The sequence below is a fragment of the Eucalyptus grandis genome, chromosome 11 (genome assembly GCF_016545825.1).
Source record: "Eucalyptus grandis isolate ANBG69807.140 chromosome 11, ASM1654582v1, whole genome shotgun sequence".
Taxonomy (NCBI): Eukaryota; Viridiplantae; Streptophyta; class Magnoliopsida; order Myrtales; family Myrtaceae; genus Eucalyptus; species Eucalyptus grandis.
The window spans coordinates 49596306-49668394 of record NC_052622.1 but is presented as its reverse complement, the minus strand read 5'-3'; the positions used below and the strand labels follow the sequence as shown (position 1 = coordinate 49668394).

General features: G+C 40.5%; 3 protein-coding genes and 1 pseudogene across 7 annotated transcripts; 2 read left to right on the top strand and 2 right to left on the bottom strand.

Annotated features, from left to right (window-relative positions):
• The first annotated feature begins 14314 nt into the window (after nt 1–14314).
• LOC104426862 (tetraspanin-20) lies at nt 14315–18145 on the top strand. Its single transcript, XM_010040033.3, has 6 exons — nt 14315–14802; nt 15000–15099; nt 15789–15869; nt 15949–16053; nt 17328–17534; nt 17646–18145. Exons 1-6 carry the CDS (start codon nt 14489–14491, stop codon nt 17715–17717), a joined length of 879 nt encoding a protein of 292 aa, XP_010038335.1. The 5' UTR covers nt 14315–14488; the 3' UTR covers nt 17718–18145.
• A 10621-nt stretch (nt 18146–28766) lies between these two features.
• Nucleotides 28767–33712, bottom strand: LOC104426860. The gene is given in 7 exon segments (XM_010040027.3): nt 28767–29651; nt 29741–29855; nt 30294–30611; nt 30614–32152; nt 32292–32371; nt 32586–32732; nt 32988–33712. Coding segments are annotated over 6 exon segments (2922 nt in total). The 5' UTR covers nt 32725–32732; nt 32988–33712; the 3' UTR covers nt 28767–28920.
• A 7092-nt stretch (nt 33713–40804) lies between these two features.
• On the bottom strand, nt 40805–44657 carry LOC104426859. Of its 5 annotated transcripts, none has more exons than XR_005547383.1 (5): nt 43634–44657; nt 43356–43494; nt 43167–43289; nt 42662–42773; nt 40805–42436 (listed from the first exon to the last, which is right to left on the bottom strand). XR_005547383.1 is itself a non-coding variant. In XM_039304276.1 (3 exons), the coding sequence occupies exons 1-3, from the start codon at nt 42535–42537 to the stop codon at nt 42045–42047; spliced, it is 300 nt and encodes a 99-aa protein (XP_039160210.1). In that variant the 5' UTR covers nt 42538–42566; the 3' UTR covers nt 40805–42044. The 5 variants fall into 5 exon arrangements, 3 of the variants coding, with proteins under 3 accessions (XP_039160210.1, XP_039160208.1, XP_039160209.1); XR_721905.3 differs by having other exon boundaries at nt 43360–43494; XM_039304276.1 differs by lacking the exons at nt 42662–42773; nt 43167–43289; nt 43356–43494; nt 43634–44657 and adding an exon at nt 42520–42566 and having other exon boundaries at nt 40805–42074; nt 42185–42436.
• A 10892-nt stretch (nt 44658–55549) lies between these two features.
• LOC104427988 lies at nt 55550–56497 on the top strand (annotated as a pseudogene).
• Nucleotides 56498–72089: the final 15592 nt, after the last annotated feature.

Here is a 72089-nt window from a genome sequence, read left to right as displayed (position 1 = left end):
TTCTGGTGATGTTCGATACTTCCGTTTGGCTGCTTATTTCATTGATGAATCTTGGCAGCACAAGAAGAAGATACTGAATTTTGTGTCGGTGGACTCAAGAATTTGCAGCTTCTTTTTGTTCTTTAGTCTTAGATTTGATTAATTCAATGTTGCTAAATGAACTCAAAAAAAAATAAAATTATATTATATTATTATTGTGTAGTGCAAAGTTAATGTATCAATATAACATGTCAATGGAGGTGAAGGGATGTGAGGAGATGAATCCGATCACGGAATTAGAATTTTCTGGCGATGAAAATGAAAAAGAGGCACCTCTTAATATGAGTGCCACAAATAAAGTACTTGGTTCTCATTTTCCTTCTCATGATAAGAAATATACATCCGAATGCTGGAATAATTATGCAAGAATCAATGATAAGGATGAAAAATATATCAAGTGAAGTGCATTAATTGTGGGTCTGTGTTTAAGTACTGTGTTGCTAACGATACTTTTGCAATGAGGAAGCACTTAACCAAGTGCAAGAAGTTTCCTCATAATGTAGATAAGAGGTAGAAATTATTTGCACCACGTAATGTAGACATGGTTAGCAAGACAGGAGGAGATTCTAGTACTGATAGCGTCTTATCGACATGGTCGTTTAATCAATAACATTGTAGGCGAATGCTTGCTCGGTTCATCATCATTGATGAACAACCTTTTTGCTTGGTTGAGCGTGTTGGATTTCGTGATATTTGTCAGTGAGTTATAACATTTTTTCAAGCATTTATCACATTTCATAGTGTAAAAGATTGCATGAAGTTGTATTTCAGCGAAAGAATTTGTTTAAAGACTTATTTTGAAAATATTAATTCTATGATTGTACTCACGACTGATACATGGAGTTCCATTCAAAATCTGAATTATTTGTATTTCACTGCACATTTTATTAATGAAAATTGGAAGTTGCATAAAAAATTATCAATTTTGTGGTGATGCATAGTCACAGGGGTAAGGAGATTGAGAAAATGGTAGAGAAATGCATCCAAGAGTGGGGAATGGAAAAAAAAAGATGTCCACAATCATCGTGGATAATGTCAGTTCGAACAATGTTGCAATTGGCTATTTGAGGAAAAAACTTTCCAAAGAAAGGTTGTTGATATTGGATGGTAGTGTTTTATACATGAGGTGCATAGCTTCTATATTAAATTTGATTGTGAAATATGGCTTGACTACGGTACATGATTTTATTGCACGTATCTGAAATGTGATTAGGTATGTGAGGAGTTCTCTCTCGAAGCCAAAGCATTTCAATATTGCATTGAGAGTGAATGGATCACTTATAAGGGTTAAGTTATTCTTGACGTTGCCATTAGATAAAATTCCACTTATCTCATGTTAGACACCGCCATATAGTTCATAAAAACTTTTGAAATGATGGAAGAAGACGATTTATCTTTTGCAAGTGAGCTTAATTATAAAATTCCTAAAGATGATGATTGGGAAAATGTTATTATTCTTTCAGAATTTCTAAAAATATTCTATGATGCCACCAATCGGATGTTAAGGAGTTCATATGTTATTTCAAATGATTATTTTGAAGGGATAACTCTTTTGTATAGATATTTGAAAGATGCGGCCAATGCTTCGGATCTTAAGCTTCAAACAATGGGTGCGAAAATGAAAGAAAAATTTGACAAATATTATGAAAGCTTGGATAAAGTGAATATGATGGTATTGATTGTAGTTGTATTAGATCATAAAGCTAAGTTGAATTATGCGAGTTTATTATATAGACAAAATTATGATGATGAATTGAAAATTAAAGAGATGCGTTACAAGGTGAAGGATACATTGGAGTGTTTGTATGAATTTTATACTTATGATCGAAATTTTGATGGCCACAATTTGAGTGCAAGTAGTAGTGGTTCCAATGACGATACGGGTGGTAATGAAAGTATGAAGAAGTATGACGCCTGAGCTTGGAAGAAATTTTTTTTATACTTGAACGAACAAGGGTGTGATGACAAAAAATCCAAGCTTGATGATTATCTTCAAGAAAAAAATGAAAAAGTTATTGATTTTGACCTTCTGATTTGGTGGAAGACTACTGACTCAAAATATGAGATCATTTCTTTGATGGCTTGGGATGTTTTGTCTATTCCTGTAACTATTATTTCTTCAGAGTCAAATTTTAGTACATCAGGTCATGTGCTTGATGGCTTTTGAAATTCTTTAACTCCCAAAATAGTAGAAGTTTTGATTTGCACTCAAGATTGGTTGAGAGTCGTTTGTGTACCGATTGATGTTGAAGAGTGTATCGAGAATGGAGAAAAAATTGAATTGGGTAAATGATGTTTATATCTTTGTATATTGTAATTCTTTTGTATATCTAATAAGTGAATATTTTATTTAATCTTTTTTTTAAGATATGGATTGTCTTAATGAGGAGATTATAGTCAGTAAATAGAGTTTACTAGTTAAAGTGGAATGAATATATGTGGTAAGTTCATTAGACTTCTCCATTTTTTGTCAATATTTAAGAGATTGCTCTCACACCTATATGATGGATCTATAAGGTGATCATCATGAAGATAAACGAAAAGATACAAATTGGGTCCTCTAGGATCATCATGAAAATTTGTTCCTAGAATTTTAAAGAGGATAGTAATGCAATAAGGGAGAGTAGTTTCCCTTGGAGGATATGGTGAAAGCTTAATATTGGAAGACTGGAGCTTTCCTAACATGCTTTGGTATTGTTTTTTTCACCTTTTCTGAATGATAACTCCTAATCTGACATTTACACAGGTGTCTTTTCTTTCATCAAATATTGCCATGCTTTATATCAAGGCTCATGTCTAATGATTTTTTCTTCAAAGTCTTGTTCTCATTATCAAAAAGTGTTATTAATTGCTTCCTTCATCTATAGCCCAATAATGGAACAAGTCTTTGGGTCTTGCAATTGATTCCAACTTTGATGGATTGCATTGATTTAAGATCTGTTTCATGAGTCGCAGTGGAATTTAACAATTGTTCTCCTATTCTCTTCATCTTTTCTAGTGGAGAAGATCTTATCATGTATGCTTTTTTCCTTTGAGGATTTGTCGCATATTCAGATATAATTCTTGCATTTTGCAGTTGTTAGCAAAGCAATTTCCTTCTTGCTTAATATGAGTAAAGAAAAGACTTCTTTCTTTCCATGATTTATGATCAATTTCCCCTTTACTTTTAGTTTTGTTGTATCATCTTATGCTGTATGTATTTCATGAAAGGGCAGTTCTTTCCAATGAATGAAGATATAAGTTCACGACAGCCAGAAACAAGGGCAATTATGAAATGGTTGAGAGAGATTCGTTTCACAGCATTTGCTTCCTTGCATGGGGTACTAAATTTACCTCTTCTTTTTTTGTGCTAGATCCTGTTATGTTGGTAGGGCCTTTGATGACAACGCATGATTATATATTTGTTTATTGATGCATGATTTACACTTGTTTATCACCCCCCTCCCTCCCATGTGTAATGAGATTAAAATTTTAAATATGAAGAATTATTTGAACAATGAATGTAACAATGTGCATCCTCTTATAATTTCTCAGGGTGCCCTAGTTGCAAATTATCCATGGGATGGAACGGAGGACAAGAGGTGATCGTTTGACATTTTGGTTCATATGTTGAATTCGTGGGCCACTTATCTTGATAATTTGCTTGATTTCCCAGCCTGCATGCAGTACCTATTGTCACTTTGATCTGTGTTGTCCTACATCTTCTTTGCCAAATGTACTAGGCATTATTACTTTTTCATTGATTGGTTGTTCTTTCTCCATGTTCGTGAATTAAATCTCCAGCTAATTGTAGGTCTGCTTTGATCTCCAGTTTGCAGCGTGTCCCAAACCTTTTATGTATTACTCCTATGTTAAGTTAAGCCATCCTTTTATAGTGACGAAAAAGTTGAAATCATTTAGTTTTAGAGGGATAGCTGAAGATAGAAAGGTGCTGCACATTAATCGAAGTTTACATGTGATCTTTTATTGGCCTACTTGATTTGTTGTTGATAACTTTTCATAAATTACTGCAGTAATTATTCTTTTGCTTTCATATCCTGTATTCTTAATGACTATTGGCAATCCTACATTGCGGGAGACATTACTTTGCTAGCCCTGATGATGAGGCCTTTTAATTCATGGCAAGTATATATAGTTGCTCTCATTGTAACATGTCAATGGGTAAAGAATTTGAAGGAGGAATTACGAATGGAGCAGCTTAATATGACGGCTTTGAGGTTAATCCATTATAGCTCATAATATAGGAAATGTTGATCTTTTCAGTGTTTTAATCTAACACCTTTGTGAAGTGAACCGCTGGACTTTGCAAAAGAGAAATAATTCCATTCTACAATGGAGCGCTTTAGTACTTTACCTGGCATTTGACTATTTTAAAAGTTTCATTAATAATATCGCTTAACTTGTTCTAGGTATCCGATATGTGGTGGCTATGCAAGACTGGAACTATATCCATGGTGGCTGTTTCGAATTGACATTGGAAGTTAGCGAAAATAAATGGCCAAATGCTAGTGAGGTCTGCTCCCAAAAGAGTCAATTTGTATGCTTTACTTATTGTGACCATCATTTACATGGTTTGGAGCTTGCATTGCGCTGTTGACATAAATTTCTTCACTCCGCCAAATAAGGTATGTGCAGACGGAATCGAGCGTCTTGCCTAGAGGAAATTGCTAAGCTTAGCAGGTAAAGTGATCTTGTCTTCTGTTTGTCTTATGTATTGAAGTCTTTTACTCTATTTTCATTGCTCAAAGATGATTTGTCGTAGAAAAGAAGTTTCTGAAACAATGAATGACTCATGCTGGAATACATTGTCGGTCCAAAATAAAAATTTTCATGTTCCAAATTATCAGCTTCTCAAGCTTACAAAGTCAATGCATTGACTACACAAAAGGACTTAATGAACTTATTTATAATGCATCACGTGGCCTCATGTTATCTTGTTCGTAGAGTACTTAGTTCTATTACCACATTAATTGGGAATTCAAAGGCTTCTCAAGGTGCACTAGCTTCACAAAATGCTCGAGTTACTTCTTTCGCTTTTGCAGAGAAATACATCATCTAAGTTGCAAGTTCGATAGTCTAAATTCCCAGGACAACATTGGAAATGGCAATTCCAAAAAGGTACTTGTTTGATAGTATCCATTGTCACTTGTCATTTGTAAAATATTTAGCATAGGTTTGATGTGGTATGTGGCATACTCATTTTTGCTAGTATCACTGTGTAGAATGTTGGTTCACATTCCAGAATATTAAATGCTTACGGGTATTATAGATTTTGTGTTCATGTTGTATTCTTTTTTATGAATGATAAGCTTGTTTATTATTGCTGCGTTGAAAAATAAAGAAAACTTGTTGAAACCTAGAACCAACCTTGGAACCTGTGATAGGGTAGGTTCCAGGTTCTTAGTTCTAATGGGTAGGTTCCAAGTTCCAAAAAATGAAGAACCTATATTCGAGGGTAGGTTCTAGGTTCCAATCGGAACATGTAAGGAATCAGGAACTGCTCACCCCTACCTAGAATTGGGAATCTCTCACTAAGAACCAGTTCCAAAAAATCCGAACTAAGACCTGCTTGTTGTTTCCATGAATCCATCCCAGATCGCTAGTTTGATTCGAAACCAAGTGAGTCCATGAAACCGGTCCCCAATCCCTATAAAATTGCATTCGTTGATTAATATCACTGTGAACCTATTTTCTATTTAGAGTACCAAGCTTGTTCGGCCTTGTATTTGGGTAGAATTGCGAGCCATTGATTTTGATTAAAAATTGAAAACTATGGGGCGAAACAAATAAATAATACTTATTAGCTAAAGACTTAATTTTGTGTAAGGTCATGGTGTGGTCCTCTAACAGTTTCCTGACACTAGAAACATAGAGAATTAGACTCCTAAAATATTAATAGCTTAATCTTGAAAGTGCTAGTATGAACACCTAGATGGGGTGAATATGTGTAAAAATAAATTTTGCAAAATGCAGTGAAAACCTTTACTTTTAACCTGAGTCTGAATAACAACAGACTTTTGAAACTGAGTCTGAAGAGCAGCATATTTTGAGCGAGATCAGACTTTAACAATTAAATAGAATTACGAACAAAATAAAGAGATTCAGGAAAGAGAATAAGAACGCAAGGTTTATAGTGGATCGGCTTAATCCAAGCCTACGTCCACTCTCCCACACTAACAACCTTCTTGGCTGGATTCCACTATACAATCAACAAGAGATTACAACTTTGAGTGCAAACACTTAGTAATAGATTACACTATCTCACTTAGTCACTCTTTTGGTATTTCTCTCACGATCACAAACGTTTAAGCTCACAAGAGACAAGTGTATGATCGAAAGTCGCTCAGACTTTAGAATTATAAATTCTACGCTCCATCTTTTACTTGCTCATTAGTCCTTGATCTCTTTAAATACTCTTCCACTTCAAAACTAGCCGTTGGACAATATCTTGAGGATCGTCTTCCAATCTACTAATTGGATAGATCTGTATCTAGAAGATTTGGTAGCCGTTGAGTGATAAAAGTAGAATCTCAAATTGATTCCGAATACCCATACAAACAGAATCTTGGTTTCCATAAGTAGAGCTTCTTCGTATAAAAAGATCTTGTCTTCAAGATCCAATCGCCAATCAATTAGATTGAGTCAATCAAATCAATCTTGATGTGAAATCCAAACCAGATCACTAGCTGTTATATGATTGAGGTTTGTATTGCGTTTTATCGAATCTGGATGTAAAGTCTGAGTGCAATAGACTTTACAATCTAAGTCTGAGTATAATAGACTTTATAATCTGAGTCTGAACATATTCTGCTTCTGAACAGATTTAGCTTTAAGGTCTGAACACAGTTTGAATAAGTTCAGCTTCATCATAGAATCTGTCTTCTGGTTCTTCATTCACATTCAGTCTGGAATTTGTCAAAGTTGGCAGACTTCTGATGTAGAATAAATTTTGGCACTAAAGTCTTGCAGTCTTCAAGACTTTGACCCAGAAGTTTAGAAATCTTCAGAATATACTTTGGACATATGTTACGTTTGGTCTTCTGGCCGTCTTCAGATTTTGACAATATCCTTTAAACGATCTATCATCTGTATGGTCTATTACTTAACCAATACACACGTTAGTAGCCTTTGATTTATTTTATCATCTTCAAAACATCATAAGGGATTTCCTTAACAATCTCCCACTTTTTTATGATGTCAAAACAATCTTTGAATATGCAGATTTGAAAACACACTTTTAAAAATATTAATTTAAATCAAAGGATATTAGAAGATAGAAAATAGATTGAACATAATAATATATAGAAAAATAACCGTAGCTCAATATTATGCAATAAATAATATCAACCAATCAACACATATGCATATTCATATTCTCTCCCCATTTTTGTCATAATAAAAAAGTGATAACAATAGTATCATGTAGAGAATATAAAATGAAAACAAATATCTTGCATGGAACACAATTTCAAAAAAATCAGCTTTTATAAAATAACTCGAATATTAAAGATATGCAATATAGCTCACTTCGATCATATATATCAGCAAATATTCAATAAAAATCACGGATGCATCATAAAATTCACGTACCCTTTTTGTCATAATAAAATGATAATATTAATAAGAGATTTGTTAATGACAAAAGGTAATAAGAGATGCACTAATCGGATTTTGTAGAACTTGAATTCTGACGCATTTACCTTTTCCTTCAATATCACGATCAATTCAAAAAGATTTTTCCATAATTGATTAATGCTCCCCCTCAATTTATTGCCTTTTTGAGATTATCACGATTCTTTTCCTTTTCTTTTGGATTCACTTTCTTCCCCTGTGATCATGACAATATTTGCGAATAGAAACAATTGTTGCTTGTGCACGTTGAACATAATATTTTTCAAGTATTTCCTTTGTAGCAACAACATCCGCAATGATCACTTACATTTTGAAATTCAAGGCAAAAATTTATTTTCTTCAATCAAGCTCTTCTCGAATTCAACCTGAATCAACTTAACAAACTTTTTCCACAAATAAGTTGTAATAATATCCACGTAATATATAATGCCCTTTTTCTTCAAATAAAAAAAAATTGAATAACATATATAAATTATCAAGTATTAAAATTCAGAACTACTCAACCTTTTGTATGACACATAAGGGATTTCCTCAATAAGCAAAAATTTTGCACAAGGAATAGAATTTTTGAACCACCAGAAGATAGTATAGAATCTCCATGATTTTTTGATCGAGCATTCCAAAATTCATATAGAAGATTCTTTTGTGACTTGCAAATTCTTATATAATAGATAATAATCTTTACAAAAAAGTCACGTAATATCTTCCTTTGATTTGTGGATCAAACTTGCTAGATATAATATATCTTCTAAAAATATAGAAAGAATATCCATAAATATGCAATAATATCCTTCGAGATCAAAGGGATTTCTTTGAGCATAAATCTCAGATATATATTATTGATGCATTTCACAAAAAGAAAGATGATATTTCTATCACGTGCCAAAATTGCAATACCTTATATTTATGACAAAAGATATTCGCAATATAATAAATAATCATTGAAAATCATGATAAATGCACGTAGAAATTTGTAAGGTGGGATGATAAAAAAAAAAAATTCCCTTACTCATGGTATATATTTGAAACATACTATTAAAAAAAATCATTACCAATCTTCGTAGGAGATATTTATTTGATTGCACCAAAATCTTCGTAGATTCGTAATCATTCTTGCCTTATTGAATTTCCTGCAATTAACTCATTTTTTTTTTGTATCCATCAATTTGGATCCTTCCATTTCGTTAGAGTAAAATAGAAAATCTCCATAGATAAAAAAAATATTCTTTTTTAATTCATCATAACAAAGTATTCAAAGAAAGAATATTATGCACAAAGATATTTTGAAAAATAAATTCTCACTTAGTCATAGTACGATAAAAACAGAGAAAATAAAATCCTTGAGTATTTAAGAATATCTTGCATAATAAATTAATATCACATTAAAACAGGTTTTCACTTTGCAAAATATGATTAAATATGATAGTATAAAATTATTCCAAATAAATTCATTTGTTTCTAAGCAGCATATAAAAAATAATCACACGTATCAAAACAAATCACACGATTCTTTCTTCAATAAATATGATCATTATAAAATCCGCATCAACCAAGGAATTATCGAATATGAGAATTATGTGCCCAAATCAAATTAAAAATTTTACCTTCCTTACCAAATTCTCTTTCTTCTTTTTCCTTTACATCCTGCAAAAAATAATTCATCTTTTCTTTGGTACCCATTTTTTCTTGGGTCCATGAGAGTTAGTAGAGTATGCTATTTTGACCCAATCTTTCTTAATATATCTCCAGACTTTAGGACATTCTTTTTCAAAGTGTTTTGAATCTTCACAATTTGAACACTTGAGGGTATTTCGACCAACAGATTTTGTAAAGATCTTTTGAAAATGCTTCTTGTACGCAAGTGTAGGAGGTCTTTGTTTAAGTCTCTCATTGACTTTAGTAAAATCAATTAGAGAATCACTTTCCTTATTAAAACCAAGTCCTAACTTATTATAGTAAGGTACTTGTAAGGAAAGAATATGTTCTAATGTTTTTGAATCATTTGAAAATTCTATCGAAATATTTGAATTTTTCTTTTAAAGAATCATTTTCTTTGACAAGTAAATCTTGACTTTCTTTTGTTTGTATAAAATATTTTTGCAAAATTTCAAACTTTTCTTTTCTAGAAAAATCTTGTTGCCTAAGCTAAGAATTTTCCTTTTTAAGTTCGGAGATTCTTTTAAGAGAAGATTTGAGATTTGAGCAAAACTTATTTATGTACTTAAGAACTTTGATAGGAATTGCTGAATGACTTACCTCGATTTCCTCATAGGATTTTGAGTTTGTGTCTGAGTTAGACTTTGATTCTGAGTCTGTGTCTGAGTCAGACTCAGATTTTGAATGTGCCATCAAGCATATATTTCCTTGCTCATCATCTTTTTTCATTGTTCTTTTCTGCCCATTCTGCTTGTATTGTCTTCTTCCATTGAATTTGCTTCATTTTCTACTCAGCCTTTTGAATTTCTTGATCATAAAAGCAAGTTCTTTGTCGTCCACGTCATTTTCTGAGTTTGTATCATCAAAATTAGCGTTAAATTTTAAAGCGATGGATTTCTTACATTCGGGATCTTCGTCATTGATTTGTTCCACTTCATAGGATTGAAGAGTGCCAATCAATTCATCAACAGAGAGTGACATAATCCTTTGAGTCTCTCTTATTAAGGTATTTACATGGTTCCAATCTTTTGAGAGACCTTGCAAGAGTTTGTTGACCTTCATTAGAGAAGAAATTGGATGACCTTGATATGCCAAATCGTTTACAATTTCTGTAAAACGATTGAACATATCTCCAATCGACTCTCCTTACTTCATCTTGAAGGATTCATATTTGCCGAGCATGAAGTTTACTTTTGTTTCTTTTACACAATCAGTCCCTTCATATGTAACATGAAGTCTATCCCAAACTTCTTTTGTTGTTTTACATGAAGAGATTATGTTATATTCAACATGAGATAATGCGCAATATAAAGAATAAATGGCTTTTGCATCAAGCGCTTCTCTTTTGGACATCTCCGTCTGAGACATAGGAGCATGGGGTTTTGTTTCTTTGTCTTTGCAATTCTTATTTGATGTAGACACTGCAGTGGGATTGATTCCTTTTTCCACAACATCCCATTGCAAGGGATCTATGGATCTTAAGAATGCCTTCATTTTGTTCTTCTACATGTTGTATTCTTTTTCATCAAAATATGATGGCTTTGTGTTGCTTTGTCCCTCCATAAGTCTTAGTGCCAAGATACTAGCCATAAAAGATCTTTAGCTCAAAAGTAAAAACACTTTTATAAACCGAGCACTTGGCTTTGATATCAATTGAAAGTGCTAGTATGAACACCTAGAGGGGGGTGAATAGGTGTAAAAATAGATTCCGCAAAATGCAGTAAAAACCTTTACTTTTAATCTGAGTTTGAATAACAACAAATTTTTGAAACTGAATCTGAAGAGCAGCAGATTTTGAGCGAGATCAAACTTTAGCAGTTAAATAGAATTACGAACAAAATAAAGAGATTCAGGAAAGAGAATAAGAACGCAAGGTTTATAGTGGTTTGGCTTAATCCAAGCCTACGTCCACTCTCCCACATTAACAACTTTCTTGGCTGGATTCCACTATGCAATCAATAAGAAATTATAACTTTGAGTGCAAACACTTAGTAGTAGTAGATCACATTATCTCACTAAGTCACTCTTTTGGTATTTTTCTTACGATCACAAACATTTAAGCTCACAAGAGACAAGTGTATGATCGAAGGTCGCTTAGACTTTGGAATTATAAATTCTACGCTCTGTCTTTTACTTGCTCATCGGTCCTTGATCTCTTTAAATACTCCTCAACTTCAAAACTAGTCGTTGGACAGTATCTTGAGGATCATCTTCCAATCTACCCATTGGACATATCTATATCTAGAAGATTTGGTAGCCGTTGAGTGATAAAAATAGAATCCCAAATTGATTCCGATCGCTCGTACAAATAGAATCTTGGTTTCTATAAGTAGAGTTTTTTCGTATAGAAAGATCTTGTCTTTAAGATCCAATCGCCAATCAATTAGATTGAGTCAATCAAATCAATTTTGATGTGGAATCCAAACCAGATCACTAGCCGTTATATGATTGGGGCTTGTATTACGTTCTGTCGAATCTGGATGTAAAGTCTGAGTGCAATAGACTTTACAATCCGAGTCTGAGTATAATAGACTTTATAATCTAAGTCTGAACATATTCTGCTTTTGAACAGATTTAGCTTTAAGGTTTGAACATAGTCTAAATAAGTTTAACTTCAGCATAGAATCTGTCTTTTGGTTCCGTTTAGCATAGAGTCTGTCTTTTGATTCTGTTTAGCATAGAGTCTGTCTTCTGGTTCTTCATTCACGTTCAGTCTGAAATTTGTCAGAGTTGGCAGACTTCTGATGTAGAACGGACTTTGGCACTAAAGTCTTGCATTCTTCAGACTTTGACCCAAAAGTTTGGAAATCTTCAGAATATGGACATATGTTACGTTCAGTCTTCTGGCCGTCTTCAGACTTTGACAATATCATTTAAATGTTCTATCATTTGCATGGTCTATTATTTAACCAATAAACACGTTAGTAGCTTTTGATTTATTTTGTCATCTTCAAAACATCATAAGGGATTTCCCTAACAAATCATCTTTTTTTTTAACATTAACCTAATTTAATCATGGGAATGGCTTATACTCTTAAAATGAACTATTAGCTCTTAATTTTGTATCATGATGACAAGGCGATGCAACATTTATGATCATCTCCAGTTGGTTCTCTCCTTCCTCTATATTTGTTAATTTTTTTTTTCTGGTTAAGAAAACAAGTAAATGGATTATTACAAAGGAAAAAAAAGATGAGGGGATTAATCCTATTGTACACCCAAGAGACAAAATTAGTTAATAATGTCCAATAACTACAAATACATATGTTCACATATATTTGGTTGAAAAGTTACGAAATAATTAAATAATTGAGATGAATTTTTTTAAATAAAATATATATCAGGTGTGTAGGTGAGCCATTCCACGCCTAAAACCGAGAATTGGATCGATATTCATCGGTTCCATTATATTGGAATCGAACCAGCCCTCATGGGAATCGCCAGTTTTAGTTCGATCCGATTTGGCTTTGGGCAATTCGGGTGGTTCTTAGTTCTTTTTGCACACCCTTATTTGGTATGACCCTTGATTTTATTTTATTTTTTTGTGTCCAAGAAAATTTTTAATAATTTTATGAGATTTTTCTTTTCTTTTTCTTTTAAAAAATATATACATACTAGTTTGGTCCCAGTTCTTTTTCCTTCTCTTCTTCTTTCTCTTCTAGTTGACAACCTTGTCGACTCCTAGTTAGGTTGAGTCTCGTCATGGTTGGGTGAGGTCGTCCTCGCCTTAGTTGGACGATGTTAAGTTGAATCTCGTCCAACCACTCTAAGGTCAGCCTCGCCTAGTCATGGCAACGCTCAACTAGCCATGGCGAGGTCATTGGGCCTTGTGTTTGGCCAATCGTTGGCCATCGCCAAGCCTAACGATTGGCTAGAGGAGGAAAAAAGAAGAAAATAAAAGAGAAAAAAAATGACTTGATTTTTAAATAACTCTTTTCTACTTTTCATTCTATTCTAAATTTATTTTCGGGAATAAATTTGTTTTTCAAAATGGAAAAATCAACTTATCAAATGAATTTTTGTTCGAAAAAATAAAAGAACATAAATAGTTAAGAATTGATTTGTTACCAAATAAGCTTATCGATATACTAAAAAAAAAAAAAGAAAACGAAAAAACCACCAAAAACCTTAAACTTTGTCTAAAGTGACAAATTTACTTCAAACTTATTTTTGTGACATAAAAAACCTCAAACAAATTTACCTTAAAAAAATTTTCGTGACACAGAAAACCTTGAACTTTTATTAATGTAATACATTTATCCTAAACTATAAAGCATTTTGGTCTTTTTTTTTTTTTTTTTTTCTTCTTGTCTCTCTTCCCTCCGTTGGCCATGGCGGAGGGAAGCCGACATCTGGCGAGGGGGTGCCCTCGCAGATCTAGTGAGGGCCGTCCTTGCCTGCATCAGGCAAGGGTAGCCCTCATTGGCGTCAGGCAAGGCCTTTGGCGAGGGAGTCTGGCGAGGGCACCCCTCACCCAAGTTCGGCCCTTGTTGGTGTCGGGTGAGGACGACCCTTACTATATCCCTCGTCGGCGTCGGGCGAGGGCACCCCTTGCTTGACCTAGCTGAGGGCCACCCTCGCTCAACGTCGACGAGGGCAGCCCTAGCCACCCTAGGCGAGGGCGACCCTCGCCCGACGTCGACGAGGGTAACCCTCATCGGACACCGGCTTCCCTCCACCGGCAAAGGGAAGAGAGAAGAAGAAGAAGAAAAAGAAAAAAAAGAAGAAAAACGAAAAACATAAAAAAAAAATAAGATGAAAATATCTTTGATGGGGTAAATATGTCATAATTTTTCAAAATTTGAGATTTTTCATATCACAAAAAAAAAAAAATGCAAAGAAACAAGGATCCTATTTTATTTTCCCGGGGAAAAATTAAAATTTGAAGGAGAAATTTCGTTGGGGGGGGCGGCACATGGAGTTGGAGCCTGGACGTAGGTCCCGGCACCAACAGCCAGAACACGAAAAAGCAGGGGAAAGGGGGAAAGGGGGAAAGGGGCATATTCCTCTTCCTCGCGATAATCAAACGTAAAAAGGGAAGAAGAAGAGGAAGAGGAAAAGAAGAAGAAGCCTCCAATTCCTCAATCCTCAATCTCCATCCATCGAGCTCCAGCTCCAACTCGATCTTTCCCACGGCCCCCCCCAGAAATTCAGCCACAAAATGCGTCGCAATTGCTGCCACGTGTCCCTCGGCTTCGTCCTCAAGCTGCTGAATTACCTCCAGACCTTCGTCGGCGTCTCCATCCTCCTCTACTCTGTGTGGATGCTCAACCAATGGAACGATCGCGCCGCCCCCGCCTTCCCCCCGCCGGCCTACCCGCCGGGCTCCTCCGCCGCCCCCCTCTCGAGCGCGCGGTCCGCCGAGATGGCCCTCGCCGACCGGAGCTCCGGCCTTGAGCTCGCCGCCGACGTCGTCTCCCGGTGGGACGACGGCCTGGGGCTCGCCCTGCGGTCGTTCGAGCTCCCCGCTCCTTGGTACTTTCTCCGTCTCGTCGGGATGGGATCGGGTGGCGGCGTTGCGCGTTTCTCCTCGAGTTCGCTCGTTTGAATGCGTGATTGCGGTGATTGGGTTTGATCGCCATGATTCGGCGTGGGATATGTATGGTTTGGCATGCGTTGGGAGTTTTGGTACGAGACGAGCAATGATACCATTGATTGTCTTATTATGGCAGGTTCATCTATTCATTTATGGGATTGGGGATTGTGTTGTGCTGCGTCTCGTTGATTGGCTGCATCGCTGCGGAAGCATTAAATGGATGTTGCCTCTGCTTTGTATCCTGCCACACGGACGGCCTGCTTTACGTCGAGCTGTCTAATGATCATAGTTTTGCTCAATCTTTCGTGAATGCACTGAACTAAAGAAGTATTAGTACACAACCTTAGAACAGCTAGTGTTTTCATTACGTCCTCATTGGCCATTTTAAACTCAGGGAGCTAGTGGAGCGAAGAGGGGGCTTTGGTGGGTTGTCCTGATGGGGCGAGCTGAGGGTGTTGATCCTGATTGTGGACATCTTTGTGATTTTTATCGTCGATCATGCATTATCCTACTAGCATAGTATCTGAGAATAGCTTCTGCATCAAATTTCATGTAACTGAAATTGATCTTGTTGACTTGAACGTGTTAAGTACATTTCACAGGGAAATACATTTTGCAGGTAGTTATTGCCCACAAGTGAATTGGAACATATAAAATTTGCTTATTTGGCTGTTAATAAGTTCTTTAAGGGCACTGTTTTTGACAAACTACATTGAATTGAGGTATTGTCAACAAGTGCCCATGCATTAAATAATAATGGTTTGATTTTCAAAGTATTGGTTATATGTACTACGAAGTAAATGGACAATTACAAAATTTCTTAATTGTGTATTTAGCCTAAGATGAATGTCAGACATCAAAATGTATAAATGACAACATTGTTCTGCTAGTCTATAATGTTTTCCCTTAATGTTGCAAAAATCAGTACACTCTTCTTGTATCGGTGCTTCTTCTCTTAGAAGCAGCTCTGGTGGCGTTTATTGCAATTGATCATCGTTGGGAACAGGTAACTCTCTCTCTATAATAGATTGATCATCGCTTCTGCTAGTTCTTGTTCATCACGTCGGTTCTATCACCCCTTGCAGATTCTTCCTTCAGACCCTACTGGAGAACTTGATAGTCTTCGCTCGTTTATTGAAAGCAACATCGAAATGTGCAAGTGGATTGGCATTGCTGTTGTTGTAATACAGGTTTGTTGTTGTAATTTTTTGATTTTTATGGTCCCTTAACAAATGATGATTCAAAATTACCTTTTCTGACCTACTCAGGAATCCTGTTGATCTTTGATGTGTCCACCCAATTTTTCTATAAGAGCATTCTTGTGCGACTGTATCTTGGCTTTGTTTCTGTCAACTGCCTTAATCTGAGAAGCTTTAAAATTTGAAAATCCCCCCTTAAAATGATTCTCATGGATTCCTTGCATAGCTTATAAATTCTTGCTGGGTTGGAGAAGTATGATGGTGGAGAGGATGTTGAGGATGATTATAGATGAGAGCTCATTTTCTGTTACCTGTAGTTGCTTATAGATATCACTAGTCACAATAAAAGGGTGTTGGTGATGGTTGGTCAGTGATGCTATTCGCTTATAATTGGTTGGCAAGCTGACATTCTTTCAGGATATTGTTAGCTTCAAGAAATTGAACAGGTGTTGATGATGGTTTGTTGGACTGATAATGGTTAGATGTTAATTGGTTATCGAGCAGATTTTTCTAGTTAATTGTTGGCAATTGTTAAAAGCGACCTATGCATTGGAAAATGCTGGGGAAATGATCAATGTGTTGACTCCACTTTTGTGGGAATCAAGTTCTTGTCCTTTATGTTTTCTTATTATTGGATACATACAAACATTCTACCACATTTAGACCATTTTGAGCTTGATAGATACTTGTCCTATATCTTTTAGCAATAAACGGAATTGGTTTTATTAAGCATAACCCGTGTGAATCACCAGATTATCGAAAGAGACAAATTGCTGGAGACAAAGGACTATTTCTAGGTTTGGGCTTTGTGAGGAGGCAACAACGAAGTTTATGAAGACCCCACTGTGGTGCTTTGAGTTGCATCTAATCTGAGGGGCACTTTTGTTACTGTAGTGAAATACCTGTTCATTAAGCCTTGGGTCATTGTATCTGTCTCACTTTCCACACTAAAATTTATGAAATAACAAGAACTTTATCTTAACAAATCATGTTCCTCATAATATTTTTTGTATTGGAAGGGGATGTTCAACTTCTATATCTTTCTTTTCTTCCACTTCTGTGAGGTGGATGCCTTTTGATTCCAGATAATTGAACAAAAATTTACCATTTGATTTGCTAAACTTTAGATGGGGAAATTATGGCCAGAAAGTTCACTTTCAGTGATTTTTGTGCAAAATGAAAGACTGGATATGAATTCATCTAGCCTTTTGTGCTTTGTCCATTAGATCACCTAGTACTAAGATGGAGTTTTCTCTTGTGCTCAGGCGTTGTCCCTGCTCCTTTCATTTGTTTTGCGAGCATTGGCTTCTCCTCGGAGAGCTGATTATGATGGTCTGGATGATTATGACAATGTTGAAGGTCGGACCAGAGAGCCACTTCTAAATCATAAATCAAGCACAACATCCGGGTCTGCTAAGTCTGATGCTAGAGGTGGTCACACTGGTATTTGGAGTTCACTTGTGAGAGAAAAGGTACTCTTTCCAAAAGTAATTATTAATTGTATTTGGATAGTACAATTAAGTCCACTGCCTTATTTTGTTTGGTGAGTTCTATGATTTTATACGGTAATTTCTTTGTTTCAGTATGGATTGAACAACAGTGCCAAATTCGGTTCGGACAGCCAGAACGCATCAGGTAGTACAAAAACAAAGTGATTGGAATTGGATGCGATACTGTATGTTGCAGGCAAGGGAAAGGAGCAAACCCCATTCTTCACGAGTGACTGAAAAGTATTTGTCATGTGGATCTGACTGAAAGCATTTTGCATATTGATTAGAGATAGAAGTTGTGATGTGCATAAGACTTGAAAGATCATTTGTAAAAAAGGGTACTATTAGCTTGACCTTTTTTTTTTTGTGTTTTTTTTTTTTTTGGGGGGTGGGTGGGTGGTTGGGTGTGGTTTGGTTTGGTTTTCAGTGGCTTGGGTCGATGACACTCCATTCTTACTACGCAGCATAACGGTCGTTCATACGTGATTAACAGTTGTTGGTTGTGTGCTCTGTTGTAGCATAATATTCTTGTGTCTGCGTCTATAAACTATTGGGAGCACCTTCATAGCAATGACATACGTGATTCAACTTCATGTTCTCTTTATGATTTTTACTTTTTGTTGAGCCTATCCCTTTCAATGTTTGTACATAGCATGTCAGGAGTTAAAAGGCTTGAATCTGAAATCACGTATATGTTGCTTCAATGGCCTGCGGAGCCATGATGAACTGGCCTCCTGTGCGCCACCTTTGCAGATCGATTTTTTGCGGTACAACTGCGATTCGTCCCCTGGTGAAAATATTCTGGAAGCATGTTGCCATTCATGAAATTTGAGAGTTCAGTTTGTGATTGGAGTGAATTTGCAAAGATGGAATTAGAGTTGACATGTAAATAGAGGAGAGGTGAATCTCGGCCTGGCATCTCAATAGGCCTGCTCATCATTGGGCAGGCTTGGGCTCAGGTATTTTGGGCTGTTGGGCTCGGCAATGTCGGACAGACCCAACTAGTATCTTTCATGGTGGACCGACAAGTGTCCACCTATCGGCCCCGACATAATTGCTCGGAACTTTCTAATTTTCTCAGTTGAGACTGAGTACGGACTCGTGCAAGGACCTAGGTTTAGTATCCCGATCAGACGGCTAGGAAGAGCAGAACCGGGAATCTACATTCCGGGGTTCGACTGCCATGTGCTGCCCAACCCATACTGTTGCCGTCGCCAGTCGGGCATATTTCTCGATAGGTTTGTGGCGGGCCTACCGACTGATCATCTCTACAATTAATCCTGTAGGGCTAAATTGAAAGCAAGAGAAAGGAAGGAAATATCGTACACGGCATATCATATAAATGAATGCATTCCTGCATGACATGATACCAGATGACCTGCCAGCCCGTCCGAGAATCTGTGTGAAGAACAAGTAGGCCTAAGTCGATTGGTGCACAAACCCAGCATTCAATAAAAGAACATCCTAGTGGCCTTATTCACCAATCGAAAAAGTGACACAAATGATTTCGAAATTTTTACTCAATATATAATATTATTTTCAAAATTTTAATTTGTTCAATATGATTTATGAAGTATAGTTTAATATGTAATGTTGTTTACGAATTTTTAATTTTTATCAAAAATTCAAGGAAGACAGTGAATAAATTAAAAATTCAACGACGATATTGCATATTGAGTCAAAATTCAAGAACTATTTATGTAATTATTCCTTCACTGGCTTGATGATATTGGATTCATCTGGCTCGATGATATTGGATTCATGTAATCACACGATGTGTTAAATAAAAAAAAAGGAGGGCTTCTCGTATTCCTTGTCCGCACACTGCCCTCAGCCGCTGTGGCGAGCTAATGGAACGGTGTTCGCCTCCCATCTTATCCGTCGTACCCTGCTCTGCTAAGTTTAATTGCAATGGCACGCCTCGGGAATTTTGGCGAGACAATAAGGACGTGTGCAAATGGGAATACTACTACTGCCACTGATACCGTGAGCAACCATCATGAGCCAGACCATCGATTTTGGTTCAGCCAATTATTGCGGGATGATGGGTCGATTCTTCAAATCGGTTATGGAATTGCGAACCAAAGAAAAGTAGGCGAACATAAGAAAAATAGTTATTTAATTAGCTAGTGCTTTGCTTTAAGAATACTCATTAATCATACTTAACAGGGGATAATTACTCAAAAAATCATATATATTTATATAATAATTGTGTCAATTTAGTCTCAATTTTTTTGGGTCAATTTATTCCTAGATATTTTGTAATTGTGTTAATTTAGCAAGCCGGTCAAATGTGGCCAGGTATCCAGCGAATGTTAACATGGATAAATTTTTATTACTTTTTTTAAAATTTTTTGATTTTTTTTTTCAAACTTAGTGGGCCTTGCCTAGTGACAACGAGGCTCGCCCTCACTTGGCCAACGAGGCTAACGTTGCCGACCCTTACCTCTAAGAAGAAGGAAGAAAGGGGGAAAAAAAAAGAGAGAAAAAAATAAAGATTAATAAAAAAAAAAAAAAAAAGTTGTCAAAAAAGTTGTCTACGTCAGCATTTGCTAGACGATGACTAGCCAAATTTGATTGAATAGACTCAATTGGCATTATTGTAAAAGATTTATGACTGAATTGATAAATAAAAAAATTAGGAATGAATTTGTACCATTGTAATAAGTTTATAATTTTTTTGATAAATTTCCCTACTTAACATATAAGGATTGTCTTTTGAAATATGTGGATTATAAATGACACGATAGACATAATGTACTAAGAAATAACAATTTCTTTTTTTCTATACTGCGAAGATACTTGTCAATAATTCTCGACATACTGTTCACCTTCTCTCCCAAGAGGGGTGTTTTTAACACTGTTCATTGATATGTGTTTCACTTGGCCCGGGCAATTTAGCCATCCTTTTGGCCTGAATTTTGGTGACTTTCCTCCTCTTGGTACACTCCAACTCCTCACTAAACGGTTTGGTTTAGTTCTGCCCCGAAGAGGAGTTCTCATCTACCCTAGTTTTGCTGGTTTGCCTAGTTCGTCGTTGTAGGAGTCCCTATTCGTGGGAGTTGCTTGAGCTGAGCTAGGAGCCGAGCTTGGGACTTGTGGTGGTGTGGGTGTCCCTAAACGTCCATCCTCCTCTTAGTTAGGCCTTGGTATGGATTTCCTTCTTTTGGCTTTTCTGTAGAGGACTGGTTTGTTTGGTTGAGGGCTGTGCTGGCTTGATGGCGTCCTCCTCGGCTGAGATGCTTTTAGGCTTGAGTAGTGGGAAGGGTCAGAGTCCCCCTCCTCTCAATCTTGTTGATAGACTGGATGGTAAGGTGGCCCAAGATTCCCGCTGGGTAGGGGGAATTCTTCGTCTGGTGTTGGTGTCGAGAGGGGCTTGGGTACTAGGCCTCCTCGGATGGATCGTTCCAGGGGGAGGAGTCGTTCTAGAGCTCCTTCTAAGCGGGCCTAGAGCAAGCAAGCTCGGTCCTCAAAGCCTCCCCAAGCCTAGACATGGGCCAACGTGGCACGGCTCGCAGTGAAGGGCTATGAGCTCTCCTATGTTCCGCTTGCTTTTGTAGATGGGAAACCGGTTGTCAATTTGACGAGTGAGGTGCTGCAGGCCGTGGACCCCAAATTACATGAGTTCTTAGTTGGATATTTTTAAGGGAAGAGGCTCCCATTTCAACTCACAGAGCAAACTTTGAAGAACACCTGGAGACCGAAGCTGGTTGACATGCTCGCCGACGACCAAGGCTTCTATTATTTCCATATTTCGGACCCGATGTTCCGCAGAAATATTTTAGAAAAGGGTTCTCTCAATGTTGCTAGGATTCCTCTAATATTGCAGCAATAGAAACCACTCATGGAGTTGAAGAAGGACAAGCAGTCCACTGTTTTGGTTTGGATAAGGCACAAGACAATTGGTGCTATTGCTAGCTCCGTGGGTAAGCCCATTTTTGTAGATCAACGCACCGAAGGACAGAGGATGCTTTCGTTTGCTCGTGTGTGTGTCGAGATTAAAGTGAACCAGCCTAGAGTCTCTTTGGTTGAAGTGAATGTAGATGGTGTCCCTAGGACCATTGCTATTGAATTTGAATGGCGGCTGGTGGAGTGCCAAAAGTGTGGGGTTTTTGGACACAACTGTGTTGCCCCTCCTACTCAACCTTCGACGATCTTGAAGAGGAATCGTCTTACCCCTACTGCTTTGGAGCCTGTTCGACCCCATGCCCCCGATTCGGCAGCCCCCTCCAAGCCTGATTAGGGCTGGAAGATGGTCAAAGGCAAGAAGAAAAAGCCTACTCCTCTGCTTCTTTGCAGCTTTTCTGTCCCGGCTAATCCGAGTGATGATGGGAGGTCCTTGAAGCTGAAGAATGTGGCGGTAGAGAAGAGATTGCCTAGCACCTACTCTTGGAAAGGTCCTAGGGGACAATTGATCATCTCTCAGCCGTCTAATGCTGCCCCTCCTTCCTTGGACGTCTCGATCCTTCCTTAGGAGCTTATTGGTTCGGTTTTACCCAACTCAAGTGAGGGGGCAAATGACTCCGATATCATCTCTTCCTCGGATGAAGATCTCCTCTCCCCTTACACCTCTCCGAAGGCATCCCTGGTGAGGAGGCCTGCCCTAGCTTTGGAACCCCCTCTTTCCACGTTGCAAGACAAGCTTCTTGGTGTTTCTCCGGAACTCCCCCTTCGGCGGCTCGTCTTGCTCCGCCCACTACAAGGCCTAACTCCTCTAAAATGAGGTAACTTTTCTTCCGTTTCTTTTGTAAATATGTACATAGGATGTTGGAATATTAGGAGACTTGTTGCCCCTCTTAAGCAAGCGGAAGTGAGGAATTTTGTCTTGTCAAATCTGTTATCCTTGATCAGGTTAGTGAAGACCAAAGTTCCTCATAATCTCTTTAATGCCATTACTGAAAATTTGTTGGGGACTGGTGTTGGAGAGCCAACTCGGAGTACTCTAATAGGGGTAGGATTTGGGTTGGTTGAGATCCTATTGCGGTTTCCTTGGAACTTATGTCGGTCTCGGATCAGGCTTTTCATAGGAAGCTTTATTGGTTGGATTCTAGTGTGACCTGCGTTGTTTCTATCATTTATGCTAAGCATACTTTTACTTCTTGGCGTCTTTTATGGGAGGATTTGGTGGCTAGGAGTTCTTCTCTTCAGGATGTACCTTGGCTTGTTATGGGAGACTTTAATGCGATCAAGGATCCCTCATATAGACTAGGTGGTTCAAACCTTTGGTTGCCGTGCTTCGACGAGTTTAGACAGTGTCTTGACCAGGCAAAGCTGGGGGACCTCAGATATGTGGGGTTTCGATATACCTAGTCCACTTCCTTCAGTCAGTTTCGCAAGGTGAGGAAAATTGATAAGGTGCTGGTTAACCCTCGCTGGAGCTAGGTATTTTCCTATTCGAAGGCTTCCTTTCTTATGCTAGGGATTCCAGATCATTCACCTATGGTGGTCAAGGTTGAGAACTCGATTTTCCAGAGAAGACCGTTTAAATTCTTCAATTTTTGGATGCAGCACTTGGACTTTGAGTTAATTGTTAAGCAAGTTTAGGAGGCTCCATCTTCAGGTGTGCCAATGTTTAGGCTGGTTTCTAAGTTGAAGGCATTGAAAGGGTGGCTCAAGCAACTAAATAGGATTTCGTTTGCCAATATTTCCGAAAGGACTTCTCAAGCGAGGGAAGTCTTAAAGCAAACCCAAGTCGACCTCATACTTGATCCCACTAGCGAGGTGCTTGCAGACTTGGAGAGGGTTCAGCACAGGTCCTTCCTAGAGCTTCGGTCTTAAGAGGAGTCGTTTTTTAGACAAAAAGCCAGAATTAGATGGCTTAAGGAAGGTGACCGGAACACGAAATTCTTTCACCAGGCTGTTAATTGGTGACATTTGAGGAATAGAATCCTCTCAGTAGTGGACTCTTCGGGTAGCCAAATTATTGAGCCTCAGCTGGTCCAACAACATTTTGTGGATTATTTTCGAGAACTCCTCTTGCCTCGTCTAGAGCTGGATACTCCCTTAGTCTTAGAGATTCAGGAGGTTATCTAGTCATAGCTCAATGAGGACCACATTTCGTTTCTTGCTAGGCCCGTCTCTGAGCTTGAGATATGGGACACTCTTTTTTCCCTGGCTTGGGGGAAGGCATCGGGGCCGGAGGGTTTCACGGTGGATTTCTTCAAGGAGAATTGGGACACGGTGGGTCAGCTGGTTACGACTGGCGTTAGAGATTTCTTTAGTTCGGGGAGGATCCTTAAAAAAATGAACAATACCATCTTGGTGTTGGTTCCTAAGGTCCCAAATGCAATTACGGTTGACGACTTCATGCTGATTGCTTGTTGCAACATGGTTTATAAGATTATCACCAAGGTGTTGGCTAATAGAGTTACTGCCATGCTTAGGGATCTTGTCAGCCCTACTCAAAGTGCTTTTGTCAAAGGGCGTAGAATCAAGGACATCATTCTTTTGGTGCATGAACTTTTTTCTGGCTTCCATGTCAAACTCTATACTCTGAAGTGTGCTATTAAAGTCGACTTCAGGAAGGCGTATGACACCATGGACTGGCGATTTCTTGAGAACGTGTTACATGCTTTTAAGTTCACTGATTGGCTGGTTCACCTTATCATGACCTATGTGCGGACTCCTCGATTCTCCATTGCGTTGAATGGGGAGCTACATGGGTTTTTCCCTAGTGGGCATGGCTTACGATAGGGAGATCCCATCTCTCCCTACTTATTCACGCTGGTTATGGAGGTGCTCTCTGGGATTATTGGGAGGAGCTCGCATCAGCCGGGTTTCATATTCTTCTAGAGTTGCAGACCTACCTGCCTCTTGCACTTATTCTTTGCAGATGATGTGTTCCTTTTTTGCAAGGGTCACCTACCATCTGTGAAGCTTTTGAACGAGAGTCTCCACCTGTTTTCCTCTTGGAGTGGCCTTCTTTCGAATTCAATGAAAAGTGAGGTGTTTCTTTCGGGAGGCCCGTCATCCTTAAGGAATAATATCCTTTTGGAGCTTGGGTTTGGTGAGGGTACCCTCCCTATGCGGTATCTTAGTGTTCCAATCATCACGAAGAGGCTTGGGAAAGCAGACTGTGCGGTTCTTATTAGGCGCATCACTTCTCGGGTGTAGTCCTGGACTCACCATTTCCTCTCCTTAGTCGGCCGTCTTCAGTTGATCAGGTTAGTTCTCCATGCCATTCAAGCCTTTTGGGCAAGTGTTTTTATTATCCTTGCTGCAGTTCTCGACTAGGTTGAGCGTATCCTTAGACAGTTCCTTTGGAAATGACCTACTTAGGGCAGATGAGGTGTCAAAATTTCCTGGGAGGATCTTTGCCTTCATAAAGTGGAAGGGGGGCTTGGTATCTGAAGATTGCGAGAGTGCAACAAGGCGGCTATTCTCAAGCATATCTGGTACTTGTTTTCAAACAAGGAATCGTTATGGTGTAAGTGGGTCCATTCGACCTTCTTAAAAAATAGGAACTTTTGAGTTGTGAAGCAGTCGACTTGTTGCTCTTGGGCTTGGAAGAAACTTCTACAACTCAGGTCTGAATGTTGACTCCGCTTCCACTGGAGAATAGGAGATGGCTTAACAGTGTCGCTTTGGTTCGATAATTGGCATCCAAGGGGTTCGTTGAATTTATTTTTCATGGATTCCTTCATATATAGCTCAGGCCCCTCTAGGTAGGCTTTGGTGGTTGACCTCTTCTCTGAGAATGTAGGGACTATCAGATCAGAGATTGAGTCTTGGGGTTTGCCTCTTACCGCCTTGATTGATATGCAGGATCGGTTTAGTTGGAGGGAGGAGTCGTTAGGCATGTTTTTGGTGGCTTCAGCTTGGGAGATCATACGGCGGAAGAAGGAGAGAGTCAACTGGCATCGACTCATCTAGAGCAATGCCATTCTGGCTCGACACCAATTGAACCTATGGATCATTACCAAGCAGAGGCTACCTACTTAGGCTTTGCTTATGTCAACTGAACCTATGGATCATTACCAAGCAGAGGCTACCTACTTAGGCTTTGCTTATGTCTCATGGCAGAATTGATGCTGCGGCCTGCCCCTTTTGCAATGAGGTGCTTGATTCTATCGAGCATCTCTTTTTTGGTTGTTGCATTACCTCGAGTATTGCTTTTTTTTTGGGCTACCATATGCAATCTCCCCTGGACCAATAGATCTTGGGAGGAGACCCTTAGCTGGGCTAATACCTTCCTGTTGGGAATGGAGTTTTATAAATGTCTGGCTTGTTATTCCTTTGGTGCACTTTGCCACATCATATGGAAGAACAAGAACAATATTCTGTTTAGGGGAGAGCTGCTTTCTATTTCGGCCATGAAGAATCATCTTATCAAGGTGCTATTACCTATAAGAATGTGGAGGACTCCGCTAGGAATAGGCAGATGCAGCACTCGTGGGAGTTGGATCCTATTATCTTCTCTTCCCATGTTTCTAGTTTGTTTGGGTAGGTGTCTTGTTGGTAGCTAGGTCATATTGCCTGGCGTTTTTTGCCGCTTGGCTCCTGGTTCTCCGTTTGGTTTGGTGCCTTCTGGCCTTTTCTTCTCGGCTCCCTTCCACTCGGATTGAGCATGTTCATTTGAGTGTAAGTTTTTGGAGCCGTTTGGTTGTACATATTGACCTTCCCCATTATATTAATTACTTACTTTCACCAAAAAAAGAAAAAGAAAAAAGATACCCGTCAACAAATTTTTTATAAAAAGAAAAAAAGTCGCCATAAGTTTGACGCTTTAGACTATGTAGGACTAATGGTATCGGTAAATAGATGTGGGACTAGTAGTAGCGGAGACTAAGAAGATCAAACTCATGAATGCAATTTGCATCACCCGAGCTTGGAAGAGATCTCTTACATCATAGGATTAGTTCGGCTAGTTCCGGTGGTGGTTGCAGATTTAGATCTCCTTCATTGATGGTTGGAGTCTGAGCACGTTCCAAGAATTTTATCCAATCTTGTGTCCAACTTCTTATTTGAATTTACCGAGAGATAGGTGGTGATTAGATTGGGGGCACTTCGAGGATGCTAAAGGAGTGTTTGGTAACGCTTCTCGGAACACGTATTTATATTCTTTTGTTCTCCGGAACAGAAACGCATTTGGTAATTTTTTTGTTTCCTAGAATAGATTTGAAACAGAAATAAAAAAACAAAAACAAAATTATTTTTGTTCTTGAGAACAACTCAAGAAACAAAAATAAATTTTTTTCTTTTTTTCTTTCTTTCTCTTCCTCTCTTCTTCCCCCAGTCGGTCACCAGCCTTGGTGTTGGCTGGCGACCTTGCTTGGCCACCACGAGGTCGATGTCGCCCCCGGCCTCACTTGGATTTGGGCGAAGTCAAGCCTCACTCGGCCATGGCGAGGCTCGAGCTCGCTTGACGACCATCGTGAGGTTGGCATTACTTGAGTGGGCGAGGCCGAGCCTCGCCAAGCCATGGGGAGGCTCCCTCAAGGCCGATAACCTTGCTGGTCCTCGTTTGGCCGGTTGTCGGCTGGCCCTGACCAAGGTCGACGTCCGGCTAAAAGGGAGAAAAAGAAAAAGAAAAAGAAGAAAAAGAAAAAAATGCAATAAAATCATTAATAAATCAAAAGAAATTTTAAGTCACAAAAATATTTAGGTTCGTATCAAACATATTTTTGTTCCTCGAACATAAATTTTATATAGCTATTAAATGTTTTAAAATATTCAGAAATTGTTCTTAAGAATAAAAATAGAAAAAAATATTTCTGAAAAGAAACTATTCTCGAAAATAAACGTTACCAAAATGTGCCCAAGAGACATGGGGGTAAATTTGTCCATGTCACCTTTTGAACCTTTTGTTAGAATCTCCTTAACAGTGAAAGCCGAAGATCATCGGATAATGTACCATCTCAACAGCTGCAACCGGAATCAGTGTAAAAAGAAACGGCTATTGCTGGAACTCTCGATAAAAATGCGATGGAAAAGATAGTACGAATAATGCGAAGATTGAAAAATCAATAATTTTGGAATCGAAACTCTCGTCGCCTCGGGCATTCATAGTCTTAAACAGATAAACGAAGCATAATGGGACATCTCAAATACCATTATTCACGTTTCGATTCTCCGCAAGATTCACACTTCTTGAACCACTCCCCCCAAATAAAGACAAAAAAAAAAAAAAAAAAAAAAAAAGATTGTTATCAACGTTGGATTAAGACGGATGATGGTCATTTGTTCCCCGGTCCCGGATTTTGCTCAAATAGGCCATCCTCTAAAATTGGACAGGAAGCGCATGTATTAAATTCTTCGAAACGAACATACTAATCACATTTTTCGCATTCTCGAAGGATAACGATATATCGTTTTCTGTCCTGTCCCGAGCAGAGATGGGTAATTGACACCAGACTGCCATAACTATTGCTTTCGTTTTCATTGCATTTCTCCGTCGCCAACCACCGGCTGAATCTCATAACTACCTCTTAACCTTCCATAAATATGGCATGGCTTGGCTTGGACCACACCCACCAAAAAAACAGAACTATACGCCAAGACCCACTAAGCAAAGGATTAAAGAAAGAAGAAAACGATCGTTAATGGGTGAGTGCCAAACGAAGTTTGTTCTTTTGCTAATACCACCTCCTCACCTGTGCGCTTTCAAGATTCCGGCGTCGTAATATGGACGAAATGGCTTGGAATCGAATCTTATCGCTCTATCGCTCGAAAGATGACGGAGAATCTAGTGTAATAGTTAATCATCCGGCAAAGAACCTTGTCGTAGCAACCGATTGTCATTACATGCTCCTCCAAGCCATAAGCATGACGTGAAGCACGACAAAACCTAGAATCTATTCTTTTGCCAACTGATTAAATAAAGGTAGCGTGGTAAGTAGACAACAGTCATACAAGCTGTCCGGAGCCAGACAAGAGAAAAACAAATGCCAAGTAACGCACGCCATCCTGTTATAATCTATAGTTTCAGTCAGTTTTGTCCAGTTCCCGAAAGTGGTGAGTCAACCCGAAGTGGCATGTCCTACAAAAGTCGTGACTATGATCACCAACAAGTGGAGTCCAATGAAGCGCAGATGTAAGACCCAAATCGACTGGACAAGGAGCAAGTTGATGTATATTATTTATGATACGCGATTCAGCCACTAGAAATCCGCAACAGATCTTTGCGAAAGAGATTATGCCCGTCGCTCGACGGGAATAGGCTGTCATGTCAGGTAGAGCAAAGATATGTGCTAAAAATAATGGGTGCACAAATTGGGGAAGAAAAAAAAATTAATGCTTACTGAAACATTTGCAGCTTTAATTAATGAAAACGACAGGGGACATTTTCTGTTGGTTATCACCACCCACCAGAATGCACAGATAATAGAGTAACGATATACACAGAGAAGGAAAAACGAAGAAGAAGAGCTCACGACAGTCTACCTGTCAACTCAACAACAGCCTCATCCACAAGCTCGTCGAGCAACGTCCATTCTATATCCTTCCTCAGGCTATGCATTTCCAAACTCAACTGTTCAATCCACCCTTTCCCAACCACCTCATTTCTCACCACTCTCTCCACCACCAGGCTGCTGCTGCCCCCATCACCTCTTGAAACGCACCTAACCTCATCGGGAAACCATTCCGTCATTCGAGCCCACACACGGTCCACCGATATGGATAATGTCTGCTCTGGTGTCCCATCTGGGGCCTTGCAGCCTGGCCAGCTGATTGGGCCCAAACTTGGCCCGTAACCTGTGGAATCAATCAGCGCTTCATTCACACAGTCGAAAACAAGCTTCCGCTCTGATCTTCTTTGCCTCCGCCTCGCCTCAGGCATCGGTTCCTTAACATCCTTTGTGTTAGCAAATTTTTCTCGCAAAGATGGATCCAGTGGGCTTTCAGGCGTATGCCACCTAGAAAAAAAGGTTTCTGGTTGCACTTCACTGTCAAAGCCGGCTGCTGACAGAACCGTTCTGACAAAAACAAGCCAATCCAGTTCTTCCTCCACATTAGAGCAAACCATGGGGGATCTTATTGAATATGAAGCAGATCTTTCAAAACAGGAATCATCCCATGAGAGTGTCCGGGCAATGGATTCTATTGGTGGTGACTTGTCAATCAAGTTAGACTTGAGCGAATGACCAAGTGGTTGTTTTCCTGTTTCATTAGAAGAGGATCCGTTATCCGGTGAGGGAAAAAGAGACATCTCAATATGTATATAATGGACGCTGGACTATCATTGTTACCAAAATATTCTGGAGTTGGGTTGTCATCGTCTTCAAAGGATGGTTCCAAAACTGAAATTGGACTTGGCTGCTCCTGAATACAATTCAAATTCCTCGACACCATAGGCATTGATCCCTGCAAAAGGGTCAGCATAATAAAACCACTCTGAGATAATTGTCTAGGTTGCAAAAATCTATGTTTCCCAACGCAATCTTCCTCGCGTGGCAATCAAAGCTATTTGCCTTCAATTACTAGCTCTACTCCAACAGACTTTAGACAGACAAGTCGTGGCACATGTCAAATGCATAATAATGGATTGCATGGCAAACAGATTATCCACAGGGAAAAAACACCATTTTTGGAGTCTTTAATATGTATGCATGAAGAGACTCAGAAATATGCTTTCTCAATGTTATGTCATTCAGATTGCAGTCGACTGAAATGGGGATAGAAGTGACAAAGAGTATCCTTGAGTGTACTAACATGCTTCCTTCGTTAACAAAACCAACAGAGAGCATCCAAATTATACAAACTAATGAGACAAACTCATCCGAAGGGTGAAAAATCAATTACCTCCTGCGAATACACTCCTTGTTCTTGTGCTATGTTGACAGAACCCAGTGAAGTTGTGCTCACTGATCCATGTTGAGGAGGAGACGAGCACTCTTCCCTGATCTTACCCTCAACACATTTAGAAGAATCAACATTAATCTGTTCATGTTGATATGTGGAGCAGCCTGGCATTTCAGCATCAGGACATTGACCGTCATCTTTAGATTGAGACACATTGGATTTTCCTTTACTTGATTTTTTGTTTTTTGAGAAGAAGAGACTTGAAACTTTCCCCTTCAATGATGACCCCACACTCTTCTTGATCGGTTGCTTAGGAACACTGGGCTTGCCAACTTGGGGATCAAGCATTTCTGGACTAAGCCTGTTACCATATAGCGTTGAAGATACAGGAACGGACTTTGACCTTGAAAGATTTTTGGTGAGACAACAACCGATTCTTCTTTATTTAAGTTACTACTTAAAGATGAGCTCGATCCCACTTGTTCTTGCTCTTTTTTGCTGCCATTTTCCTCACGTCTGACTGACTTCTTTGTGTCTGAAAGAGCAAGCATTTCACCCAGTGTGCTGGATCCCTTACGAACATGTCTTTGGTCTTGAGAATTCTGATTAGACGTCATCATGGCCCACCTCTCTGACAGCCGTTTTTTTGCCTCTCTGCAAACCGATGATTCTGGAGAATAGGATGCTCGGCTGAAGGACGAGTATGGGCTACCAACCCTGTTAATATAATCCCATGAGTGTCTAGAAGCTGGTGACATAACTTCCGAATCACTGAGATTTCCACCTGCGTATTCGTTCTCCGATCTATGGAATGAACTGTCATCACCAATATAGCCATTAGATAAAACAGAAGATAACAGAGTTTCATCCCTCCTGTGACCAGCCAAATTTTCATGCGTTTGACCAGGAAGCTCCTTCACCACTTCTCCTGATTCTCGAACACCATCATCTTCAGCTTCTTCAATAGTATTTTCATCACTTACTATTCTCCGTATCCCAGAGGTTGGTGAAACCACAGCTTTTAGATCGTGAGCCTTCACAGCGCTGGGCTTTAGTACCACTATACGAGTTGGTTGACTGGGACAGTCATTCACATTCTGACAAGCGTATGTGGATGAGTTGCTGGACTTGTTTTTATCCCATCTGCCCTGTTCAGGGACCAGAGTTCGTATCTTAGTTGGATTTTCATTCTTCTTCCTTGGCATTGAAAATTTATCATCATCAATCATATTCGAGGGCCTAAGAATGGTAATTCGCTTTGTTTCAAGAGGCATAGAAATATGCTGAAGCTCATCAAGATGGTTAGAAAGGCATTTGTAGAATAAATCCTTATTGGAACTCGAACTCAAGACTTCCAATGCATTGTGGAATTCCTTGGACTCCCACAGATTTTCATCTGTAGCTAGACGTTTTAGTTCCTTGAAGTTCTGACGAACAATAGCCATCTTCTTCTCATTCGTACAATCTCTATACCTTCCCTTCTGTTGCTGTTTTCCACTCACAGAGTTTTTCTTAGACTGCGGTGACAACTCGTAAAAATCTTTGTAATCAGTTTCTTCATATTTAAGAACTTCGTGTTGCAACTGTTTGTCCAAGAAACCACGGTCTCTTTGCCAATATTCAGCCGTTATTTCCAAATTTTCCAACCTGTGCTGTATAGAACCTTCTGATTGGCTTCTGCGATTAACAGAGTGAGGCTGCTGCTCAGGAAGGGCATCAAGCCCCATCAACTTGGCAATCACATTAGGAGGGCAATGTTTAGATCCAACTTCCTTTGACATTTCTTCTGCTATTAACATCTTCATGGGTGTACCCATTGAATTCCGGCTGGATGAAATTCTACGTGAGTTCAACACTATCTGCAAATGCATCAGAGATTAGGACAGGGAGTGAGAAAAGGTGCAGACAAATTTATGTGCGATTCCATATTTTACAGAGAAGCTATGATTTGTCAAGAACAATTACAGCTACTAAGTGGAAATATGCTTCACATCTCACCCCTTTTTCCTCTGTTTGATCCCCAAATGTAGGAGCCAACATTGTTGCCATATCTGATAAACTCCTTGAGATTGAGGAACCTGTGAATAGATCATCTTTATTTCGTAGGTTTTAGGCAATGAATTCAAGGACATTCAACAAGAGAGGCCATTTGAGAAACAATTCCCAGGATTGAGGACAGCACGTCCCAAATCGAAAGGAAAAGCGAAATTCCAGAAAGAACATAAGAGGAATGAAACACGAGAAAGCCAACAAGCCAAAGACGAGTTAAAAGGATGCAAGACCATCACCCACCATACGGATGCGGTTTATCCGTGAGTAGCCTGTTGCTAGTCACTCCTGCACTTAAATCGAAAAGATTCACCACCCTTCCGAGGCACCCCGGAAACTGTTTCTCAAAGTTGTGCACCTTCCTGTTCTGAGAACTATACATCTTGCCAGCTGCAAACCAAAAAAGTCGAGAAGAAAAAGGATCAGGAGAAAAAGATTTTCCACATATCGCTCCAATAATTTATCAAAAAGAGAAGATCAACCGAAATTACACGAGAGAGCGGACCAAAAAGAAGAATAAATCTTCTCTCACAGTAAGCAACAACTCATGAAGGCACGAGGAAGCAGCCGAACTGGATCGATACCCCCCAACAAAAAAAAAAAAAAAGGAGTACAAAAAGCACTGAAGTCTGAATGTTCTCTCACCAAGCTCGCTCTCCTTCGAATTCAATTTCCAGGTTTAGATTGCAACCCGGTCCGCACCGATAAAAAAAAACCACGAATTCTGACCCCTCAAATACGAAAGCTACGCTGCTGCGGAGTAGGTGACCGAGCACGGAGAAAGAATTGAGCTTTTTATCTTCAGAACAGAGTAAAGCCAAGCTCATTCAAAAACAAATCGTGGCCCCCGAGTAAATGCGAACAGTATAGCGACCTGTGACTGGCGATCACAGAGCGAAATTCCGCATGTCGCACGGACCATCGCTATCATGTTTCACTGATGTGCCCCTGCACAGACAATCTGTCTGCCACTTTAAAACACGCCCGGCGCCAAAATTCGCCAGAACCAAACCGATCAGCCCGTCTATAATTGTGAACGAACTCACCCGAAATTCATCATTCCTCGAGCCCAGAAGCGCCAAATTACCGAACTAGTTAAAGCCCGAAAAAGAAAACCCAAGAGCCGATTTGAACTCGAAAGCCAAAAAGCATCATTGCGCCAAAAAGAGAGAAGAAAAAGGAGGAAAGAAAAAGGCAGGGCGCACGAAGGAGGACGGGGTGTGGCAGTGAGACAGACGGGGAGGGAGCGGAATCATTGTTCCATAAAGACGCCGCAATCATCATCAGCAGCAGACGCAAAAAAGGGAATGGTCGCGATTGAGGCGGTACGAAACAGAGCTCCCCCCCGCTTTAAAAAAAGATGAGCTTCGGACAAGAAAAACAAAAAGGCTGCAACGACAGAGGATACGCACATTGCACACCTGAGTCTGGACGGAGCTCGGAGAACCGGATTCGGCAGTAGCGAAAAAGCAACAGAGAGAGAGAGGGTGGTGGGGTGGGGGTGGGGAGGAAGAAGAAGAAGAAGAAAAAGTGGGGGAGGAGAGGACGGGTTAAAACTTCGAGAAAGGCGAGATCGGGTTAAGCCAAAAAGGAGGCCCCGAAAGGAAGAGAGAAAGGGGAAACCCCAAAAAAAAAAAGAAAAAGAAAAGGCGAGTGGCGTAAAAGGAACAGCGAAGAGAGAGAGACTTAGAAGCTCGTCGTCTGACGAAAGGAAAAGCTCGAAAGCGAAGTGGCGTGGGTAGAGAGAGAGAGAGAGAGAGAGACTCCAGAACTGATTTTCGCAGAGAGAGAGAGAGAGAGGGAAGAGGGAGGTACCGGAGGGAGGGAGGGAGAGCCCGGCGGGCCGGTGCCGGGGGGGGAATTCAGGGGCGAGAATGCGGCGGGAGAGGCGGGGCCATGGGAGGAGATCCGGCGCGGGGGTCGGCTGGCTGGCTGAGCTCGTGACCTGGTGCGAGACAGAGAAAGAAAGAGAGAGCTGGAGCTGGTGCTGGTGCTGGTGCTGTGTATGCGCGTGTGAGAAACTGGTGGAGGGAGAAGGTGGAAGTTGTTAGATAGAGAGAGAGAGATGTAAAGTCCGTTCCACCGACTAGTGTCGGGCTTTGAAAAACCCCATGTTGTCCTCTCTCCTCTTCCTTTTTTTTTTTTTTAATTTCTATTTATCGGGATTCTTCTTGTGTTTTTTTTTTCTTTTTTCTTTTGCGGTTAATATATTATGCGATCCTCCTCCATTATTTGTTCGCGTTCACCCCGCTAGAGAGAGAAAGAGAAAGGGAGAGAGAGGGAGAGCATCGTGCGCGCGTAAATTTAGCAAACGTAAGGGGGTCTTCGTTGAAAATTCCGACGGCCCCCACGCCCCCTCTGTCGTGTCCGCGTTTCTTTTTTCTTGACCGTATTCGTTCCCAAATTACGAAACTGGAGCCTCCGGTTCTTTTGAATTTCGCTTTTGCCACTATTTGATGGCCTTTAGATTGGAGTTTCTCTTTCTTTTTTTATTTTATTTGTCCATTTAATCGCGTAATTCGATTCATTTATAATTATGGCTTTTCCTTCATTATCTATGAAATATCGTCCTTTGCTCGTAGCGAAAGTTTCATATGACCATCGGATCTAATAAAAGAGAATTTTCGTTCGTAATAAAAAAAAAAAATTCATTTTGAGTTAAAGATGAATTTTTTTCCCCTCTTTTTCATTGGCTTTCTCAATTTACCCATACAATAAGTTGTTCCTGATGCATCTAATAACTTCCCATTTTCGTGCACTCCCTCACGTGACCAACAATTTTCTTTTGATCGTAACTACCGAGTTTCGAGTACAAGCGTAGCTTGTATCCAAATAGTAATATATATTAATAAGTAAAAAGAGAAAAACTTACATTAATTATTTTATGATATTTTATGTGACAAATTTAAAGAACGAGAGATATTGTGCCGTCCTCTTTTGCTTCCGTCCCTCCATTTCTCTAAATTCAAGTCTTATGATTTTACCCACAAAAAGAAATACCCATGTCTTGAACATATATCATGCGTATATATATTATGTACACACGCTACAAGGTAGAGGACAAAAATAGAGGTGTGAAATGCGAATTTCTAGAGAGATGGAACAAACAATACTTCCGAGGACATCTCTTCACTCACTCCCATATATATATAATCGTGCATGATCTCCTTGAAATTCGCATTTTCATTATTCCATGGTTGAGAGAACAAGATTGACTTGGAAATAGCAACCTCCGAAAGTCAAAAAACATACATGCGGGAACTCGTCAAGGATCGTGATTGAAATCATATCGTCAATTCTCCCAAACTAAATAAATAAATAAATATCGTGCATGAATCATAAAAGCACCAGTCTATATGTAATTATATATTTTTAAATAATTATGTTTTTGACCAACCAATCATGCACTCGAGCACAACATAACCTCCACCATCATAAAAAAGAAGAAGATTGTGGTAGCTTCAACCTCCAAATTATGCGTCAAATACTCCATTCCTTGATATTTTAATTATGGTATTATATATTTGTAAAATTTGGGTACTAATTAAGTTGAAATAATCTAAAAGATAAGGATTATTCGTTTCACATGACATGTTTCTAGACTATGCATATGTTTTCAAACCTCCCAGTTTGCAGTTGACACCGCCCGCAGCCATGAATACACCTTCGACCCCAGAAAGGATAAAATCACCATATACACCAACTATCCACGTCCATTCACGGCACAGATGGCTTGTGTGCCATGCTTCATTAATTCCATATTGACTTACAAATTCGTTAACTGTAAGGATCCCCAGTTCTTGAAGAACAATCAATCACAAGTTGGGCACACATTAAAAAGAGTTGCTACAAGTGTAGACACAAGTATGATAATTAGAAATACAGAGGGTTCCACTGCACTAGAAATTAAAGTATATTGATTATAATATATTGAAAAGATTCATGTTTGGACCAGGACTTATGTAAATTAAGACTAAAGAAAAGGACAGCGAGGGAGTTTTATGTTGTCGTCATTAGCTGGTTAGGCAACAGCGTACGGACAGCATACGAAGGATTAGGTTATTCTGCTCTTTGTTAATAATAATTTTGATTAGGTTACATTATATAATAATATAAAGATGACTTGGAGTTCAGTCCTTGTCCGTGGGCTATTACGAAAAACGCGGATTGGACGGTAAAAAGGTTTGCTGAAGAAATCAGTTCATCCATGTAATCTTCCTTCAACCTTAAGTCTTGCGCGTATATCGATTGAGTGAAAGTTAATATGCTCAAATGTAAATGTTTCATTTATTTATTGGGAAAAAGTCACGAAAAACCCTGAACTTTACCCAAAGTAACACATTTACTTCAAACTTTTTTTTGTGACGTGAAAAACTCCAAACTTTTCAAACCGTGACACATTTACCCCCATCAAGGACATTTTTGTCGTTTTATTCTGTTTTTTCCTTCTTCTTTTTTCTTCTTCTTCCCTCCGCTGGCCATGGCGGAGGGAAGCCGGCATCCGGCAAGGGTCGCCCTCGCCGGCGTCGGGCGAGGGCGGCTCTCGCCAAATCGGGTGAGGGCGGGGACACTCGCCGACGCAGCGAGGGCAGCCCTCGCTCGACGTTGGCGAGGGCAGCCCTCGCCCGATGCTGGCGAGGGCAGCCCTCGACGGAGGCCGGCTTCCCTCCGCCGGTGGCGGAGGGAAGAGAGAAGAAAAAAAAAAGAAAAAAATTTTAAAAAATGAAAAGACCAAAATGCCCTATAATTTTGGGATAAATGTGTCACGTAACAAAAGTTCATGGTTTTTTGTGTCACAAAAAAAAAAGTTTGGGGTAAATGTGTCATGGTTGGCAAAGTTCAGATTTTTTACGTCACAAAAAAATGTTTGGGATAAATGTGTCACTTTGAAAGAAAGTTCAGGATTTTTCGTGGCTTTTTCCTTTATTTATTTTTAGTTTGAGCAATAGATTGCAATTTTGTCCTTTGGTGTGAGATTTTTTGGGATTCGAGTGATGTTCTGAATTAATGTGAAGATAATCGAAAGGGTTGCGAAATGATAATGGGAATTAATTCAATTTCCTTCCATAAAAAATGCAGCGTAATGTTGCGATTTGAAAAGAAAAAAGATGGGAAAAATCGTATGTATGCTTGGCTTAGACTTCTGATTTAACTTTACCTTTAACCCCCAAAAGCAGGAGCTTCGAATATAAGAAATTTACAAGAGCATTGCATTTACCCTACAAAAACTTAGAAGCTACTTTGAGAAATTTGAGTACACTCTTGTCAGGGAGACGTTCACTTTAAGTTGCAATTTTGAAATCCCCTCCCTAGTGACACCACTCGTTTAATTGTTTGACTACTTGACAATTTTACTACTGTAGTTTAATTGAAGTAACATCACCTATATATGTGCATGTTGTAGTGGTCAAGATGATATGTCATATGGGTCGTAAGCTTTTGCCTTTCCCCCCTCCCACTAGTGTTTACATATAGATCGCATACACACATAAATACATGTAGCTGATGGGTTTTTGCTTAGTATTAGACCGAAAGGAAGATAATTAGTGTATATATATTAGTATCACAATGTTGAATACTCTTAGAAAAACAAGGGGAGTCAGAAAAATAACTTTAGTCGGCAATTGCCAAATTAGATTGTAGCTATGTGGACAATATAGCATATGAAATTTTAGAGAGAGAGTAAAATGTCTTTTTCCATTAAAGGGAAAAATCTAGGAAGATATCATCATTTTCATGTTCTGAAGACATTATTATAATCTTTTAAGGAAAAAAAATGAGGAATGAAAAATGAGCCAATACAAGAGATTTCGATTTGTAGTTGACATCATTGGAAAATCCAAACCGAAATTCAAATCAAATCAAATACCAAATATTACTAATAAGACACATGCAAAAAGTCTATGCTGCAGTTGCACAAGAGACACATCTATTACTATCATTGCAGAATTGATTATATTTTGAATTTGACTCCCCATCTCGAACTTTTATAATATGACAAAATCTCCCCAGCCTAAAGGTGGAGAGCCATGCATGGAGTGAAATTGCTTGACTAGTTTCCACTAATTGGGCAAAATCTTGCATGGGCCATCCCAGCAAATCTTATGTCCATTTCAAGGGGCCATGTAGAGGGAGCACATGCACATGAATGTGACTGTTGATCTTGCTTACCCCATTGGAGCTCTAATTGATTTGTCAATATATAGGTGAGGGGCTAGGACAGACTTGAGTAATTCAACTTGTTGGAGACTTTTAGTACTAACCGTAGACATTGATAGGCATATTTCAACCAGAAACGTCAAAATTCCCATCATTACTCACTAAATTTTTCTCATTGAGAAGATTTTTTTCCACGATCAATCATTTTAATAGTTTCGTGTCGAGATAAATTCAATTCTTTTATGAGTTTAATTTTAAAAGGAAAGTTATGAGTTACATGAAAATTTCGTTGTACGATGAAGCGGGAAAAGGTTCCATTTATGTGCAAGACATGTGAAATATTTCATCAAGTAAAAGTTTAAAGAATTGTGGTATCTTAGACTCCAGATGTAACCGAGTAAATTTGAGGAATTTGTTTGAATGGTTTTAAGAATTAGAGGATAATAATTCAAAATATGGTTCTAGAAAGTATACAGTTAATAATTTTCTCAACTATTTACTCAACCTTTAAAAAAATCACATAAAAAGGGTTTAGTTCCCCAGAGAATAGCTGTAGACTTGACTGGAAAATAAAAGCATTCGGGTGCTAAAGAAAAAAAGCAGCAATGCTTCTGTAACCAAAGATGCTTTTATGAGCAAGAGATACTTCGCAGGAGTAATGCATGTTGCGATACTATATTCGTGCACTTGAAATCTGTCATCTGGTTTAACCTTGTGATGATAGATCATTGTGGGGGCTCGAGGTTACGAGAAACCTCTCCTCGAGAGAAACACTAGTTAATTCTAGAAGAAATAAATTTTGTCTTGAAATTACAGTAAAACGTACATTGCCGCACATGTTATGTTCCAAAAAATCGTTCTTTGAAAAATATAGAATGGTCCGATTATCATTTACCGGGGTACTTGATAAAGGGGATCAATGTGCAGGCGACCCACTTGGCCTGCCCAAGCCCGAGAGGCAAATATGCTGACTTGAGCAACATCCTTATATGAGAAAGCCGACTCACTCAACGTTCCAACCTGGCTTCAATTTTTCTGTATTGATTTCACATTATAAAAAGGGCATGGGCAACACCATTAATCTCAATATTCAGATTTATCTCGTCCAATGATCACCTCTACTCTAAGATTTTCTACATGCCCTTACAACATATTCTTACAGTCATGGTTATTATTATCAAGGTTTAATCTCAATAGTTAATCCCCTTTTTTTGGCTCAACAGCATCGATTGAATTTTGATGATCCTAAACGCCTAAAAATCATAAAGGACACACGACGCATTTTCCTTGTTCCATCCGGATTCGTACCAGTCAATCCACGAGGAAGAACAATTGCCCCATACGCGACCCACAATATGAATGCGGAGGGGACAAGGTGGGGGACCGCACGACCTGCAACGTGGGACCATCGAGGGGCGAAACGACTGGCAGCGGCGGAAGACGAGGAGAGAGTGGGATGACTTATTCACTTCACGGTTTCGGTCGCACGTGTGGGGCACGGGCAAGATGTCGCCGTCGCTCGATTGAATACGATACGCTCCAATCGGTCCACTTGCTACTCAAATTCCATAAGATCCGTTGTGCTCCAATCTAGAAGGGTCTATAGTTAATTGGTGAATTATAAATCATGTACATATAATTAAAATGCACTGATCATAAGATCATAGTTGGAGGGTGATCTCTATCAATCTCGATAGGAGGATACATGCTCAATTTGATAAGAGTTGTGATCCTTTAGGTTCGGAATTCGCATTTGAGTTACTCATGTTCAAATAAATAATGACACGATCTAATTATCAAGAGCCCATTGGAACACTTATCGACTCATTCATACAATTGAACCATGTCTTTTCAGACACCGAAAATGGACAGCACACAGCAATTTCCCAGGTCACAAGATATTCAAATATGTAAAAACTTAACCTAATATTTTTAGAGCATATCAAGTAGACGTGTCACTTAAACAGTCCCGTCGTTGGAGTAGCAAGCCGTGGATCGAATACCAAGACTCAAGAGACATGAAATTGATGAGGGGGAGACGAAATTCAGTCTTCTTAGGAGGGACTCAAGATTGTTGTTGTATGCAAAGCTTTTCTTAGATTGATTTCTGTTGAAAAACTCATTTCACAGTGACTAAGTAGAACATTCTTGCATCAAGAATGCACTATCACTTACAGCAGCAAAGTAACGACCTAATAAATGAATGTCAACAAATGCATATGTGCAGGACATCTATCGCTTACGGTTCCACATGTAGTTCAGTAAGATCAGCATAACAGTATTTTATAAGACTACACTGCTGATGAGAATCTGCGTCTAGGTTGTTAGTTTCCTCAATAGTTCCGTACATCTGAAGGTCAGTTCGACGAGAGGATTATCTAGTATGGATATTGTCAAATCAAAACTCAAATGCAAGGTTATGACAACTAACAAGCCACAACCACACAAAAGTGAAGCACAGGAGTTGAACTAAAAATGCCAGGATGCATCGAACTTACAGATTTTGCTTCCTTGAACAGTCACCTGTCCTTCATCTGAGCTTGATGTATCTGGAAGCAGAGTGTAAGCCTTTTCTCTGTCAAAGATTTGAGTAGATAAAACTTCTGCTAAAACCATTGAAGGCGTCCATCTGAATGGAACTTTTTGAGTCTTTTATACCAATCCTCCCCACATAGGAAGGACAACAATACTTCTCCAACTTGAGGAGATCGATGGGTGTAACCAGTGAATATATGATCTCCCAGTGAAGATACGGGAGATGAAAAGCACATCATTCTCAAATCAGAATCGCATTTGAGGGAGTGCATAAAACCATCGGTTAGAGGATGATAATGTCTCTCACTGAAGCCCTTTTTGGTGAACTGATCCTGTTCTGGAGGTGAAAGCACTGCATATGAGTCATCAAAATCGTGATCTTCAGCCTGACGAGAATTATAAAAATCGAGTGATAAAGAACAAGGAAGATCACTAAAAATCGCATTATCTTCCTTCCTGTTATGTTGTGTTTCCTAATGATGGTCGTGAAAGCTGGTTGACGGAATTTGTGATGGACAAAACTGTATAGGATAATGAGAAGAGACAGAATGCAGGTGATTCTCTCCCACCAAACCCAGATTCCATAGTATGTTGGTCATAATATGTTTCAAGATCATTATTGTGAAAGCTGGTCGATTGGCATTGTGATGGCCAATACTGTGAAGGATAATGAGATGAGACAAATAATGCAGACAACTCACTCCCATCAAACTTAGACTGTAGTGTCTGCGGGTCATAATGCGTTTCGAGAGCATTGTCGTGAAAGCTTTGTTGGATGGCACAGCGATGGGCAAAATTTTGAAGGATAGTGAGACGAGACAGAGAATGCAGATAATTCCCTCCCACCGCACCCAGATTCTAGAGTCTGCTGGCGATCATCGCACCAGTAAGTCAGCAATGCCGGTGCAGTAGTAAGCTCTCTACTTTGATAAACTAAGTTTAAGTCTCTTTCATTATTCTTATTATCAAGAACCCATCCCCACTCTGAATTACGTGTCTCCTCTTCAATCAAGGATTTGTTTGGAGCTTGGAACTCATCTTGGACAAACCAAATGAAATGGAGGTATATATCAGATATTGGAATGAAGCAGAATTTTTGGAAAGTAAGGAGATGGAGCTATTCAGTTCTCTAATTGTCCTTTAGTTACCTCATATTCCTGCCAAGTAACAGTCTTGAGGGCAGCAACAGCTGGAAGATAATCTGGGATAATTCTTTCCATAGATTTATTTAGCCACCCAGAAGACAGAGAACAGTACAAGTATTGTCCACCTTCAGCTTCCAGAAAGTCCCATGTGCAATTATGATTAAACTCTTTTAACTGAATACCAGACTGAGGGTAAGCATGCAGTTTAGAGCTCATGCTGGAGTCAAGTTGCTTCCTATCAAGATTTGTAGAATCCTGTCAAAAGTATTGGTTACTCAGTAACAGCAATTAGGAGATAACCAAATAATTATTCCACAAGACTAAAAATACAAGCATACATTATCCTCATTGCTCATTGGGTTTAGGCGACTAAAGAGTATGGAAACAAAACCATACCTATTGGAAATTCCAAAAGTTCCCAGTAAGAGTCATGTAGCTAAAAAGAAGAAACAATAACTTATGAGCTGTGATGCTTCTTACCCCTTTGATAAGAGTTCGTCAATTTCAGGAAAGGAGGTAGTTTTGACCCACAATAGTAGATTCTCCCTCTTCATAGGAAAGACTTCACCACACTTATAGCTATACGAAGTCCCTGAAGATAGTTTCAATCTTTCAGAGAAGCAACTTGAGGTATTTTAAAAGAACATGACCAACCTAAACATAAGAACAGCTGCAGAGTCATAGATGTACTTAATAATTTAGGCAGCCCAGGTGGAGGAGATGGAATGAGGAAACCGTAGACAATAATATCAGTATAGAAATCTTAGGGCAAGGGTGATTTCCTAAATGGGAACTGTTGTGCTGAGGTAAGGAGACAGTCAAACAGTAATGAATGTCATGCCTGAAATGAAGATACAAAACAAACAGGAGCTTGCCCGAGGCTGTATCCAGTCAAAGCGGTATAGGACTCAGTCATAAATGATGCAGTGTATTCCACAAAGAAATAACTTATGGAGAACGCTGGCAAGAATTTTATAATGCAGACCTGATTTTCTGGAAACACTACAGGCTGGAGCTTGAAGTGAGGTGAAATTCTTAGGTGTAACATCCTGGTGAAGCAGTGACAACCCAGATTCCTTATGGATGCCATCGATCACATGGGTACTTGCTGAAAGAAGATACAAATAGTCAGTACATTCTACTTTACAAAGTGAGAAAGATAAAGTTTCTCAACCTACTGCTGGGATTGTGATCAGATATGAACTTCGTAATTGGAGTGGCCTCATTTTGCACGGAACGGGAGTTAAATCTGTGACCTTTGTTCTCCTTCAATTTCTTGAAAAATGCATACTCAGAGGTCTTTGGGACATCAGCTGCATGTCATGTTCATGCTTTGGTTATAAAATTGAACTCATCACGATAACATACTAAACGCTAGTGTATTCTAAGATAATGAAGCAAAAAACAGTTATTGTATATCCTCAGAGAGCAATCATATGCACATGAACTTACATATTCGAACACCAGCTCCTTCTTGAGTTGTAGCTTCATCTTCCCTGAAGCCTAAGCAGTTCTCCTCACAATGATCAGCAAGCCTAACTCTCTTCCTGCTCCCAATTTCTTAACAAAATAAAAAAATAAATACCTTTCTTAGCTCATTCTCATAACAAGAAGTCTCATTTTTCTGTTGTTGTGGCTCTAGTGTGCATGCTCCATAGATATATATTGAGAAGAAGGACGCTAGATTCATGGATAAGAGTCGATACCTGTTGCTAATTGCACTGAATTCTAACCTATTCAAGTACAATAACAGAACAAAATTATATTCCTAATCTCCACACGGAACTCCATAACAGATCCAGGTACAAGAGAAAACCCCTTATCAAAAGGATGGCAGCCAGGCTGCCCAACGTGCCCGGTCTGTCTCCAGGTAAACTAACGTAACACAGCAATGGAAGCCCGACAGGCAAAAACAAGGAAAACAATCAACATCTTCCACAAATCAAAAAGCACCAAAAATTGAAGGTAAGAATTAAGCAGGGCAAGACAATTCACCAATTCACAAAACAAAAGTACTTCTGCGATTGCTTCACATTACGTTGCTCTGCAACGAAACTTCCCGACAGGAATGCCAAAAAAGCACTAAAATTCTGCAGATAACTAATCCAAAATCGACATTACTAAAGAAAACGCTGCGAAGAGCCCCGAGTCGAGAATCAAACCAACAGGCGAAGCCATTCGAATCTACGAATCTAACTCGTGGGGAGAGCGATGCCTTGACCCGATCGAGGGATTGTTACGGGGGCCGAACGAGCGTCGGAGCTCCGAAATGAGCGAAAACCAGCTCCGGCAGGAGCCCGCACGCGCGGTCGACTTCTGGCTTTCGTTTTCAGAGCGACGATCTCCATTCATGACCTCGACAACACAGTGATCCCGTTCAATCGATTGAAGAAGGATCAGATGATCGACGAAATCGAAACCCTAAGCGAAGCGTCGGGTTGCGATGACGCAGTGGGAGAAGGAGAGCGCGAGAGACTGAAACATTTCGCGCGCCAAGATGGAGGTATGTGATTTTTATTTTGCTCCATAAGTAAAATAAAAATAAATAAATAAATAAATAAATAATTTCAGTTTAGAGGGAAAAAAAAAAAAAACGAAAAGAGCTAATTCCACCTCGGTTTGCTGCTATTTTTTCGGTCTTCCTATGAGTTATGAAAGGAGCTAAATATTTTTTTTTTTTCAATCAAGAATTAAAAATGAAACTTCTTTTATTGATAATTTCCTATTACATCTCTTTTGACTCGTAGAAAAATATTTGAAAATACCTAGATCGTTGCAAAAAAGGAAGAAGCATAATCAATTTTAATTTTATGGTTAAAATATTAGTAGTCTTTATGTGATAGTAATAAACTTGTCAAATAGATGGGTCGACTCTAGTCGGGTCCCAAATTAACCCATTTAACTCGTTTATGATAATACAATTTTTTCGATCTATACCTAATTCATACTTGACTTGACCCATTTGGCCAAATCTAGGAAAACTTGTCTCTTATGATTTTTAAAAAAAAGACATTGCTAAAACACTTTCATACATTACAAATCTATTGGAAATTTTTTATAATTTTTTAAAAAATTGAGGCTTTGTTTTTTTTCTTGAAAAGTAGTTCTCAGGAAATAATTTTCTAGGAAAATATCAATATTTTCTAGGGTTTGCCTAAAATTTGAAAATAAATTACAATTTTTTGGCCTTTTTTTGGAAAATCTAATTTGATTTCCTCTATGCATTCTTTTTAATATTTTTTATTTTTATTTTTTAAAAATCGAAATTTTAAATTATTTTTTTAAACATCAAATTGGTAATTATTTTTTTTTTTTATTCTTATTCACTTGGTGCTCAACTATAGGCAATCTCAAGCCTTGCCACAGGCTGATGAGGCTCCAGCACCCCGATTTTGGCGAGTTGTACGTTGCTAGATCATCGAGCTTGAGCTTCACTAGTCTTTAGCGAGCTTGTCCCTCACCTAGTCGGTCACCAACCATCATCATGGTCGACATCGGCCAAGGAAGATGGAAGTAGGAAGAAGAAAGGAAAAAGGAAAAAATGAAAAGAAAAACAATAAAATAATTATAATTATAATTTCAACTATTTAAAATATTTTTGTAAGGTTGAAGAGGGAGAGAGTGTATTGGTGAGCCTAGTGGGTTGAAAATAGATTCTAAGTTCAACCCATTTAGCTCCATTTATTATAGTGTTGAAATTAAAAACTTATTTAAGGTAAGTTATTTAAAATTGAAGTGACATGTATATGATCCATTTATGTTTTAAAAGGGTCATATATGGGTTAAGAAGCATTTTGATAGGTCTAGATAGCAGGGCTTTTATCGAAATTTGAACATCTATCACCAATTATTGTGTGATTTCTTGTTCGAGAGAAGCTTTTTCTCTTTGGAGAACAATGCCAATCTTTTTCTCTTTTTCACTATAGAAATGTATCACTAGGTCGAAAGTCTCAAGAAAACGAAGTTCAATCTACAATTAAGTGAAGTCAAACTCGCTATCTTAGTTAATTATTCCGAATATACCATAATCTCACACAGTTTATTGGAATATGGGGAATTAGGTATTGACCTTATTCTTAGGCAATATAGTAGAGAGGTGGCCCCTTTTTTCTTGCATTTCACTTACGATTTTCTTATAAATGTATTTTTTTCTTTTTGTATTTTGGGTGACCACCGTGAAATTAATATCGGATAATTAAATTCCATTGTCATTGGTGGTATATTCAAAAAATGAACAGATTGCCGTGTACCAATGTGGCATCTCGAAAATTCAAGACGACCTCTAAGATGTATTAAAGCCCATGATTAGGAAATGAAATTACCTATGGTTTATGTTTTAGCCATTAGTTTTCTCTTAAGACTAAGTGTTATATGCTTGTGTTTATGAGTTTTTAAATTAGTATTATAGGATAAATTAATAAGAAGAATTTATTCTTGACTATGCACCTCATAGATTTAATCCCTATAGATTTAAATGTTACAAGATTATGGCCATATAAAATTGTAATTTTGAAATCTATAAAAGAAAGAATTAAAAGTGAATTGTTAAAAGTAAAATAGGGGTTTAATTAGGCTTGGGTCTTAGGCCCAATGGCATGGACCTTTAATGGGCCAAATTGGCCGGCCCATTGAAGCCCAAGGAGGGGCTGTCGTTAGCCACAAGGGAGGCCGGCCCAAATTCCTTCAAGCCCAGCCGAGAGAGCCCATCTTGCATGAAGAAGGCCATGTCTCCTTCTAGTTGCCAAGTGTAGATCATGCAATTAGCAATCATTACTAATGATGGAAGGGAAGACCATTAGGGGGAGATAGTGGCTGGTTAAAGTGAGAAAGAGAGGGAGAGAGAGGGCTTCGTCCAAGCCAAGAGAGAGAGAGAGAGAGAGAGAGTTGCGAGAGAGAAGAGAGGAACCGAGAGAGGAGAAGAAGGAGCCGCTCGCCCGCACGCTTGTTCGTCCGTCCGTCGCCGACCATGTGCCTCGTTTGCTCGGTTTTGGAGGTAAGCTAGGATCCACTTTCTACTCTTGCATGTGTGTTTGGAATAGTGTTGATTTTTGGGTGATTAGGAGTGAGAAACCAAACCTAGAGTGCTTTGTTTTTGAGATGGCTTGCTGTTTGCGTGTATACCGCCCGACCCAGAATATTGTAGAGGCTTGTGTCACGGGATCGATCAACTCTCGATCAACTCTCGATTCACCCGTGCGGCCTTAAGGTTTTACCCCTAAGCAGCCTTTCACACTCGACTCATAACAAACTTCTAGAGAGAGAAACACTTGATGAGAGAGAAGCTCTGGATTTTCATATATGTTGTGAATGAGAATATAATGAGGGAGGATATCCCTTTATATACAAGTATAAGGCAAACCCCAACCGTAGATCTCCCTTAGATCTAACGGTGGAGATTGCACCTCCCCATCTACTAACCACCGGCATTTATAGCCAACTACTAGCTACTCGCATTTATATCGTATGCGTACAAATACAGTATCACCCGCCCCTAGGAGAATACTTTACATCTCGGGAACATAAGTCGAGGTTCATCACGTGTCACGCCCGTGCCAGGGAAACCTCTTGGACATGCTAACTTTCGAGCCGTGACATTCTCCCCCACCTAATCAGGCGACGCCCTCGTTGCGTCTTCGGCATGAAAGGCTTCGATCTCTTTCTTGAACTGCCAAAGATTCTCCTCGGGCTCCCAACTGGTTTCGCTCTTCGGAAGACCCTTCCATCGGATCATATACTCTCGCTTGGGCGCACAATACCGTTTCCGTATGACTCGATCCGCCAAGATGCTCTCGACTTCTCGATCATACGAGGTTTTGGCCCCGAGCGGCGCTCGTTGTGACTCCCCTCGATCCGGGTCTTCCTCATCAACTTGGAAAGGTTTGAGCATACTTACATGAAAAACCGGATGTACCTTCAGCTTTGGTGGTAGCTCCAGCTTGTATGCGACCTTTCCAATCCGTTGTAGCACTCGAAATGGCCCCTTGTAGCAACGGATCAACCCTTTGTGCACGTCCTTGTATCGAAGAACCACGTGCAGCTTGGCCAACACTTGGTCTCCAACTTGGAACTCCACGTGCCGTCGCTTCTTGTCCGCCCATTTCTTCATGCACTTGGAGGCTTTATGTAGACACGCCTGGGCCAAGTCCGCCTCTTCTTGCATGTTCTTGGCGAACTTGTACGCGGGCGGACTACTCCCTCGATAACTCGAAGCAATTGTGCTCGGGGTGTTCGGTTGCTGCCCAGTTGCAACCTCGAACGGACTCTGGCCGGTTGATTCACTCCGCTGCAAGTTGTAGGAGAACTGGGCTACGTCAATTAGCTTTGCCCAATTCACTTGTGTCGTGCTCACGTAGTGCCGGAGGTAGATCTCCAAGAGTGCATTGACCCACTTCGTCTGACCGTCGGTTTGGGGATGCAGACTCGTTGACATGTTTAGCTCCGACCTCAGCAGCTTGAACAACTCGGACCAGAAACATCCCGTGAAGCGGGGATCCCGATCGCTCACGATCGTTCTTGGCACTCCCCAATACTTCACCACATGCTTCATAAACAGCTTGGCCGCCTCCTCGGCCGGGCAGTCCTTTGTCGCAGGCACAAATGTTGCATACTTTGAAAACCGGTCGACCACCACCATCAACGTCCGGCACCCTTCGGACTTTGGTAGGTTGACGATGAAGTCCATGGAAATGCTTTCCCATGGACGAGTTGGGACGGGAAGTGGCTCCAGCAAACCCGGTGACGATTGTTGCTCCAGCTTGTCTTGTTGGCAAACCAGACAAGTCTTCACATATGCCTCCACGTCGTCACGCATTTGTGGCCAAAAGTACCGATCTTCGATGAGGGCCAACGTGCGGTGGATCCCTGGATGACCCGCCCACTTCGAGTCGTGGCACTCGCGCAAGATCTCCTTCCTCAGCTTACCATAGAAAGGCACATACAACCGCCTTCCCTTGGTGTAGAGGAGTTCGTCCTCACACCAAAATTGTCGGGTCTTACCTTCCTTGGCGTACCCGATGAGAGCTTGGGCTCTTAGATCATGCTCCAGCCCTTCTTTGATGCGGTCGACCCAAGGGTAGCTTGGTCAACTCACCGTGTGGCTCATCAGCTCCGTCCTTCGACTTAACGCGTCTGCCACGGAGTTGGCCTTCCCCGACTTGTACTCCAGCGCGTAGTCGAACTCCGCTAGGAAGTCTTGCCATCGAGCTTGCTTCGAACTCAACTTCCTTTGGGTCTGAAAGTAGCTCGTGGCCACGTTGTCCGTTTTCATGACGAACTTTGATCCCAGGAGATAGTGTCTCCACGTTCGGAGGCAATGGACCACCGCGGTCATCTCCTTCTCTTGAACGGTATACCATCACTCGGTATCGTTAAGCTTTCGAGACTCGAACGCCACCGGATGGCCATCTTGCATGAGGACGCCTCCTATGGCATAGTCCGATGCGTCGGTCTCCACCTCATACGGCTTAGTGTGGTCGAGCAACACCAACACCGGTTCCTCGGTCATGGCGGTCTTCAATCGGTCGAAGGCTCTTTAGCATCGATCCGTCCACTCCCACGCCCTCTCTTTCTTTAGCAGGTCCATGAGTGGCACGGTGATGCTCTAGTAGCTCCGGATGAATCGCCGGTAGTAGTTGGTGAGGCCCAAGAACGACCTCAACCCTGGCACTTTTGTCGGCGGCTCCCATTCAACGATTGACTGAATCTTGGCTTTGTCCATGTGCACACGTCCACCCCCGACGATGTGCCCCAGGAACGGGACTTCTTTTTGGGCGAAGGCACATTTCTTGCGCTTGACGTACAGTTCGTTCTTGCGCAAGACTTGGAAGACTTGCCTCAAATGCTCGACATGTTCTTCCAACGTCCGACTATAAACCATAATATCGTCTAGGTAAACCACTACGAACCGATCTAGGAAAGGGTGGAGTACCTTGTTCATCATTGTGCAGAAAGTGGCCGGAGCGTTGGTCAACCCGAACGGCATCACGAGGAACTCATAGGATCCATACCGCGTCACACAGGTGGTCTTTGGCTCGTCCCCTTCAGTGATCCGAACTTGGTAGTATCCCGATCGAAGATCCAGCAGTGAACCACCGAGCTCCCCAAGTTGATCAAAGAGATCCGCAATGAGCGGGATCGGGTATTTGTTCTTCACGGTCAGCTTGTTCAGTGCTTGGTAGTCGATGCACATCCGGAGTGACCCATCGTGCTTCTTTTGGAATAGGATCGGCGCACCGAACGGAGTTTTGGACGGCCGTATATAACCCGCATCAAGCAGCTCCTTGAGTTGTCTCCTCAACTCTTCCAACTCGGGTGGTGCCATACGGTAAGGCGCCATGGCAGGCGGTCGAGCGTCAGGCACAAGCTCGATCCGGTGATCTACCTCCCTCTTGGGTGGCAGCTTCTTCGGCAGCTCCGAAGGCATGACATCCTTGAACGAGTTGAGGACTTGGGTTGCTTCCGTCGGGACTTCTTTCCCTTCACGCTCGCCGTCCTCAATCTTCAAGGCCGCCAGGAAGGTCACCTCTCCCTTCCTTGCTCCTTTGGTGAGTCGTATGGCCGAGATCATTTTCCAATCACGATCCGACTCATGGTGAATTGGAATCATGCATTGACTATTCTTGTCCAACACGCATATACATTCCGCAAAGGGAACTACAACAGCATGGATTCTATATAGGAATTTAATTCCAATGACAAGATCGTAGTTGTCAAGTGGAATTACCTTTAGAGTTTCCTTGCCTCTCTATGATCCGAGTTGTAGCTCCACGTCCCTTGCAACCCCGATCGCAGGGACTTCTTTTGAGTTCACGGTCTTGAGCCAACCGGCTCCCTTCTCAACCCGTAAGTTAAGTTTCTTCGTGGCCTCCTCCGAGATGAAGATGTCGGATGCTCCCGTGTCCACGAGCGCACTCATCGTGGTCACTCCGATCTTCACGTCCGCGAACATCAAGCCCTTAGGCTCCTTCGCCTTCTTGGCCTTGATCGTGCTAAGGAGTCGCAGCGATCCCAACCGCGCTTCCTCCCTAGGCTCGTCTTCTTTGCAAAGAGCAGCCAGCTTGGCCTTGTTCGGGCAATCCCGCGCCATGTGTGGACCGTTGCAAAAGAAACAGCTATACGAGCGTACCTTCCTTTGTCCACCTCCGTTTTGTCCCGTATTAGCCCGGTGAGGGTGAGGACCATTCGGCGGTCTAGCTCCAGTTGGGCGATTGTTGAATCTACCCCGATCTCCCCCACCAGTGCCTTTGTCCCTTGGACGGGTGTCCGGTCGGGAAGTGGAAGGCGACGCCTTGTACTCCACGAGCGACTCGGCTACGGTCATGGCCGTAGTGAGATCTCCCACGTTGTACCGCTTTAACTCTTGCTTCGTCCATGGCTTGAGACCACCCATGAACTGGTGAAACGCTTCGACTTCATTCATCGAGGGGATTTGGAGTAGCAACTCCGAGAACCGCTTGATGTAGTCGCGCACACCGCTCTTCTGCTCGAGACGCTTCAGCTCATCACGAGCTTCCTCCTCTGCGTAAGCGAGGAAATAGTTCCGTCGGAACTCCTCGACAAAACCATTCCAGGTCGTGATAGGATTCCCACACCTATCATCCGACCGACGACGCCACCACAACAATGCACTATCAGCTAAATACATCGATGCAGTGTTTACCCGTGTTTGGTCGTCGTTGATTCCTATGGCCTGGAAGTATCGCTCCATGTACCACAGAAAGTTGTCCACGTCCTTGGCCACCCGCGAGCCCCGGAATTCCTTTGGCTTCGGCGTGTCCACCCGTGGACCTTGCACCGTGATGACACACCGTTCACGCATGTAGCTTGTGCTTCAGCGAGCTTACCCGTAAGCTCTGCTATCTCCACGCGCATGGCCGCCATCGCAGCTTCCAAGGGTTCGTACCGTTGTGTTAGTTCCTCCTGTAGGGTCCCCAGCAACTCGTGGCGGAGTTCTTCCATGCCGGTCTTGAGCTCTTGCACTTCCGCAACCAGCTCCTCCCTTTCGGCGTCAACTCCGTCCACGGTCTGGGTCAGGTCATCGACCGATCCTTGGACATCGGAGACGAACAACTCTAGCTTCGCCATCCTTTGTGCAAGATCTCCCATAGGCTCTTTTGAACCACCACGGGTCTTATTCCCTCGGACACCGCCCTTCTCGGTGTTCCGCCCACGATCAGCGCTGTCATCACCCAGGACCAATGCCTCATCAGATCGTGGATCAGCCATTGCATTTGCGCTTGGATCGCAAATCTGCTCTGATACCACTTGTCACGGGCCGATCGATCAACTCTCGATCAACTTTCGATTCACCCGTGCGGCCTTAAGGTTTTACCCCTAAATAGCCTTTCACACTCGACTCACAACGAACTTCTAGAGAGAGAAAAACTTGATGAGAGAGAAGCTCTGGATTTTCATATATGTTGTGAATGAGAATACAATGAGGGAGGACACCCCTTTATATACAAGTATAAGGCAAACCCCAACCGTAGATCTCCCTTAGATCTAACGGTGGAGATTGCACCTCCCCATCTACCAACCACCGGCATTTATAGCCAACTACCAGCTACTCGCATTTATATCGTATGCGTACAAATACAGTATCACCCGCCCCTAGGAGAATACTTTACATCTCGGGAACATAGGTCGAGGTTCATCACGTGTCACGCCCGTGCCAGGGAAACCTCTTGGACATGCTAACTTTTGGGCCGTGACACTTGCATGCGTATTTTGAGTTAGATTTTGACTTTGATTCCTTCATGAAAGTTGTATACACCATCTCAAAGTATAACATAATAAAATTTAAGACAAAAAGGTTGAGTTTTAAGGGGTGAAACCCTCCTCCTACGAAGACATTAGATCTGGAACTGTTTTGTCGACCTCTTGGTGGTTTTGTGTGTTGCATGTTGCTTTTTACTGAGAATCTCACTTCGACTTCTTCATGAAAGTTGTAGAGAACATCTTAAAAAATAACATACTCAAATTTTAGGTAAAATGAGCAAGTGTAGCCTAGTGAAACAATTTTCCTTTGAAGACAGTAAATCTGGAAACACGGTACTGGATACCCGAGACTTACTAGATCTATATGGTGACTATTATTTGAGAATATAACTTAGATCTCTCAATGAAATTTATAGGGGACCTCTTGAAGAAAAAACATATCAAAATTTCAGAGGAAACGAAGAAAGATAAGTAGGTGAAGCCTCGATTTTTTGGAGATAGTTAAACTGAACCGTTCGGTGCTAGAAACAAGAGCTTCGACCGTCTATAGAAAATTATCTAGAACGAAAATGATCTAGATGTATTCTTGAAAAATATACCTTAGAGTCTTGAGTATAACCTGGTAAAATTTCAGAATTTTTGGAGGTCATCAGGGTATTTTAATCGAAATATTTCAAAAACTGTGCAATCTGACTTTGTCCGAATTCTGCATGTTGCAATGTGTGAGCTATATCTTTTTGTATGAAGCTCTTTTGGGCAAGTGTTCTTCATGAAATTGTTACCTTTATATCTTGTCTATTACATGCTCTAATTGTGTGATTTTTGAGGATCATATGGATATTTAATTTATATGTTTTCCAAAATTGTGCAAGCTGGAATTTAGTAAATTTCAAAAAGGGCATGATATATGGACTATTCTAAGTTGTATGGATCCCATGGATAGTATTGTCATTAGTGATTGTATCTTGCTGCATGTATGATGATGATTGGAAATGCATATAAGAATTAAAATGATGAAAGTGATCTTGGTTGCCATTACATTATGTGCCATGCTGATTTTGAGACATAAAGTGAATTATGTTAAATGAGGAAATTGTTGGAGGCGGATGATAATGCCCTGGGAGTGTCAGGATGCCCGGGATAGGGGTGCCGGATGCCCGGATTGTATGAAATACATGTCCGGATGGCCTCGGGAGTTTTGAGATGCCCGGAATGGTTGGGTGCCAAAAGCCTCGGAGGTTTGTGCCCGAGGGGATGCCCCGTGATGCCAGTTGGGATGCGAGATGCCCGGAATGTGGGGGTGCCGGATGCCTGGTGATGTGTGCCGGAGGTTTTCTCGTGATGCCAGGTTGAGGTGCGAGTGATAAAGTATGGGATGCAATTATTGATCCCGGGAAAGAGAGATGTGGTGATCGAATTAAAAGATAAAAGTGCAAATTGAATCATGCATATATGATATGATGATAATATGTTTGAGATATGATGATGATCACCTATGGCATGATGATATGTGTGATATGATGATGATCACCTATGGCATGATGATATGTGTGTGACATGATTGTGATAAGTATATGAGGATGTATGTACCTATAGTGTGTTTGCATATGCATGGCTGCAAGGTAAGTTATGCTTGGATGCATGAATGACATGTACTATGCTACGATTGTTATGATTGAATTGTGTGATGCATTGAGTGGTTATTGGATCTTTTACCTGCTGAGTGGCTGTACTCACCCCTTCGGGGACCAACATTTCAGATTAGAAAGATGCCGCTCCCTACCGTCACGTGGGGCATCTTCTATGGCCTTCCATCGGATGTAGAGGTAGAGTGTATGGAGATTGACTGCGTCACCATCCCTGGACTGACATTTGTGCGAGTGCGAGTGCTGGTTATGTACGATGTAGGCCTGGCTAAGGGCCCTGTCATTCAGGAGTTTCTGTCAATTCATGTCCGCCGAGATGGAGTGTTTAGGGGGATCTTGCTGCCGCCACCGCCCGACGCACCAGGATGGGTGTGATGGCCGTGTGAGGGTTAGAGAGCTAATGTTTCTTTTTGGGAATAGCCACCACTGATAGATGGAGGATGACATAATCACTTTAGGGGTCGAAATATCCTTTTGGGATGTAGCCAAGTGTAGCTAAAAATCTTGGCTTTCTTTTGTTGTATTGACCCGAGAAAATCCATCATGAAAATATGTAAATAAAAGTGGCTTGGCTTTATCTTTTCCTATGGTATTTAGTGGTGTGCATTGTATCATGATTGTTGGAGGGAGAGATGGTGACATTAAGATATGCTTCCGCTAATACGTTGCGCTGGGACCGTTTTCAAAAAAAAAAAAAATAGATAAATGCCTATGAACTACGATGCTTCTACTAAGAGATGTAACTAGTGTTCATTAGGTGTAGCGATAGGTAACTGTGGCGACGTGGTTCAGGGGTGCCACAACCAATTCTCAGCAAAAAGTCTTCTGTCAAAGATTAAACAAGAAGGGTCAAGAATGATGAATGCGTGATCATCAAGGGCCCAGACTGGAAGAACAAGAAAACAAGTCTGACTTTGTCTCTAGAAAACCCTCAAAGAGCTCAAGAAAAAACCAACCCACCACGGATTCGAAAGAACAAGGACATTGTTTTGATAAGTAAGGGTTCATGGAGGGAGTGAAGCTACTCGGGGCTTGGCCTAGCCCCTTCAATTATAGAGTCAAATGGGCCCTCAAGCTCAAGGGAGTGGAGTATGAGTATGTAGAGGAAGATCTCGAAAACAACAGCAGTGAATTGTTACGGTGCAACCCAGTTCACAAGAAGATCCCTGTGCTCATCCATAGAAGGAAACAGGTTCCAGAGTCTGGTGTGATACTGGAGTACATCGAGGAGAGTTGGCCACAAAACCCTCCGCTTCCTTGAGATCCTTACGAGAAGGCTGTGGCCCCACTCTGGATCAAATTCAATGAGGACAAGGTGTGTTACGAGCATCGAAACGGAATTGCTTGCTTTCCGTGATAGATTTATTAGAATATTTGAGGCGCATCGTTTGCCCGTAATAGTTTCGTTCAAATATTGCAGAAAAATATCACATGGAGATTGTTGTTTTTTGTTTTGATAGGAATTATTTTCAAGCATAGATCATAGAAATTTCACCTGGATATATCAATCTCAATATGTTTCAGTCCAGATTTCTTTTCTGAGAACTGAGTTCGGCTCATGTCTTAGTAGTCTCGTTTCATTGACGGAAGCTACTCCAAACTAAGATCAGATGACAAACAACCATCGATCTGAGCTTATGGCGACTTTACCTTGAAGTGAAAACCAGAATTTCCATGAAAAGTGTAAGAAATTCTCTCTATCTAGATCATGGTAAATCTTGAGATGTTATTTAGAAGAAGACGACCCTGAAGAGCTACATAAGATAATCAAAGAAAAGCTATAAGCATGGTAAATCTTCCTGTCACTCTCTAACAACGGACATTTTGGGTGATGAAGTCCCCGATTTTCGATAGATTCTTTCAAAGCACAGGGAAGCAACAGGAGGAGGCAACAAAAGAAGCCAAGAAAGTCCTGTTCATCAACAAAACAGCCAGCTCAAATGTGAACTTCTGAAGAAGTTGTCCAGGCAATACGTGAACCTGTTCATCATAAAGCAACCATAAACACGAATTAGAATCATCTCTCTCCATTTATAACGTCTTAAAGTATGGATTTTCTTTTCCCGCATAAGAATTGGAGGCTTGCCAAGTTGCGGACCACCATTTAAGGCGCAACACTGGTGGTTGCAAGGTCTAAGGACGCTTCCATGCTAGAGTTGCCACAGCCGACTACTAGGACACTCTTCCCAGCGAACTCCTCCTCGGACTTGTAGTGACAGGCACACACACACAAGACTTTATCCCTGAACTCCGCCAGCCCATCTATTTTCAGCACCACATATTTGGTGTTCTCCTTCTGCCACCACGAGACCTTGGCAGATGTACCTGATCCATGAGCGGCTCGAGCCTCTGGCCTAGACCAGTGGTGGGATGTGACCTAGGCCTTTGGTCTCGTCATAACGCCACAATTGAAGTTGAGACTAATATCGATTGCCTTGCGTAGGACTCAAGGTACTCAATGGACTACCCCTGCGGGGGTACTTAGGGAAGTCATTAGGGAATGGCTTTTTAGGAAGTTGACAAAAATTGCTGGAGAAGGAAAAGTCCACGCTGGTCATTAGATCTCTTTCACCATAACGAATGCCATCACAACGTGCTTGGTTGGTTTGGAGGGAGAGGATGGAGGAAGCGAGTGCATTTACTAATCAACACAACAGAGGACCTATGACCAACTCAAACTTAACCTTCCTGAGCAACTTTGCTAGCTTCTCGAAATGCTATTCCCGGAGGACTTCCTTGAGTAGCCCACCAGGGGGGAAGTTCATTGAGTACCTTGAGTCCTATGTAAGGAAATTCGATATAAACCTTAATTTCAATGAGAGAGAGGATGGAGGGGAATGTGTGTTTGGGTTCATGCTATTCGAGATCAACTTGGTGGGTCTAGATTGAGAGGAAGGGGGTTTTAAACAGGGAGATGGAGGAGACCTTGGGACATTGTTGCATGTGATGGGGCTTGTGGAGCTATTGCGTGGGCTTGCATTGCACTCCATCAAATCATGGGCTCGTGACTATCATCCTATTGGTAGATTAGGTTTATACTAAAGGGAATAATTATCATTATATTATTTTAGGATAATTCTCTAGAATATTTTCCTATTAGAGATTATTTGAATATTTGTTTTGATTTTCCAGTATCTCAAGATTGTGCAATATCTTCTATAATTGAGCATATCTTGATTGATATTTGTTACCGGTAGATTAGTTTTATACTAGAGGGTACAATTGTCATTGTATTGTTTTAGCCCTAAACCCTATGTATATATTGTAAATTATTTCATCAATGCAAGTCACGTTTGCACAAACTCTACACATCCTCTAGTTTAATAGGTATAACATATAGTACGAGAGCTTTATTCTCTGAATCATATAATTACTTGGCAAAAGTGGGAATATAGTATTAGTATGGCGAATTTGAAGTAAGTACATCGCTTGGCATTTGATATTATATAACTTTGCAAAGGTCGGGTAAAGAAGCTTCAAGGAAATATATTAGCTGTATCACTAGGGCACATGAGCTCACCAAATGAATGTGATTCTCCGGATATCCCGATGAAGTGGTGTGTCCTTGGTTTTTGATTCTATCGAGTGGAAGTAAGGGCTGCCAACCTTCTCCTTCCAATTTATCTTCCATTCAATGGGTGTTGATAGATGGTGCTAAAAAAATCAAAGTCCCGCTTGGTGTTTATCATCATCTCATGGCTATGCTTTTATATAATTGTTTGAACTAGTTAATTGACCACGTCGTTGATATGAATTAGTGACGCAGAGGAAGAAACGCTTGGGAAGGGACTCTACAAGATAACTATTTTATTTCTAATAATGAAGCGCGGATTCCAATATCTTAGGCAATAATTGAAATCAAAAACATAATCAAGGACAAGATATCGATGAAGGGAGAAGTTTTCAAAATGCTACTAGAAAATTTGCAAAACACGTGCAAAATCTTTGATGTCTAGAAAATCAAGGAAAACGCGTGAATTTGAGGTCAAATATTATAACCCATTTGCTATTTCGAAGATCGTAGAATCTTCTTTGATTTGTGGGATTGCCTACTCTTTTTACGCTAGAAGATTTTCGTATAAGCATTTGCCCGTTGTTCTACATCGATTAGGTTGACAACTGGAGCACAAGTTGTTGGTAGACATTTGTGCCATTGTTGGCGACTCTAAGAAATGTTATCCATATTGATGTATACTGATGACCATTAATCAACCATCGATATATGGCGGCATATGGTTTGTGATTGTCGAGAAGAACATCGGTAAAAAGGGTTGATAAATTACTAATTATAATGCCAAGAGAAGACTAGATACATATAGGCGAATACCTTTATAGAATTTGAAATTTGAAATCACTAGTAAATGAGGTTAGTGGTGACTTCCGTTTTATGTTTAGATTGTTTTAAACAACTAGATCTTATAAATGAACCCATCGCAAAGGGTACGGGTCTTGTTAAGGCTCACCATGATTTAGTATGCTCTATATTGGCAGTACCCCAAAAGGATGAAGTGATGCTATTCTTATGGGCGAAGAGTCTTATCGGAAGGGCTATTGTGGTAAAGGTACCTTTAAAACCAATATCCAAACCTAACATTCTCTCTCGAGATGTGTCGCCTATGGGGTATGGGTCGTGACACTCTGCTGTCACGTGGGGTTTGAGTTTGGGAGAACTCTCAACCTTGTAGATGAAACTCATAAGAGGTTCGATTTGAAAGGCAAGGTGATGATGTCTTTTGAAACACAAATCATGAGGGAATTCTCATGGTCAAGTACCCATAAACCTGATCTTTCCCTTTATCTCGTGAGATAGTGGTGAGATCGGGTCGCAATAGGCTTGGCGACACTACTGGGGATTGGTTACTAGATTAAGAGGACTTGATGCAATTAAAAATGGTTGTCGTGTTGATTAACGTGTCTTATGTAGGATCGCCTGTATGTTAAAGTTGCATGAAAAATGAGGTTAATTGCTAACTAAGTGGTAAATGGTTTTGCAGGCGGGAGTTATTAGGGGTGGCATATTTGTAAATCCTTTGTTTTGCAGGAGGAGTAAGGATGTATGAATGTATGATGGTTGATATTTAAGTGCGAGATGTTTAATTTCAAAAGGCCATTTACAAATTTAGCACGACATTGCACACACAACTGTAGTCTAAAACCCGATCGTCCAACTTAGACCCTTAAGAGGGTTTATGGGTGGAATCCGTGAGCGAACTCTTGTGGTAATCCATGCTATCACAAATCCACTTGTCCCGATTGATAAACATAGCACTGATCGACGATAGTAGCGGTGGGTAAACTACTTTTATCTTTTGGGATGGAAACCTTGAGTCTTTAGCATCCTCACCTTAGGCGTCAAAATCTCACAGTCCTCATGCGATGTGTGATTTGTGCTTGACATGAGTTTCAGTTGGTAAAACATCGTCCCTATATTATCGTTTTTATTTTTCTTAAACTTCCGGATTTCAATTCCGCAATTTATATTTTCAACGATGACACATTTTAATCTCGAATGCCCCTTTAGGTTTAGGCCTAGATGGGCAAGCCTGAGATCAATGTGATTCCGTGTTGAAGAGCCTCAAGATCATATGGGATAACCTCAATCTGAAGCACCAAGATTATGTGGAGAAACGAATCGGTTTTCTCTTGATCTCAATAGTGAAGGCATTGGTTCATTTTTGGAACCCATTGACCTCCACCTTCGTGTTTAACCAATATAAGTTTACCCCTACAATTGAGGAGTTCAAAATAGCCATTGGGTTAGGTAAGGCTTCCTTAGGATTCGTTACTCGCCCTATTGGCCAAAATCCAACCTCACTTCTAAGTTAATTCTTGAATATCCCATCAACAAAATTGTAGCCATTCTTAGGGGGAAATTCAAATTCCATGCCCTGGACTTTTCTTGAACAACACCTTCTTAGTCTTGAACCCAAGTTTGGAAATCAAATTCCTTGCGTCTTTCTTTGGTTTCATGATCTTCCCGCATACCTGAAAAACAATGGATCATTTTATCACTCACATTGTTAATAAAATATGTGCCTTTAGTTGTCACGCCTCGATCTTCTGAACACATGCTCATCCCTCTGCAGTTGATTAAGAGTGACATCCCAAGATGCATCGCCGATTCATTCATTTTAATATGCACATGTAGAAGCAAATATGAAATCCCTAGACAACAACAAGATGGGATAAGAAAGTAGGGCCATAATTTTGAAAACTAACATCACACTTATATATACATAACACAATAAGTTATATACAATACAAACTGATATATATAAGTTCTACAAAAACAGGGGTAGGGGTTTTAGAAAACTATGGGTCCTCATCCTCCTCTCCATCATCATTCACACTCTAACTAGAGCCTTTAGCAAAATACACCGGGGACTTTGGTTCCTCAAGATCCGGGTCCACCGCCGAACCTCCAGAGGGATCTGTAGTACCCTTCCCAAAGGCCATCTCCAATACATACCGAAGTATCTTAGACTTCGGTACCGGGATCCTCTTGTTGGAGAAATCTTTCTAGAATATTTTGAAGCTGACAAAACGTTTCTTTCAGTCTAGTCTAAAGTTTTGCAGACTCTTTTATTAAAGTCTGAAGACCTCCGGATCTACCAGACTCAAGACTCAAAGTCTATTCTCATTGACAGTTTCTAATCCATTGAAGAAAGACTATCCAGATCTACTTCATTAATGATTTGGCCTTATTGACTGGAGAAGATCTCTTGGCTGGATGTGATATAACGAATTTCTTTATTCAAATTCAGAACGATTAAAGATCCGATGATTGGCGAAGTATTCTTGGAAGGTTCTACTTATGGAAACCAAGATCCTGATTGTATGGGCGAGCAGGATTGATGGGCTATCGACATGTTCCTTTAATAGCTTGAATAAATCTTCCTAATTGATTCTGTCCAACGGGAGGATTGGAAGAATTCCTTTGGTAAGTGTCAATGGGTATGATGGCACAAAGGAGTATAAGAGGAAGACGTTCCAGTTGTTCAAGAGGTGTACGATAGAAGAATTCCAAAGTCTGAAGCTCTTTGATTCTTAGTCAATTCATTTGTTGAGCGAAATCTTGTACACAAAAGAGAGTCTATACTTTGAGATACCTTGAGGAAGTGTGATAGAATATCTACACTGTGGAATCAAGGGAAAGTAGTGTTGTAACATCTCTTTTGTTCATAGTGAAATCCAGCCAGTAGGCTGTCAGTGCAGAAGAGTGGACGTAGGCTTGAAATAAGCCGAACCACTATAAACCTTGTGTTCTATTTTCTCTTCCCTACTCTCTATTTTACTTTGTTCATAGTTCATTTTGTTAACTAAAGGAGAGCTTCCTTTCTTGTCTAGTATTGCTTTCATATATTGAGAAATTATTATAACACCTATTCACCCCCCTCTAGGTGCTATTACTAGCTATATCACCTCTCTCTAGTCATCTTGAGCCTAGCGATACCATGACCTGTATCGGTGGGGCACCTTGTGAGTGAGATTCGCATCGACCTAGACTATGGATCTTACCAGCTCATAGGTCTAGCCCCTAGGACTCCCATGCAACGGAAAATAAGATATCTGTTATGTAACCTTCTTACGCCATCCAAGAAACTCACGAGCTACCATCCATGGACCTAAAATGTTATCTCACAACGAGGTGAGACGACGTATCAACAAGATCTACCCCTTAAGACCTGACTAGGAAGAAAATAAGTTCCAAGGGCTGCCTAAGCACAAACTCGAGATGGAGGGCTTACATTTGCCTTAGCTCATTCTTGCAAGTTAGTCTATATCATAAATACGTAAATCACATCAACCAATCACATGAATTCACCAACTTAGATCGAATCATCGATCAATCAACTCAGTCGATTACATGCCATCGTGACCTTCTCTCGGTTGGCCAAATCAATATTATCTAATAAGTTCGATTTTGTCAGGACTACTCCCTCTAAGCTGATAATAGATAATATAGCTCGCGCTAAGCTGATAAATAGTATATTGTTATCTTACTAAGCTGACATATGCCCGTAGGTTGATATAGTATACTAATAATGCTCACTCTAAGCTGATAGTAATATAGCTCGCTCTAAACTGATAATAATATTACTCACTTTAAGCTGATAATAATATTGCTCACTTTAAGCTAATAAGGTATATTGCTCACAATCTAAGCTGTCATATCAGAGCTCGTAGGTTGATATAATATACCGGTATACTGTTCTCTATCTAAGCTGACATATTAAAGCCCGTAGATTGATATAATATACCACCCTAACCATCTATTCAATTTTCCATTTTTATCATATCCGATAAAAATACTCGTGTGTGGGTACACGGTTGGCCTTAACAAAAATACAAAATTTTCACTTTTGATCATTCCACCATTTCCAGCAGTCCCAAAATAGATTTTTGGCTCTATAGACCGGCACCCGATAATTTTCTAATTAATTACCAAAATTATCAATTTTTAGGATAATTACCTACAATCACCAATCATACTCAATTTGCACAAAATAATGGCCAAATAAATAAACAGATCACACCACTGCAATTAACACGAAATTCCGGTCACCAGCTATTTAGATCTAATTTCCGAAAAATAAATAAATAAATACGAAAAATAATTAATAAATGCCAATAAATAGAACTTAAGCTCGTAAAGCCTAATTAGAAGCCGAGACGAGCTAGGAAAATTTCCGAACCACTCTAGTTAAATACTAGAGCTTGTCTAGACTTTAATTACACTATTTAACCACCTAACATGCAACAATAGTTAATTAAATTACTAATCTAATCTAACTATCCACCTAATTCATACTTAGTCTAAATTAAACAACCCTTAAGCGTCATTTAGGGGTGTCAAAAAATCCCGACCCGACCCGACCCGAACCAAACACGACCCGAACACAAAACAAGTATAATACATGTTTCGGGTCTTGATAGTGTTCGAGTAACAAATATAAAACAAGCAACGAAATGTGTTTCGGGTCGGGTCGGGGTTGGAACACTGTTCGACCCGAAACACATTAACATCCAAACAAGCCAACCAAACATAGAGTCAAACATGTCGCAGAAAAGTGAAAACCCCTCCCCTTCGGCTTCTTCTCCGACGCTAGCTGCTGCCCTCCGATCGACGCGCCTTCGCCCTCCGTTTTTACGGGCGTAGGCACGGCTGTTGGGACTTGGGAGGAAGCGGAAGGAGCTCAATCTCTCTCCCACCTATCTGGATTCGCTCTTGGGGCTGACCGGAAATCCTCCCGAGCCCTGCGCCCGATCGTCGATCTCCGATTAGCCATCGTCGTTGTCGAGGTGAGCTGTAGTTGCCGGTGAGATTCGGGTTCGTGCTCGTTGCGAGTGAGATTCGGGTTTGTGCTCGTTGTGAGCTCGGGCACGCGCATCGGGGGTCGGGGATGTAGGGGTTTTTGGGGGTTTCGTTTGTGCCGCTGTTGGTCATTGAGATGGAATGTGTGGATTTGTGCTTTTTATGTCTTTGCTGAAGTTCATAAGAGAAAGAAACGAAGGAAATTGTGGATTTCAGCTTACGCTACTGTACACAATTCCCGTTCATTAGAATTTTTGTGCGTGTTTCGAAGGATAAACCTGGGTTAGTGTTTCCCATTAGAAATTTGGTGGGTGGGTGAGTGAGTTGAGCCTTTTTTTTTTAATGATGTTGTGATATGTTTGGTTGCAAATCGCTGCATCGTTGTCGGATATGGGCTCATGACTTTGATGCCTACCGGCTGCTCGATTAAATTCCTGAACCGTAGTAGCCCGGTGTGTTAGTATTTCGATGATCGTTTGGCTGTCTCTTGTTGGGTGTACGAGTCCCTCATGATGTGTCATACATGTTTGCCTTAGATTTATACATTACCGGATGTTGCTTGTCTTTAGATTTATTGATTCTCTTTTGTCAGGTGCAAGTCGACATCGAATTATGTTTCTAAATGGCTGATATTGATCATAGGATTAGTAAATAGATATGTTACTTGGCTTTTCTTGCTCCTCTACTCCATTTCGCGATGGCAATTAGTTTTTCTTGAAGGGAAAAGTATATCTTGCCTCCTAAATTCTGCACTCATTGTTGATGATCAAAAGAGTGCCCTTCAATTTTAAACATATATGTCATCTTCTGCTAAGAATCTTTTCCATATGAAATTCTAACATCGGTCATTCAGTCTTTAAATCGGTAGGTAAAAAATAAGACCCGTCTCGCACTCTTTTTATATCTACAAATCATCGGCAAAAAAAACAACGAAAGAGCAATCCTTCGGCAAAAATTTCACTTCTATCTCCCGGTTCCCCGGGCGAGCTTCGCATTAATGGTGTGCTAGCCCTTGACTTTGCTTTTATCTTCACATTCTGCAAAGTATCCACTGTTTTCTTCTTTCCCTTCAGCTTACACAATCTAAAACCAAACCCTTCATAAATTTCAGTTAGGTGACAACATAAGCTACGCAAATGGAACTTCCTCGGTGATGTTTACTCGATTGTCTACAAGCAAACCTAAGCCTGAGAAACAAGTAGCAGCCAAAGAGATTGAGGAACAGTAGTAGCTAATTGAGATGCAATCTAGCAAGCAAAGCTCCGGTGATTATGAGGAGAAATAAGCATTTTGGTGAAAGAAAATCATTTCAGATTTCACATTTCTGTGTCTCAAAATATTATGGTGGATTGTCCACACTCCATGGTTAGATTGGTCCGAGCAACATAAATTGCTTCGCTTTTTGTGAGTACCTATGCCATTTATTGGCATCCTCATCCGGGTGTCGAGTCTCCATCATATCGACAAGAAATCTAGATAGATGATGCATTCCTTTTGCTACCATTCTTTTCCCATTCATTCCGGTGATCTAGTGAATACGAAGAATCATAGATTGTTCTCTGTGTACTCTTACATTTTACATGTAGGAATCAGATATGGTACAGTGATGGCTTACTTTTAAAAGGAATTAACCAACCCCAGAAAAAAAAAAAAGTGGAAAACCCAACAACCCGATCCGACCCGAACCGAACCGACCCGAAACACATTAGATGATCTAATGGGCTGAACAGTAGCTTGGAGACCCACTCTGCTCGGTCTCTGTCCGATGCTGGTCAGGGCTGAGAAGGTGGATCAGTGGTTGTTGCTTGCTTGGAATTGGTGAGGGAACGCCAGTGAAGGCTGTAGGGGTGCTTCACGGGGCTTCACGGGCTTCTAGGCGGCTCCGGCAATGGCATATGGTGGCTCGTTGAGCTGGTCAGGATCTCTGGATGCATAGACAAAGGAACGAAGCAGTTGGAGACGTGAGTAGGCGAGGTGATCGCGGGGATGCGTGATGGCGAATGGCGGTGGCTCTGGCTTCGGAGTACGTGCAACGGTGGGGGGGGGTGAGCTCGGTTGGTTCTCTGCAAATTGGCTGAGCTGAAGCATGAAGAAGGAGGAGAGAGGGAATGACGATGGATGAGGGAGAGAGGAGGGGACTGACTGTTGTGGAGGGTCCCTCTATGGTCTCCTCACTTGGCCCCTACCACCAGCTAGCTTGCCTAGCATATTTCCAACAGCTATAGCTTCCTCAAGAAGCTATTGAAGTGGTCCAATAGTCATGGGCAAAGGGGGGGGGGGCTACGAATTTTGGTTGAATTTCCTCAAATTGGACTTTAATCCTCACTTGAACTAGGGTAATTCAGCTTCTAAAAATTCTGTTATCGAGTCAATAATCAAATTGATATTTTTCTCACCAATTGATCTCACTCGCATCCTAATTTCGCGATAAAAACCGGTCCTTTGCATTTTTTGGATAAAAATGGCTCTTCGACGATCTTTTCCGCCAAAAACTCTGTTTGCAGAAAAATCTTTGGAGACTGAATCAACGTTCCTAAAATGACTTATGACATAACAAAACTTTCAATTTCTGAAATCAGATTCAAATTTGCGGTTAATTTTAATTTGGCTCGATTTTAGCGTGACCTAAGTTATCGGGTAGCTTTTCAAAATTTTTAGTGCAAATGACTTGTGGTCGATTTTCTTTGAGCCACAATGAACCTCTTTGACACATTGGCGACTCTCGGTAGTCGTGAAAATCTCGAGGATTCAAATACGGACATAAGGTACCAAAACGATAGAAAAATCAATTTAGTGCCGGTCGACAAGAATTTTGTAATTTAGTGCAATCACCCACGTTTAGCCATATATCTCTATCGAATCGATCTATCTCTGATCTCTAAGCAACTTTTAACTATGCCATAATGATCTTTGCAAATGAGCACGGTCTAATAATCGATTCCTAGTCGAATCCTTAAGTCTATTGCATTAAAATTCTTTAATGACTTTCCCAGATAGTTTAGTTATCTCAGAACTGATTAGCTTTGAGAATAACATTATAGGCACATTGATGAAAAACCTGATTAATTTAATTGAAAGCAGAATGAAATTTCAGGATGTCACATTAGCCGTTTTACAGGTGAAGTACAGCCTAAGTGCCAAAACTTGGCACGGAAGGATACTTAAGTGCCAAAATCGGAACAAAATGAATCACTTAAGTGCTACTCTGACGAAAATCCGACCAAAATGTTGATGTGGCGATTTTTCGGCGAAATAAGTACAAAACGACGTCGTTTTGCACGTTGACATGGCTAGACAATCCAAAAACGATGTCGTTTTAGTGCTGATGTGGTATTTAAAACATTTAAAAATAAAAATACAATAATAAAAAAAATTTGAAAAAAAGGAAGGGGCAACCATGGGTCGGCGACCCGGGCGACCCTCCTCCCTCCATTGTCGGCCCTTCTTGGCGGCGGCGGAGGGAGACGGCAACGGTGAGGGCTCGGCCCTCAACCGCCCCTTCCTTTTTTAAAAATAATTTTTTAAATATTTGTATTTGTATTTTTAAATATTTTAAATAAATTTAGTTTTAAATTTAACTTAATTAATTTTTATATTAATTTTTTACCACGTCAACATCAAAACGACGTCGTTTTGCACTTATTTCGTCGGAAAATCGTCACGTCAGCATTTTGGCTGGATTTTCGCTAGTGGCACTTAAGTGATCCGTTTTGCTTCGATTTTAGCACTTAAATGTCACTTTATTAACTTTTGGCATTTAAGTGTCCCTTTGTGCCAAATTTTGACACTCTAAGTGTCCAGCACTTGCCGCTTTACACACATGATCATTGCTGAAACTTTCATGTCTCTTAACCAATTCAAAGCAAATGGACAAGAAACTCTTAGAGCCCCATTAAGACTTCTCCAAATTTGGCTTCTTTCTCATATCAAAGAATTCGCCCCTCATATGAGAATCATTGATGTCGCGAAATATCATTATCCTATTCTTAGATTTCACCAAAGAAATGAATTCTTTCTATCATGGCCATTTTCTATATGGTTCCATTTCTAAAAAATCTTACCCCCCAACTTAATCCAATGGCATGTTTGATGGTTTGGGAATCTCGAGGTATGCTATGTTAGTGGAGTTGATGACCCACTCCTTTTAAGGATGCTCTGCCAATATCACGTGCTTCAAGCGATCCCGCCAATTGTCAAGCTAGGGTTGTACTACATTGATTGTCACGATGAGGTCATTGAGGAAAACCAAATTGGCCATGTCAAAGTTGTGATTCAAGAAGCTATTGGGATTTGGTATTCCCGCCTCTCACATCATGTGGCTGTTGTCGATGAAATCTACCATCAAGTGGAACATGAACTTGAAGTCCGATTGCCCAATATTCATGAGTCTCAAGATTTTGACAAGTTCGAGTAAGGGAACATGAAGACAAGACCTTGATTAATGTGGAGCGCTTGGCACATGATAACAAGCGTCTCCACATGATCTAGCCTAGTTCCTAGGATTCTTATTTGACTCTCTTTCATTATATTCCCCTTTCCTTGTAGAGAGATTTCCTTTGTAATTCTTCCCTTTGAGTGAAATTTCCCTATATTCATTTTCATGTTACATCGAAATACTTTGTAAGCCTCAAGTATGCAAGGCTCTGTTTTTCTTGTAATTGTTCGATGTAATTAATAAAAATTTATGAAATTTCTCCTTTTCATGTAATTTTTAGAAAAGGGACGTTCCAATTAAACATTCATTGTCATCTTTCTTAATTGTATAATTTCATTTGAAGAAATTTTGATGAGATGATGTCATATGATACTAGGGTCATATATGCTTCTAATCACTATTTCTTCTTAAGGAAATATAGAATTGACAAGGTTCATGTTTTCTTGACTTTCTTTCATCTCTTACTGATTTGAGTCCCTTCTTTTAAAGAGGTACTGAAAAATGGGCGGGAAATGTTCAATCATTTGTACTCGGCACCAAGCCAAAATGGAGAATGAAGATACTCGCACTCGTGTCATTAACATGGAGAACCAAATGGCACAAATGATGGCGTTATTAGCTAACTTCTCTAATCAAGTCAAGAACATGACATTCGTAGCTCTTGCTGCTACTATTATGAATCTTCCCACCGCACCTGCTGATGTGCCAGTAACTAAACCTATGGGGAAAGGACCTGTCGAGGAGGCTCCTACTGTTACTCCAACATTTATTGATTTAGAGGCTCTATCTAAGGAGTCCCCAACTCCTTACTTGATGAAGAATGTTCAAGACACCTCACAAAGATCGAGGAACGCCTTTGTATGTCAAAGCTACCAACTTCAGGGGTTCAACACACTATTGCTCTTCGCCAAAGTGAAGGTCCTTGAATTTTACAAGGAGCCTAAGTTCATAGGAAAATATGATGGCATTGGGTACTCGAAAACACATTTGAAGTACTACTACTCAAGCAAGATGATCCGTTATTCTGACAACCCTCCGCTCCTCATCAATTCATTCCAAGATCGCTTGATTGGTCTTGCGTTGACATGGTTTGAGTTGAATTTGGAGAAGATCCATACATGGGAGGATTTTGCGGATGAGTTCCCACGACAATATAAGTTCAACACCGAAATTGCCTTGACATGAAAGGAGCTAGTCTGAGTCGAGAAGAGAAAGACTGAAACATTTAGGGCTTATGCTCAAAGGTGGAGAGCCATCGCCTCTCAAGTAAAACCACCTTTGTCTAAGAAAGAGGCTCTGAAATTGTTACTTCAAGCAATGCCTCGAGACTTCTTCAAGAAAATATATAACCATACCTATATCAACTTCATCACATTGGTGGAGTTGGGTGAATGCATTGAGGGAATTATATAAGAAGGAAAGTTGATTGAGACCACAAATCACAGGTATGCCCCGAGAAAGGGTAAGGAATCAACTATGCAAATTACCTATATATAGAACTCCTCCTCTCAGGAAATGCACAATCCTTCTGCTCAAAAACCTACTATGGAAGTTAGGAGTTCCTCTCGAAATTTCGATCACAAAGGAAAAGCCCCTTAAAGGCAATTTACTCCATTGCCCAGACCCATGTCTCAGCTACTTTCAATATTGATCGAAAGCCATTTGGTTGTGAGAGAAATCCTAAGGGATAATCCGCCAAAGTTCCTTGGGTTTGAACTTAATAAGACTTGCAAGTATCACATAGGAGAGAAGGGACACCACATGGATAATTTCTTTGTCCTCCGTTCAAAGATCCAGAACCTACTAGATAAGAAACTACTCACCTTTAAGGACTCGATGCTGAATGTCCAACAAAATCCTCTTTTGAAACACGTGAAGACATCAACATGATTTTTGGGGATGAGGAGAAGCACAAATTTCTCGTGGACATGCATAAGTTGAGGCAAACCGTGACCCCCACTAATTGCCAAGTGAAGGGCAATATTACCAATGATGAGAAGATAGCTTGCTTAGCTATGTTGGTCGAGCTAGGAGTCCACTAATATGGAGATGTCACAACCACTCAAGAATCAATGACTTTAGTCAACGTTAATTTTGTTGGTGAAGACATGATTTTGAAGGTCATAAAGGAGTTGAGAGCCCGAGCAAGGAAGATGCTCAAAAAGAGGATCGTCAAGCCCTAAAAGGGAAAGCCCCAATGTACTAGGACTCTGACACTAAAACCGTGATGAGTATTGAGCTTCCCACATGGACCATGAGTTCATTAAAAAGGCTAACGAAAATGGTGAAGTAGTTGATAACCTTGGCCAACTGGCCAACCAAGTAGTAAATATCACTTCAAGGTGAAGTTCACACCATCGCCAAGCTTCTTTGTGAATATAAAGGACATTGTCTCGATCGGCTAGATGATGAAGAAAGTCCTACTCAACCTCTGATGAAGGATGAGGAAATCTCCTCCAATGATGATGAGTCCAAATACAAGACTTCTCATTAGGATCGTGAATTCATAAGGAAGGCTCATGAGAAAGGTGAAATAATTGATACCCTTGGGCAACCGAGTGAGAAATATGACTTTATAGTCTAGTATACTCCTCCTTTGAGTTACTTTCAAGACCCCAAGGACATTGTTCCTACTGGATGGGGAGATGAATTTGAGGATGACTTGTGGCTATGATTGAGCCCATTGTAATTGATCTGACCAAGGAAAGTATCCCTCGTAGAGTTGGTGCAATTGATAGGATGCCATCGAGGTTAGCTCATTGATTGATAATTTTAAGGACATGAAGATCTTAGGCATGGGTTTTGAACCCTTGTCATCGAATTACCGCCGTAAGTTGGTGAATGCTCAAAAACCAATGTGCCTTCCACTTATAGCGCTAAGGTGGTCTCGTGAAATTACGACGCAAATGAGATTGATGCCATCATGCAATTGGGTCGAGTTTATCCATCTTGTGAGGGTGTTAAGAAGAAGGCCGTGATTGATGAAGAGGTTGATCAACTCCTCAAGACACTCAAGACAAGTGAGGCGGAGAAAATAGAGCAATTGCGCAAGATGCTTGCTTAGATTTTCTTGCTCAAACTTTTCAAGTCTTCTAAAAAGCACAAGAACGCCCTCCTCAAAATCTTGAATGAAGTCCATGTACCTAAAACTATTGGAGAAATATAGCTAGAGGAGTTTGTGGGTGCCATGCTCCTTAGAGATCAAACATCATTCTTTGAGAAGGATCTTCTTCTTGAAGGCCAAGCGCACACTAAGGCACTATATGTGTCTACCCAACATTTTGGTACAAGAATCTCAAGGGTATTGGTCAATAATGGTTCCGTGTTGGACATTTGCCCTCTATCCACCTTTTGTTAATTAGGGATAAACATGGAAAGTATCTGTCCTCCAAAAACTCCCATTTGAGCTTTCGATGGGATGAGGAAGGAGGCATTAGGGGAGATCGATGTACCATTGATGGTTGGCCCCATCACCATTACTCAAACTTTTTTTAAGTGCTTGATATCTCAAGCAACTTTAGCCTACTGTTGGGACATCCTTGGATCCATGCCGCAAGGATCATTCCCTCAAGCCTCCATCCAATGATGTGCTTCGCTATCTATGGTAAGACTGTAACCATTTGATACAAGAAATATATGGAGACTTTCCACAACATTGCCATACTCTACATCAAGCCTGAAGTCAAGGGAGAGTTGAGCTACCACTCATTTGAGCTTGTATCTGTCACCTATGTGCCCGTTGGGTCAATCATCAGAGAGCCTCATTTTTTGAAGGCATCCCTAATGTCAAGCAAA

Bases quoted from the DNA above. Each gene is read 5' to 3' on its own strand.
- LOC104426862 (XM_010040033.3), top strand. From the start codon at position 14,489: ATGCGTCGCAATTGCTGCCACGTGTCCCTCGGCTTCGTCCTCAAGCTG. The intron at 15,100-15,788 runs GTATCCTGCCAC...TGCAAAAATCAG, and splicing joins ATGGATGTTGCCTCTGCTTT to TACACTCTTCTTGTATCGGT. The intron at 17,535-17,645 runs GTACTCTTTCCA...TCTTTGTTTCAG, and splicing joins GTTCACTTGTGAGAGAAAAG to TATGGATTGAACAACAGTGC.
- LOC104426859 (XM_039304274.1), bottom strand. The intron at 41,389-42,184 runs GTAACTAAAGGA...ACTCATATGCAG, and splicing joins TTACTTGGCAGGAATATGAG to TGCTTTCACCTCCAGAACAG.